General features: G+C 40.0%; 1 protein-coding gene and 2 long non-coding RNA genes across 3 annotated transcripts; 2 read left to right on the top strand and 1 right to left on the bottom strand.

Annotated features, from left to right (window-relative positions):
* Positions 1 to 27,657: 27,657 nt before the first annotated feature.
* Positions 27,658 to 28,224, bottom strand: LOC146722151 (uncharacterized). The gene is made up of 2 exons (XR_014925315.1): positions 27,894 to 28,224; positions 27,658 to 27,746 (listed from the first exon to the last, which is right to left on the bottom strand). It is a non-coding gene; the product is annotated as an uncharacterized LOC146722151 (long non-coding RNA).
* A 132-nt stretch (positions 28,225 to 28,356) lies between these two features.
* On the top strand, positions 28,357 to 29,687 carry LOC146722152 (uncharacterized). The gene is made up of 3 exons (XR_014925314.1): positions 28,357 to 28,650; positions 28,911 to 29,009; positions 29,094 to 29,687. It is a non-coding gene; the product is annotated as an uncharacterized LOC146722152 (long non-coding RNA).
* Positions 29,688 to 46,524: 16,837 nt separating this feature from the next.
* LOC114944623 (uncharacterized) lies at positions 46,525 to 48,177 on the top strand (the record flags this gene model as incomplete). Its single annotated transcript, XM_085485366.1, has 4 exons — positions 46,525 to 46,867; positions 46,978 to 47,201; positions 47,479 to 47,638; positions 48,049 to 48,177. Coding segments are annotated over 4 exons (855 nt in total), but the record flags the coding sequence as incomplete, so codon positions are not given.
* Positions 48,178 to 72,089: the final 23,912 nt, after the last annotated feature.

Below are 72,089 nucleotides of genomic sequence, written 5' to 3' on the forward strand. Positions count from 1 at the left end.
TTATCTGTAAATGTTATGTAAATGTTACAAATAATATTTAATATAGATTCTGTAATAGTTACGTAATTTTATATCCAATTTTATGTATCTATTACGTTTAAATTTTATGTATCTATTACATATCATATACAGGCATAATGTTGCTGACATTTCCATCTAAATGTTACTTAATAGTTGACATAACGGTTACCAGAACCGCGAACAACTGTTTTGTAAATGGTCTGTAAAAGTTACAGAACAGTGTTTATTGGGTATTTTAAATAAAAATAATGTAGACTATAACATTTTTAAAATATTGACAAAGCGAAATGGTTAGTGAACCTGAGTGACAAAATTTTACCAGAATCTGTACAAAACATGTTTGGGCAAAAAATTTAGTGTACGTTTCGATTGTAAAGATATAAATAATCGGTCTTACATTGCGACATATTAAGAACTTTGAAACTAACACTTATAAGATATCGGAGGATCTTAGAGATCTTGCAAGGAATTCCTTTGTTAACTCTATTAAAAAATTTTTAGTCAATACCGGGCATTTAAATTTTTCTGATAAATTGATACATTCACAACATCGACAATGTATTAGATTTTTTAAAAATAATCAAGATCTTTTAATTACGAAGGCTGACAAGGAACAAATCACGGTTGTTTTAAATAAAGATGACTATATAATGAAAATGACGTAATTTCTGGCAGACTCTCTTACTTATAAAAAACTTAGTAAAGATCCTATATAAAAGCTGATTAACGATGTGAATGCTTTAGTACGTGGTTGGCTAGAGAATGACATCATAGATGAGATGACTTATAAAAGTTTGGTTTGTCATAATGGTAACTTGTCGAGATGTTATGGATTGCCAAAAGTGCGTACAGATAATTATCCGTGTAACGGTTCACCTTTCCCGACGCCGCGGATCGGCTCGCCGGTTCCAGGATTCGGGAGGAAGGGGGAGATTCAGACTCGCTTATTCCTTATTAACAATACTTTGGTTTATTCAAAAAGAAACAAGTAAACAAAATGATTGTTGGCATAAAGCCTAAATAGAGAAACTTATTGACTACTCGGTATAAACGAAATGTTTGTTGGCATAAAGCCCTAAATAGAGAAACTTATTGACTACTCGGTATAAACAAAATAAGGAGGCGTATAGCCTGTAGCGGTGTCCGGAAAAGATTTACAAATTACCCGGTATAACTTAGATATACGGTGTACGGAGGCGTATAGCCTATGGCAGGAAGAAACCGGAAACCGGGAAACCCGGCGTAATGACGAGAAACCCGTCACCCGGTATATAGCAGGAAGAGACCGGAAACCGGGAAACCCGGCGTAACAACGAGAAACCCGTTGCCCGGCGTGTAGCAGGAAGAGACCGGAAACCGGGAAACCCGGCGTAACAACGAGAAACCCGTTGCCCGGCGTGTAGCAGGAAGAGACCGGAAACCGGGAAACCCGGCGTAACAACGAGAAACCCGTTGCCCGGCGTGTAACAGGAAGAGACCGGAAACCGGGAAACCCGGCGTAATGACGAGAAACCCGTCACCCGGTGTATAGCAGGAAGAGACCGGAAACCGGGAAACCCGGCGTAACAACGAGAAACCCGTTGCCCGGCGTGTAGCAGGAAGAGACCGGAAACCGGGAAACCCGGCGTAATGACGAGAAACCCGTCACCCGGTGTATAGCAGGAAGAGACCGGAAACCGGGAAACCCGGCGTAACAACGAGAAACCCGTTGCCCGATACTAAAGGTAGGAGGCCAGAAACCGGGAAACCCGGCGTAACAACGAGAAGCCCGTTGCCTGGCTAGGAGGTCCGGAACAGGACTGGTGCCGGCTCATCCGTCGAGCCGGCTTATATACCCTGCCGGCGGTTCCCCCACTCTACATCGAGGCTGTGGTGGGGGTAACGCCGGCGTCGTAGTGGGGCGCCTCTGGGGGTTGTAGTGGGGCGCCCCTGGGGTAGGGTGACCCGTGTATCAGTTATGATTTTGTGCTTAGGGGCGCCTTAGGCGCCATAGCCTCAAGTGGCGGGCGGGTGATCGGCCCGCGAGGCGTTAGTAACGGCTACGCCGTTACACTACCCCCTCTCTAGACGGCGGATCGTACGTGATCGGCCGAAACGGTCGAACCGTATCATCCACCGTCCAGTAGGGAAAGTGGCTCGGAACTTCCGAGTGGCGTGGGCGGTATGGCGCTGGAGGAATCACGGCGGCTGGTCCTGTCCTACGCCCCGATGGTTTCCTCGTCCTCTTCCTCGGATGCCGCCTTGAGGTCCTGCACATGGATGTGGCGGTGCCATCGTCCTCGGGCGTCCTTGAGGTCAACAATTACGGGGGATACGATCCTCCGGACAGTCATCGGTCCGCTGTACTTCGGGGCCAGCTTGGCGTTGAACGCGTTGGCCTTGCTGGACAGGGGGCGGTCGCGTTTCCAGACGCGTTCGCCCAGCTGCGGTCGCCAGTCTCGTCGCCTCAGGTTGTACGGCTTCTCTTGCCGCTGGAAGGCCCGGGCGAGGTGGATTCGGACCACCTTGTAGGCGTCCTCCAACTGGGTCTGGCGGGTGCTTGGTCCTGGTGCTGGTGCGGTTCCTGGTCGATCCTCTGGATGTGGGCGAGCGAGCTCTCGGCCATGCAGGATGTAGGCCGGAGTGTATCCGGTGGCCTCATGTCGGGCGGTGTTGATGGCGAACTGTAAGGCGGGGATTCGCTCGTCCCAGTCTTTGTGCCGCCGGCCTACGTACTGGCTGATCATTGTTTTAACCGTACGGTTCGCTCGCTCTACCGGATTGCATTGCGGAGTGTACACGGGGGATGTCCGATGTTGTATCCCGTAGGAAGCTAGCAAGGCCTTAATGCGTTGCGCGACGAACTGAGTCCCGTTATCGGATACCAGGGCGACCGGACACCCGTGCCGGTATATCAGGCGGTCGGTGAGTGCTCGGGCTACGGCTACGGCGGTGGCTTTTCTAAGCGGGACCATTTCGATCCACTTACTGAACCGGTCTTGTATGGTTAATAGCCAGGTATGGCCGCTAGTGGATCGAGGCAGGGGACCGATCAGGTCTACGGCGGCTTGTTCCCATGGTGCGCGGACAGAGGTGGCCATCATCCGACCAGCCGGTCGTTGTTGACTGGCCTTGTGCCGCGCACAATTAGCGCACCCTCGGACGTACCGGGCAATTTCCCGAAACATGCCGGGCCAGTAATATAGCTGGGCCACCCGAGCCAATGTTTTGGAAATGCCTAGGTGCCCGGCGGCCGGGTCGTCGTGCATTCGCTGAAGCAGGGCGGGTCGTTGGTCTGTAGGCACGCACTGCTTCCATTGCTCTTCGGCTGGTGTTTCCCGGAAGTCCAGATCGTGGAGTATATGCCTGTACAATCGTTGATCCTGGATTTTATAGTCCGGGTGATCGGTCGGATGTCTCCGTACTTCGGCTAGTTTACGGTGGTACCACCGGCATTTCGGCCGGGTCACCGCCAAAGCTTCCGGGAGGCGGGAGAGGGCATCTGCCACCTGGTTAAGTGTCCCGCGCCGGTACTGGATGTCGAAATCATGTTGTTGTAATTCGAACATCCAGCGGGCTAGTCGTCCGGTAGGGGCCTCGATGTGTTGTAACCACTTTAAAGCTTGGTGGTCGGTCACGACGGTGAATCGGTAGCCCTCGAGGTAATCCCGCATCCGGCGTATACCCCACACGACAGCCAGACACTCTAGTTCGGTAGCGCTATAATTCTTCTCGGCTGCGTTGAGGGTCCGGCTGGCGTACGCGATAACCCGCTCTCCTTCGCCGAGGTGTTGGGTTAATACGGCCCCTAACCCGTGGGCGCTGGCGTCGGTTTGTAGTAGAAATGGTCGCGCAAAATCTGGACAGGCGAGGACAGGTGCGGTGGTTAAGGCCTGTTTTAGTTTCCGGAACGCGGTTTCTTCTTCTTTTGCCCAGGTCCAGCGCGCTCTCTTTTTAGTGAGTCGAGTGAGAGGGGCGGCGATAGTGGAGAAGTCAGCGATGAATCGGCGGTACCATGACGCTACCCCCAGAAATTTCCGAACCCTGCGGAGGGTCGTGGGGGCAGGCCAATCGGTAATGGCTCGCACTTTTTCTGGGTCCGTCCGGATTCCGTGCCGATCGATAACGTGTCCGAGGTACCGAAGACTTGGCCGGCAGAAGTGACACTTTTCTGGGTTGAGGCGGAGTCGGGCGTCACGGAGGCGGCGAAAGACTTCGGCCAAGTGGCCTAGGTGCTCCTCGAAAGTACGGGACGCGACAACTATGTCGTCCAAGTAGACGAGGACGTGTGGTTCTAACTCGGGTCCTAGCACGGTGTCGAGCAGCCGTTGGAAGGTGGCCGGTGCTGAATGCAGTCCGAATGGCATGACGCGGAACTGCATCAGCCCTCTCCCTGGCACCGTGAAGGCGGTTGCGGGGCGGCTCTCCGGAGTTAGTGGCACTTGCCAATACCCGCTGCGTAGGTCCAACGTGGACAAGTAGTGTGCGCCTCGTAGCTTATCTAAGGTGGCGGCAATGTGAGGCAGCGGGTATGCATCTTTTTCTGAGGCCGCGTTTAATCGGCGGAAGTCTATACAAAATTGGTAGGTCCCGTCTTTCTTCTTTGCCAGCACTATCGGAGAGCTCCAGGCGCTGGTGGAGGGCTCGATGACTCCTTTGGCTTCCATCTTTTGGACCTCTTGGTCGATCACGGCTTGCATGGCCGGATTACGGGGCCGATATCGTTGTTTAATGGGCGGCCCCGGTTTTAGCCGAATTTGGTGTGTGGCTTTGTCGGTCGGGCCGCGGACCGATTCGAACTTTGGAAGTTCGTTATTTAGAAAGGCCTGTAGCCTTAGCGCCTCGCTGGTAGTTCCTGGGCTGATACTGGCTGTCGCGATTCCATCTTTGGTTGTTGTCTCGGTGACAGGTCTGGGCGGCGGGCGCAGCTCGACTCCTAATTTCGCCCAGAGGTCTATGCCTATTAGTACGGCGTTGTCTAGTTGTGGTAGTACGGAGAAGCGGTGGCGGTACGATTTTCCTCGTAACCTGACCGTTGCTTCGATGGTCTCGGCAATGGGGACTTGCGTCCCGTCGGCCAGGCGTATCTGGGCTGCCTTGAGATCTGGGCTAGACGGTGTGCGGTTGATTCGGCGGGCCGTTTCAGCGTTTACGAATGAGATTTCTGAGCCGGAATCGAGGAGGCCCCACAAATGTTGTCCGGCGATCTGGATCCGGAGGTGCGGTCTCGGGTTGTATTTTAGGCCGAGTTGGGCTGGACGACGGCCGCGACGTCTCCGGCCCGCACCCCGTTTCCCGTCGGGGGGTGGCAGTCACGGGTGAGGACCCCGTCCTTGCCACATCTCGAGCAGAATTTCTTCGGAGGTCGCTGGCAGTGCAGGCGTGTATGTCCTCGTTGCTTGCACCTCCAGCAACATTCCTCCCGACTGTAGACCGCGGAAGCTACAACCGGGGTGTGGCTTTGCGGCACGTCCCTTCGTCGTTCCTGTCTTCGGCGGTCGGCCTCTTCGTATTCGGTGGCTCGGATGCTCAGATCCCCGACGCTGAGCACGTCCGCCCGACGGATGTACAATTGGTACTCCGGATCCATGTTTTCGTAGAGCTGTTCCAGTTGGTCTAGGGGTGAATATCCCCCGGCGCGCCGCATCATGGTCAGGACCTCGGTGGCGTACTTTTGGAAGGACTCTTTAGGGCGTTGTTGACGTCCCTGGATCGTCCTTTTCATCTGTCTCTCATACCCGCTTGGCAGGTATTGCTGGCGGACAGCTTGGCGAAAGTCGGCCCAGCTGGCTATGGTATCGCGGATGTTGCGATACCACAGCAGGGCGTCTCCCCGTAAGAGTTCGGGTAGCCCTAACAGCATCTGGGCGTCGGTGTAGCCGTAGCCCAGGCACAGCTCTTCCGTACGCTCGAGGAATGCCAGGGGGTCCTTGCCCTCGAAGTGGCACCCCCATTTTCGGATCTGGTCCATGATCCTGGCTGGTTCAACAGGTGTCGGGGTGGTAGCTTCTTCGTCTTTGGTTGGGCTTCCGGTGGCCATTTCGACGTTGATAGTGGGCACAGGTAGGTGAGTTCGAAATAGCGCGGGGTTTTGCCCGACAAATCGGCGGAGGCGTCGGCGGACCTCGTCTAAAGTTCCTTGGCTATCGATTCCGTGTCTTTTGGCCAAGGCAATAGCTTCGGATTTTGATAATTGATTTACCCACGCGGGCATCTGGATAGGCTTAAGCGAGTCGGGATCTCCACTGGGCAGGTCCCTGTTCGGGCGCCATGTAACGGTTCACCTTTCCCGACGCCGCGGATCGGCTCGCCGGTTCCAGGATTCGGGAGGAAGGGGGAGATTCAGACTCGCTTATTCCTTATTAACAATACTTTGGTTTATTCAAAAAGAAACAAGTAAACAAAATGATTGTTGGCATAAAGCCTAAATAGAGAAACTTATTGACTACTCGGTATAAACGAAATGTTTGTTGGCATAAAGCCCTAAATAGAGAAACTTATTGACTACTCGGTATAAACAAAATAAGGAGGCGTATAGCCTGTAGCGGTGTCCGGAAAAGATTTACAAATTACCCGGTATAACTTAGAGATACGGTGTACGGAGGCGTATAGCCTATGGCAGGAAGAAACCGGAAACCGGGAAACCCGGCGTAATGACGAGAAACCCGTCACCCGGTATATAGCAGGAAGAGACCGGAAACCGGGAAACCCGGCGTAACAACGAGAAACCCGTTGCCCGGCGTGTAGCAGGAAGAGACCGGAAACCGGGAAACCCGGCGTAACAACGAGAAACCCGTTGCCCGGCGTGTAGCAGGAAGAGACCGGAAACCGGGAAACCCGGCGTAACAACGAGAAACCCGTTGCCCGGCGTGTAACAGGAAGAGACCGGAAACCGGGAAACCCGGCGTAATGACGAGAAACCCGTCACCCGGTGTATAGCAGGAAGAGACCGGAAACCGGGAAACCCGGCGTAACAACGAGAAACCCGTTGCCCGGCGTGTAGCAGGAAGAGACCGGAAACCGGGAAACCCGGCGTAATGACGAGAAACCCGTCACCCGGTGTATAGCAGGAAGAGACCGGAAACCGGGAAACCCGGCGTAACAACGAGAAACCCGTTGCCCGATACTAAAGGTAGGAGGCCAGAAACCGGGAAACCCGGCGTAACAACGAGAAGCCCGTTGCCTGGCTAGGAGGTCCGGAACAGGACTGGTGCCGGCTCATCCGTCGAGCCGGCTTATATACCCTGCCGGCGGTTCCCCCACTCTACATCGAGGCTGTGGTGGGGGTAACGCCGGCGTCGTAGTGGGGCGCCTCTGGGGGTTGTAGTGGGGCGCCCCTGGGGTAGGGTGACCCGTGTATCAGTTATGATTTTGTGCTTAGGGGCGCCTTAGGCGCCATAGCCTCAAGTGGCGGGCGGGTGATCGGCCCGCGAGGCGTTAGTAACGGCTACGCCGTTACATCCGTCACAATTGATTGTTTTTGCATTGGGGAGTCCCACTTACAGTATTACGAGTTACATGCATGAAATTCTATCTAATTTAATTATGAAACCGGCTTCATATGTGGTTGGTCTTTTGCTAGAGATGTAAGGAATGTGGGTATTAATGAGAATAAGGTTTTGATATTATTGGACGTTTCCTCTTTATACACTAATGTTTTGAAATCCTTGGTCATCTTGGGTATTAAAAATAGATGGAATATGATTTTATCTAATACCCTTTTCTTTAGACCAATTTTTATATGCATTAGAATTTACCATTGATTCTACAAGTTTTTGTTTAAATGATGAGTTTTACGAACAAATTTTTGGCATGCCAATGGGGTCTCCTCTTTCGCTCATTCTGGCGGATATAGTTATGGAAGATTTGGAGACTCATTGTTTGAAAGCCTTATCTTTTCTGATTTCTACTTATTGCAGATTTGTAGATGATATTTTTGTGATTATACCAGGAGTATTAAGGATATTTTGGATTATTTCAATAGCTACCATCCTCGATTAAAATTTACTCATGAATTAGAAATTGACGGTTCTATAAGTTTTTTAGATACTAAAGTAATTAGACGGAACGATAAGCTTATAACCAATTGGCACAGGAAATCAATCTTTTCAGGAAGATTTATTAATTATTTTTCTAGCCATCCTATGAAATATAAAGTTAATGCAATAATCAATGTGACGGACAGAGCTATTTTACTTTCGGATATACAATTTCATGATAATAACATTTCCATTGTAAAGCAGATTTTATTTAATAATTGTTATTCGGATGACTTGGTCAATCCGATTATTAATAAAAGATTGAGATATTTGTATTCATTAGGAGATGATTATATAAGGAATAGTAATAAAAAATGTTTTGATTTTTCCAAGTGCATAGTTCTTCCGTACATTAAAGGTTTGAGTGAGGATGTTTGTCGTGATTTGAACAAGTTTGCTATAGATGTTTTGTATACAGTGCAGAATAAACTCAATAAGTTAATTAAAAAAGGGAAAGACCAACTTTTGCCAAATAAAAGAACGAACGTAGTATATAATATTTCATGCAATGATTGTCCCGCATGTTATATAGGGCAAATCAAACGCCACTTAGAAACGCGAATCAAGGAACATTATAATGACGTTAAAAAACATAAGAGCAGTCATTCGGTCAATAAACATAGGGTTAATCTCAATCACAATTTTTGTTGGACATCGGTGTCGATATTACATAGTGAGTGTAATGTTAAAAATAGAGAGATTATTGAAATGATTTATATAAAAAAACATAAAAATTCTATTAATTTACAAAGAGACACCGACAATTTGAATGCTATTTACGACACGATTATTAATATTTTATAAGATACTTAAATATGTATTGTTTTTCTATTTGACCTATAGTTATTATAACACCTATGTACAGTTTAGCATTGCGGTTGTTTATCAGTTCAAGTTAAACCGCGGGGTCGTGCACAGTGTAAGATGAGGATTAAAGTACTACTCAAGTGCGATCTTTTCATTGTGGCATATTCATATTAAGTAATTTTAACATCAAATAATAGGTATTAATATTATTTTATAATTAATTATAACATTACTTTTCATCTTATTCTTTGTGTGTTTGATATAATTTTAATACGTAATTGGCTGATTTTTAAAGATAGGTGAATTTTAATATGACTATTTATTTCATTTACTATATTAAATTCTCACATTTATTACTAAGATAAGCATTTTCCATATATTTAAAATTCGTATTATATTAGTTAATTTATAGTGTGTTACATAAATTTAAAGTTATTTTATTTTATTTCATAAGATTTAATGTGTTATTTTTTAATTAATTTGTATGCTCATACTTGTCTATTGTAGCCTAAAGAGGAATACAGTGGTCGAAACGTAGCGATCTAATAAAGTTTACATTTGTAGCCAGTTGGTCGTTTTAATATTTATTAACCTTGATTTATAATATAAATTACTTTAACAGTGTTCCGTGAGTGAGTCCCGATTGCGCACATTACTAATCGGACACAAAGGAATTTCCCGATCGGAAACAGTCCCGATCAGACAGACTCAATCGGATACAGTTCCAATCGGACACCATTCCGATCGGACACAGTCTCCATATGAATCATGTAAAACCTCACTCATACACCTCAAAAATACTGATAAAGCCTTTTTAAAAGCAAATTTGAAAAACTTTGACGCTTCTTGCTTGCCACCTTGCTACACCGAGCTTCTACAGCAAATGAGAAGGGCACACTATATTGCACACTTGTGGAATAAGGCAACATTATGGGATCCAATTGAATTTAAGCACGAAACATCAGAATGGACCTTAACTGATAGCAAATATGAATTTCTATGGTTTGAAGGCCCACAGTTGCCACTATCAGTAAAAGATGTCATTTTGGATAAGCAGGATTCAGAAGGTAATTTTTGATTTGCAACTCTTAATGGTATATATGATTTATTTAGTTTATTTAAATATTTTTTATTTTCAGTTGATGACGAGGAGTCCGAGTATGACAGCGATGAAGATCCGGAAAATGAAGAAAATGTACAACATACAACATATGAAACCGATTGATTATTTTATTATTTTAATAATACGAATAAAATTTATTTTTTTCTTATAAAAATTAATATCTTTTGAGTTGATTTCTGACTTTTTGATAATAGTTTTTCAAGTTTCTCTTAATTAATCAGATAAATTGTCAGAAATGCTCTAAAATATGTACAGTGTGAAAATCAAAAGAAAAGCGATCCGTGCTGCGCCGCGCGTCGAAATACGCTCTTGCACTTCGCACCCGACTTTCTCATAATCTCTTCTACTTTAACTTCTGACACTTTGCACATACTTTGCTCCATACGTAAACAGTGTAAATTTAAATTGTCAAAAGTTTTCTTTAAAATGTAAATTTTCCGATATTTTTGGCAGCTTTTGATAACCTTTTAGCTTTCAGTTACCCTTCTGACAATTTTTTTACTGCTTTTTTTCATGATCTTCGATATCTATGTAAATCTTCAGCCGTGCACATCGATAGTTTCTTTATTTGGAAAATTTACACGTTTGATCGTCCGCCCACACACTTAGCTTCCACGCGCCTTCTGACGGTCGGGCTTCCGCTTTGCTGGCAGCAATCGAACCTTTTACAGGTAAAATATTTCATGCACCGAGACATGTCGCACCCTATGTAGTCAGCTCTCCGTCTATTATAGGTTATATTATACTTAATTTAATCTATAACGTAAGACAACTAAATACTTGTTATCTGAAGATGGAGGTAAAAAATATTTTGATAAATTTATTGAGTCTAGATGCTTACGTTGATGTTTTTTAAAGTAAGTAAATTGATTATATTAGTAAATTAAATATATTAAGTAAGTAAATTAAATATATTACAAAAGCCACGTGCTAATGTACACGTGCCACAATTGTTTTATAATTTACAATTATAGATGCTTTCCAGTAACGACACAATATACGACATAGTGTATCATTCTATCATTTTTCAATATCAGTGAACGACAAAGATAGAATGAAATTATAACACATCTAAAGTAAGTAAATTATGCAGTAAGATTTTATCATGATATCTCTTCTGTCTGTAATAAATCTTAGAATATTTTATCCTATAAACAGTATTTATAGTTCATTTTTAAATTATTTTATATGATTCTTAAGATGTTATTAATCAAAAAGTTTTATTAATGTATCCTAACATATTTGCGATCTTAATTACGAGAGCATATTATGATTACCGTGTTGTGTCTCAAATAGCACAGTACGTCTTATGAACGTTCATTTTACGTCCATTTTATGATCATATATCCATGGACATAAAATAGTTGTCCATTGTACGTCCATTATAAGTACGTACATTGAGTAATAATAAACGTACATCCAGTAGACATCCATTTGACATCCACTTTATATAATTCCCAGCAAACACCGATATATAATTGTTACATTGCTATAATAAAACGGAATATAACAGGTAATATAACGTGTATGTTACATGTAACATCCATATTAGTTGTAATTCCCCACTCATAGATGTAACATTTTAATATAACATATATTACATTGTAGTTATATTGTAATTATATACCAAATAGCACATTGATGTATTGATAAGTCAGTGCTATCTTGGGATATAATGACAATATATAACTACAATGTAATATATGTAATATTAAAAATGTTACATCTATGAGTGGGAAATTACAACTAACATATACGTTACATGTAAAATGCTTGAGTATATAACATTTATATATTGTGTTTGCTGGGTTTATTTATGGATATATATTGTACGTCCAATAGATGTTCATACATGGACCTGTTTTGGACTATTCGTTTTTTGTTCTAAAATGAAGGGAAAAGCGCGACACGTTGATCGATGCTCAATTACCGCCATTTCCTGAAAGTGAACGTTAGGATTTCAATCGTGAGATTTCAGTGAAATAAAATCAACTAATCAATCAGCCGTTTTAACGGCTACAAAAGATAATACGAATACGAGAATTAAAACTGTAAGTATATGTATAATTGTGTAGTATATATATTTTACACGTATTTGTATATAAATTATTTGGGCAATTTTATAACCTAAAAATTTGGTATTTTATTTGATACAAATATTTGTTGTTATCAAACAAGAATAGAATACGTACTATTTATTCATTTGCTTATCGTGATTATAAATTTATTTTAAAACAAAAATGTAATTCTGCTTTGATAATATATATTGATTTTGTTTGAAATAATTCATCCTTGATTGAGAAATATTGACAAAAGCTATAATTATTGCATTTTTTAAAACAATTTATATTTTTAGATAATTTTATTGACATTTTTTGTTAATAGTAATTATGATAAGCTAACAAAATAATGAATAACATCTTATAACATATCTGATATATGTGCATGCATAATGCATATTTCAGATTTCTGTGCCGTATCAAAATCATATATATACAAATATAAGAGTTTTAACAAGGCTCTGTAATATAAATATAAATTTAACGTATAAGACGGGCAACAAGAGCCAAATCGCGGATGACAATGCGTTATCCTAACGAAACTAAATAATTTTTCGTTAGAATTAAAATACCGGTGCACAAGGCACCAAATTTTTACTTGGACACGGCCAAGATTTTAAATATGAAATAATCTCATATTTTGAGATTTAATTTCAATACCCCTTTAACCCCCCTACGGAAAATAAATAAATAAATGCAAGAGAAAAATATAGATCCGAAAATCGCTGAATCGGGAATCGAACCCGAGACGGCAAGCGAAATGAATGCAAGAGAAAAATATAGATCCGAAAATCGCTGAATCGGGAATCGAACCCGAGATGGCAAGCGAAAGGTCTCGGGTTCGATTCCCGATTCAGCGATTTTCGGATCTATATTTTTCTCTTGCATTCATTTATTTATTTTCCGTAGGGGGGTTAAAGGGGTATTGAAATTAAATCTCAAAATATGAGATTATTTCATATTTAAAATCTTGGCCGTGTCCAAGTAAAAATTTGGTGCCTTGTGCACCGGTATTTAATTCTAACGAAAAATTATTTAGTTTCGTTAGGATAACGCATTGTCATCCGCGATTTGGCTCTTGTTGCCCGTCTTATACGTTAAATTTATATTTATATTACAGAGCCTTGTTAAAACTCTTATATTTGATACACGCTGGCTTAAAAAATGCGTTTGTTTACCAACATTAATATATATAACAGAGAAAAGTATAGAATCGAAAGGATCTGAATAGCTCAGCTGGAAGAGCAGTCGCCCGGCAAGCGAAAGGTCTCGGGTTCGATTCCCGATTCAGCGATTTTCGGATCTATATTTTTCTCTTGCATTCATTTATTTATTTTCCGTAGGGGGGTTAAAGGGGTATTGAAATTAAATCTCAAAATATGAGATTATTTCATATTTAAAATCTTGGCCGTGTCCAAGTAAAAATTTGGTGCCTTGTGCACCGGTATTTTAATTCTAACGAAAAATTATTTAGTTTCGTTAGGATAACGCATTGTCATCCGCGATTTGGCTCTTGTTGCCCGTCTTATACGTTAAATTTATAATTATATATATACATTTTCATCATCAATAAAATCACAATCTATAATAACAACATAATATATATTAATGTTATATAATTTCATACTTAACAAATGATTATAATTTATTTTAAAACAAAAATGTAATTTTGCTTTGATAATATATTGATTCTGTTTAAAATAAATCATCGTTGATTGAGAAATATTGACAAAAGTCATCTATTCTGTATGTCCCTTTATTTATATGTTGTTTTGTTATCATTACACAGCTATTACATGACACATAATCTGTGCAGTAATGCATAACAACATTGTTAAAAGTTACAGAATAGGCTCCTTAAATTCTATTCTTGCTTGATAAAAAATGTATTGTCATATAAATAAAATATTAATTTAGTTTATTGTTAGCACATAGACTCAAAATATAAAAGTCTAAAATACAAATGCATCATGAACACATTCTTATTTTCTATATTCTTTAGAATAAATATCTTTAAATATAAATTAAGATATTTTTTATTTATAGAGTTTTAATTCTGGAGCGCAAGACCACCAGTCTGGGAGGACGATTGCACTAGAGATCACTACTTAGAGACTGTTACAGAAAATAAAAAGGAAATAATGCCTAAAATTTCCTATTAAATATTAATAGACGCGCAAAAACCTTTCAGATATTCAATAACTTTTAATTAAATCTAATGATTTTGCTCAATATTTAAATAAAAATAATGATATTAAAAAAAATTACATTACACACCATGCATCGATGGTCACATTTGAATGGATTAATTGATTTCAATATTGATGTTATTCATACATAGATAATAATATGATAGCAATATATGCAATAACAATATAGATAATATGATATCAATGAGATAATGTAAATAGATGATATATAAAATTTTGACTCATATAAAATGAATCTGATACAACATGATTCCGTACGAAAATACTTTGAATAACGATATTAATACATAATTAATAAAAATTTCAATTATCAACTAATGACTCTTCGTTAGCATCTGGTCAACTTGCTACTTGGGCTCTAAAAAATAATTACACATATTGCTTTGAATGAATTAGTAGATATCTTTAAAGTCTAAACATAATGATTTGCCTTGGATGCTCGCGATTAATGACAACTCCTAGGAAAAAAGCTTTAAAAAATTGTTTGAACCGGACATTATTTTCTTTCTTTTAAGTATCTGCATTCAGAAACTTTTTTCTTATAACTCTAAAAAATTTACAACAATAGAAGTTTATATAAATATTGATGGGTTTACCTCTTTTAAAAGTTCAAATCCATTGTGGCATATTATGCAGTTAGTTGAAATCGTATTAAAGTAGGTAGTGTAGGCATATACACGGAACACAGACAAAACCAAATGATGCAAAGTATTCCTAAAGATTTTATCAATGAGCATTGATTTATCACGCATGGTGTTACAATAAAGAAACTAACTATCCCTTTAAAATTAAAAGTTTTGATATGTGATACGCCTGCTAAGGATTTATTGAATGTACTAAAGTCATACTGGTTTTGATTCATTTTCAAAAGTCATATTGAGGGATTGATTAATGTAGGGTTTGTTTTTCCAAGTTTACTAAAATTTCGCAATAGAACCGGTTTTGAATTTAGATCAAAAGGCTCAAGAAAACATCAGTAAATTCAAAACGGTTCAGAACTTGAATTAATTAAAATTTAAATATGATTAGTGATTTCCCTGTAGAGCCAAATGCTTTATTGACTGAGCGTTACAAGAACTTTAGTACAGTTGTGGTGTTTTTGGTAAACCACCACAAAAGGTCTCAAACACAATCTCACAAATTTTTTAGTTATATAAAACAAGTTAAAATAATTTCATTAGACTTTAACCGTAAACCGAGATCATACAAGAATAGAAGTGAGGCACCAGAATTTTAGGCAATTTTACTATACACAGGCCTGTTTTTAAAACTATTTCTTTAGTGCCGATGACATTATTATTTTCTGTGTTTGAATGTTGCTGTAACTATTTTATCATTTCTCATATTAATAAATATTTAGATTACGCCGGCTTCTCTTCTAATTTTTTTGTAAAATCTTTTTATTATTGTATGGTAACACATTGATATTAATATTACATAAGTTGTTACCTGTATGTAGTTTTTTTTGAATATGTTAAAAAAAATTCGGTCTTTTTACAAAACTACAGTCCTACCCCTTCGAAATCATATGCAAAAAATAAACGATATGTTCGTAAAAAAGATAAACCGTTACCCAATAATAATCGTATACATGAAGACAAACTTCCCGGATTAAACAAAAATAAATTAAATTTCTTATCTTAATTTGTCGCAATAAGGCATGGGGAATCCAGCATCCTCGCCGTCCCCCTATCCAACGCCCGAGGGAGGGGGACACCGAAGTGGGTTTCGTTGTCGTATTGTCTTGGCCCCCTGGACAGATCCATTAGTGGTCGGCAAGGGGGAACAAGAAGTCACCACATAACCATCCCGTCTCTTCCGAGAGCGGTGGTATATCCATGCGGATTTCCCACTGGCGTCAACAAAAAAAAAAAAAAAAAAAAGAGTGTTGTGATGTTCAGGTTCCGTTCCCCACAGTCGTATCCGATTAGTTCCGCTGGATAGTGGGCACAGGAAGGCCATGCCCAGGGATAAGTGCGAAGTTAATCATCTTAGAGGTGGTTAGGTTGATTACTGGCCACGTACTAAGTTGGGGAGTCCGAGGATGATATTCGTATTCGGAGTGGGGTCTTCAAGGGTGGGGGCTGATGTGTTGGTGAGGGCTTAACGTGTCCATATGTTATGGTTTTAGTTTACCTATTGCTTATAGCTATTAACGTTTATTTTTACCTAGATCTTTCTTATCCTTATAGGGACCTGATATTGGGTTTCCTAATTTCCCTTTTGTTAGGTTCCTAAGTAAATAAACGCTATCGTAATCTTAAATTTACGCGTAATTTGAGTTTCTTATCGTAGTATTTCTTACTCTAATTCTAGCAATTATTTAAGTTTTCCGCGTGCGGCTTGTTTGGGAATCGACGCAATTTGGTGAATAGTGTGGTTAAATAGTGTATAGATTTCGTAGTCATGCTTTCGATGTGTCCGGGTCGCGCGGAGGGGACCGCGCGATTTTTTTTCCCGAAAAATAGTTCGTTACGGAGTGTATTTTGTACCCTCCATGTCGCTGTATTATACAAAAACGATTGCTAGTTTTAAATTTGATTCCCAATCACTATTTTTATCAAACCAAATTGCTTCAAATATTTCCCAGGAGTACCTGGTGTGTGATCGTTCTACCGATCCGTTTCGCTTGTGTTCTGTACGCTGTGGTCTTACCATTGCTTGATTTTTAAATTTTCGGGGCTTACTGTCCTCATGAGGCTGTTTTTAAAGTAATGTGACCCTGGTCGGTGCGTTGGGATCGCTTTTGGCGCGCCGAATGTACAAATAAGGTCGTTTAGTAAATGCTTCTGTATTGTATCGCTCCTTGCTTGTCGGGAAGTGGGATCGCCAAAGGGAGAGTATTTGGATAGCAGGTCCTGTATAGTTGGATGTAACGTATTGTTTTTGTTTCGTGGTTGGGAGGGGAACCCATTATATCCATGGAGACCTTTTCGAAGGCCGAATCGGCCGCCCCCCCCCGTGTTAACCATAAGCGGACTAGTGTCGGTTTAGGGATCATTGGTTTGCTTAGTTTTACGCGAACCAATTTCTTTAATTGACACGCGCGGCAGTTTTTGACGAAATGTTGGACATCAAGTTCTTTATACCGCGCCAAGCTGTAGCGTTTTTTTTTTAATCATATTGTAAGTTTTGGTGATGCCCTCTTGTGTCCTGATACCGCGGAACATGATGTTCGGCCCGAGAATTTGTTCCCTTTGGTCCCTTACCCGGGGACCGTTAGTCTTTCGTACAAATAAATATTCTTTATGTCGATTTCGTCTAGGTATTTTCATTAGAGGTTATATATCGTATCCAATTCTACATTGTCAACGTTGCATTTACTGATCGAGATCGATTGCAAGCCCAATTCTCGGATAACCGTTCTAGTAAGCGAGTTGATGTGTATTGCTTCTTTTATTATTTCCTTTTCGGTAATAACGCCGGAAAATTCATTATCATTTACCGCGAGTAAAATTCGCGCGGGTTGTGGCCTCGCGACTTATCCCTGGCCCTGCCAAAGTGCATTCTATGGTTCATCGGCAAGTGATGTTCGGCTTACTGCAAATAATTTGGGGGCTCCCTTGTCGATCGGTGTTTTTCCTTGTTTGCGTTATGAAAATGACAAGGTTAATCTTTTCGGGTCGCGAAAATTGTACGGGATATTTATCACGCGGGGCCTCACGGCGGCCCGTGGAATGAAAGGGACTGTTTACGTTATGAATAAACTCTCGCTACTGGAACTGGAGTTGCTATCGGTTTCGTTTTCCGAGTCGCTGTCCTCGCTGGAACTTAGGGGGCGAGTTTGTTTCCTCTGATTTCGAATTATCGGGGGTCGGTGAGGGACGCTGTTTGCCGCAATCCAGCTTGTTTGTGATTCGTGGAGTTTTTGCGCCTCGCTTCTTCTTGGCGGTGAATAGGGATTCATTGGAGTCGGACAATCTTTGTATTTGTGAGAGAGGGGAGGACTCGTTCGACTTCGGGCATAGGGTAGGGGGGTCTGGGAGGAAGTTTAGAGGCGAGGGTACCGTCTGCAGTTTGGCGTTTATTTTTCCAGATTTGTATATACCTCATGTTAGTAATTCTAAATAATTTTAGACGCCATTCGGACAAGGACGGGAAGATGGGTTCTTTACTGAATGTAGCCACACCAAAGGTTTTGATCCGTGACCCAATTTCAACCTTATTACCGTATATGTAAGGCCTGAAGAAAATGATTTACGCTTGTAAAACTATTGCTAATGAGTTCTTTTCTATAGTCGAATAGTTCGCTCGGCCCTTATTTAGTAACATGGCGGTGTAGGCTTATAGGGAGGTCTTTTCCAACGGCCCCTTGGCTGGACCAACGCCCATTTGCATATCGGATGCGTCGGTAGTTATAACGAAAGGTTTCGTAAAATCCGGGATACTTTAGTATCGGTTCTTTGCCACAATCGCATCCGGAGGTGCGTTAAAAGGCGGTCTCCTGTTCCTTATGCCAAACAAAGGTCTCATCCTTTTTCAGCAGATCGGTAAGCGGCGCGCGCTATATCTTCGAGAAATTAGGTATGAAACCTCCGGTTTAGTATCCCGCGAGCCCGAGAAATGCTTGATATTTAGCGGGTCTTTAGGGCGAGGAGGGAGTGGAAACTTCTGAAACCGCGGTATCTTTTTAGGATCGGGTTTTCACTCCAGTTTCGCTTATTGGACATGTCCCAGGTACGTGAATTCTTTAGGAGGGAACTCGCACTGTCGGCTGGAAGAGTCGCAGTCCTGACTTCCTAAGTCGTTACGCCCATTTGATGTGGAACTTATTCGTGCTATCGCAGAGTGCTAGCATATATAATTTCCGATTCATTCCAAGGTACACCAAATAGTTAGGCGCCTTGAAGTACGGGATTTAAAGTTCCTAGTCCATGAGTCACTTTGGAATGTTTTTCGCCTCGCGGGGGCGTTTTTGAGCCCAAACGGCATTCTCTTAAATTACGTAATGCCCCGTTACGGTGGTAGAAACGCCCGTTTTTATTGACGTTACGTGGCTTTATCATTTGATTTTTGATGGGAAAACCCGAATGCTAAATCGAATACGGCTTAAAATACTTCGGCGTTCCTAGTTTGAATCGAGGATTTTACACTATTGTTCGGTGTAGGGGGGGGTACCGAGTCCCGATCGTTCTTTTTAATTCAGCGCCCGTAATCTAGTACCATTGCGCCCAGCGTTTGGTACCTTTCGAGTCCGGTTTCTTTTGGCACGTTCCACACGCGGGGAGTTGTCGGTGAAGTGAATGGTTGAATGGACATCGTTCTCGATGAGTTCTTGTACTTGTTTATTAATTATTTCCTCTTGTGAATCGGCGGACAATTCGGTATTGTTTCGTGAGTTGGACAGATAATTTCGTGAGCCGTGCTGCCCGGGAGGGAGGGTCCGCTCCCCCATGGGGTGTAGTAGTGACCAAGTATGGTGGAGGGTAATTATCGGTGGGGAGACGAACAAATGGTTTGGTTAGGGACGTTTATGAGGTTAGTATCTCTTTTCGTGTGTTTATTTTGTTTTGTTATCCTCCGCATTTACGTGTTCAAGCCCCGCAGCAGTGTTTTTATTTCTTTGGGACGCGATTGTGTGTTTGTCGGGTCAACGCTGCGACATTGTGAGGTTTTATGTCGTTATGTTTTATGAGATTGGTCCCCAGACTGCCCTAGGGTTAAGGACCGTCCTCAGTGTTTATGTGACCCGTGCGTTGGAATATTTTAGGTTAAGGAGGGTGCTTTTATGACCCTTGAGATAGGATGAAGGATCCTCGAGGTTCTGTGGACAAGATTTGGAAATTTTTTCGATCTCTTGTAATCTTACCCTAGGTAAGTACAATTCGTGGTCCTTGTCGCTTATGTTAACGGCTTTCATATATACTGTGCCGTTACGATTAGTGGACGATGGCTATCTCCTAAGTAGATGTCTTCGTTCACATGAATTCGCGGAATATATCCTATGCTGACCTCGGGATTGCTGACTTGGAGCGAGACGGTGGCCCGCGAGCGATCTAGCCGGGATTTTTACCGTCTGAGCATCGTTAAAAGGGATTTGCGTTGCTGCCACACGATGCAGCGCTTGGAATAATCTATCTTAGACGCGTCGCGTAAGAATTCGAATCCTAGGATTCCGCCTTGGGAAATTGGAAAGTCGTCTGGGACTAAGTGGAGGTCGATCCTGTGACCGAGGTATTTATACTTGTCGCTCCGAGCGTTTCGATTTTATCGCTTGTAATTCCGCTAAGGAAATAGTTATGCTTTTATCGATAACGCAATCGGGGCTTAGTTGGCCTTGTTTAACCAAGTTGGGTGCCGCGCCAGTATCTATCATGAAATTCGTGTTGCGTGCTAAACCGTCCGCGGCAATGGAAACGGTGGGCGCGTGCGAAAAATCGTTCGGAGTTAGCATGGCGATTCTGGTTTCTCCAGGGCTTGCTCCGCGTTTATTAGTCGTATTGGTATTGGACGATCTGTTTCCCGAGACGTTCCCGCTCGAGCCTCGTCCCTGGGCTTCGAGGGGTGAGGGGAGTTTCCCTGACGTGAGTTATTGTATTGTCTTTTCCGGCACTCCTCTATTTCGTGTCCCGGATTTTTACAGTACTTACAGTATTTGTTGTTACTGGTTCGTTCGTATCTATTGTTCTCGGGACCCCCTCGGTTGGCGTCTTCCGTTCTGTAAGTGTTTGTCGGTCTCTGTGACTGTGTACTATTATAGGCTTTTGGAAACGGCGCGTTACTGTGCCGTGTTTGTTCGACGCGCGGCGAGTACTCGGCTCGAGTCCATTTGTTGTTAGGAATCGTTCCGTGTTTATTTTTATGGGCGTCGAGTGGGCTAAAGGCCTTTCATTCGGATATACGTTACGTTCGTATGAACGGCGCGGAGTTTCGAATCTTTCATTGTCTAGTTCCGATCTTTTTGCGAGAATTTTGACGACGTGTGAAAAAGCTAGAAACGGGTCGCGATAGTGTTCTTGTCTCAATTGTATCCTATAGGCGAGTGGCAAGCCCTCGCAGAAAGATCGTGCTGTTAAGGCGTCGATTTCGTTTACTGATCCGACGGATAGCATTCCTTGCGCTCGGCGTTCCGCGTCCGTTATAGAAGATCGCAAGTCATTTACGCGGCTAATGAAATCAAGGATATGCTCGTTTGGTTTAAGGTAAATTGTGCTCAGCTCCCCACGATACTGGTCGATGGTTTTCGGGGATCCGAAGGCTCCATTCAGGAGGTCGGCAAGTTGAGTTATCGTTTCGCTCTCTTCGTCTTCTACGGCGCATATAGCTCGCCCGCGTAACTTAGTAAGAAGTAGGCGGGTTAGGTTTCGCTCGGACGATGGTGGGAATATTTCTTTAGCGCGTCTACATGCTCGTATAAATTGAGAGAGGGGGATATTTCGTTCGACCGTCGAATGGCGGGATAGTCTCAAGTGCTTCCCTGAAAGACATCCTTGGACTATCATAATTGGTTCCGTGTTGGAATGCGGGAGACGCCTGTTCGTCGAGAAAGCGTCCCGCGGTGCTGGGAATATATTGCGTAGGTATCGTATTGTTCCCGCGCATGGAGTTTATCTCCTGGCGTAATCGTTCGATTTCTTGAAGCATATGATCGCTTAAGTCGGGTTTTTCGGTTGCTACCATTGTGATGGAGTTCAAACGTTTTTCCATCTCCGTTTCTTTACTCACGAGGTTACTGCGGATGATTTCGAGGTCTTCTTCCGAAGCCCGTTTTTCGCGTTCGAACGTTTCTTTCTGCTGTTGAAGCATCTCGGATTGTTCGCGTAACCGTGCTTCCTTGGCATGTAATTGAGCGCGAAGTTCGTCTATTTCTACTTCAGTGAGCTTTTTCGTACCCGATTTCCCTCGTGTTTCTTTCCATCGCAAATATTAACTCGTATCCCACCGCTGTCACCAAATTTTGTTACGTCTCGTGGGGTCGCGGCTGCGAAAATTTGAATGCAGAGCTCGGCTTTTTCCACGAGACACGATCGCTATTACGGGTACGCGAATCTATGCGATTCTCCCCGGGGATACCCGCGATCTGAGGTTATTCGCGCTGGAACTGAGGTGATCGGATTATTGCGTGGGACCTACCTGTGACTCTACTGTAATAAAGATAGCTTCGTCGATTGCTCTATGCGAAACGTCGTTGGGGTTGCGTAAGTAATCTTCGTACGTAAACTGACAAAGCTCGCACAAATCACCGATTCGCGTGAGGGTAAGTCGGAAGTTGCAGACTCCGCAATTTATTCCGATAGGTGTTCCGCCTATGATTAGAGTATGCTTCCGAATCCTTGTCTAAAGTAATTTCGAGACTCTAGGTAAGGTGGAGTAGCAATGAAATGCAGAGAGCTGCCTTAGTCTCAAAATGGATGTACCCGACACCAACTTGGCAATAGAATAAGGATTCAAACGGTACAAAGAGATTAACTTCTGGAGGAGGAGTTATACCTCTAAGGGTGAGTGGGCACATTTGTGTTTGTTGCGTAATCGAATTGATAATGCGTCATTCGCTCGTAGATCTTCGGTGAACCCGGCAGTTATCGAGAAGTTAGTAGTCGTCGGCAAAACCGTCGGTAATTGTTCAGTAAAACACTGGTAAGGTGCTAGTAAGGTGTCGATAACCCGTTGGTAAAAGAACGTATGTCGGTATATCGTCGGTAATGTCGGTAAAAGAACGTATGTTGGTATATTGTCGATAACGTCGGTAAAAGAACGTATGTCGGTATATCGTCGGTAATGTTGGTAAATCGAAAGTGTTCTCAATTGATTATTGTTTAAATTAAATGACTACTTTGTTGTACGGATTTACGAAGTTATTTCTTGAGACACAAGATTTTTAAGAGATTGAACTATTTGCGTTTTTCCGTGTTAGAATTCCGAGGGTGGCACCGCATGTGGTGGTCGACCCTAGTTTTATAGCCCGACCTTTTTTTTATAGCTTCCGCAGTGACGATGGAAAAGAGGAAAAATGCGTCGGAGATTTTTCTAGAATGTTCTCTTCCACGTGGTAGAAGCGTCTCTGAATTTGCTAACACGCGCGATTCCTTAGGTTAACGTGAATTTCACTTACCTTTAGTAGCACTTTCTTGATCGTGTCGGCTCGTACTTGGAGGTAGTGCGTGCGGCGAGGGTCGTTCACTGGGATGTTTGGCGGCGGCAGGCGTCGTGGTTGGAACGTTATTGGTATGCACTTCCACTGTAGGAGTTCGTCGTTGTTATTATTTTTAATGTTGAAAATGTTCGTTCTCGTATTCAGGATCGGCCTGATATTCCACTCCGAGGAATTGAGAATATTCCTCGGTCGCTGATTCGCGATAAAGTCGGTTTAGTTTTCGTAATTGATTCTTCCTTCCTGCGCGTCGCGTCTTAGGCATATTGAATTTGATGCATCCTCTGAATGATTACTCAAATAAAAGGGTTGATATGCGGCGGACCTCACTATCAATTCCTTATTTTGGCAAATGCTGAGAATGTTAATTCTGACTGTGATGAGCGGTGGTCCGCTCCAAACACAGTTTAAATTATTCTGAATTCAAACGCCGTATGACAAATTTAAACGCTATCGTATTTTATACGGGAGTGGAAGTTTTGAAGAATACTGAACACTAGTTTTCACACATGAATACACTGATTTATTCGTATAGTAGTTAGTACAAAATTCGAGACTAAAACTTAGAATTAGAATTTAGATTTAGACTTAGAATTTAGAGTTAGAATATTATACTTAGAGTTAGAATTTTAGAATTAGAGTTAGGATTTAGAATTTGGACTTAGAGTTAGAATTTAGGAGTGCGACTATACTGTTCGGTGTCGCGCAGAGAACTGCCGAAATTCGGGACTGCTCTGAGGTCCTTCGTTTCGGCGGCTCGGGCCTGCGGCGGCTTGGAGAGGGGGAACTCTCCGGAGTAGGGGCTCTCACCGTGGTGGGAGATCCTTAGGCGCTACGAAGCGCCACGCTTAGTTTCTAGGCGGAGTTAAGCGTCATGGCCGGCTTTGGCGCGCTTTTCAAGTAGCGTTTAAGGAACTTGGAGTAAACGAAAAAATTTATACGGCCGGACGTGACAATATCGGTATCGGTTATTTCATGTTGAGGGCTAGTGAGCAAACTCATTAATCGTTCTTGTGTTTTGACAATCACGGTATTCGGTAAGTTTGCACGTTGACCAAATTTACCCCAAAAAGAATTCAAGCATAATTTAGCCACCGAGCGTAAACCGGAATTGTGTGCAATGTTATCTTTTTCAAGAACGATTTCTTCTACTTCCTCATACTCACGGATGTAACGCTCTTTAGCAACGTTATCGACACAGTTGCTCGGCCATCCGCTAGCTTCTTGCTTTAATTGTAGAAATGTATTGATGTATTCCGTAAATAGACCCCCTTGTCGCGTACCGGTTTCGTAACGAGTGATGTTATATTGCCAAATCTCACTAACCCCTATCACGAAATATCCTTTCTCGATTGCTTTTCGTAATTCGCACGATATCCATGTACCTTCGAATTCGCGTTCGTGAGCTTCGTGAGTACACGCAATCTGAGAAAATGTTTCGCAGCAACTACGACATAACGCAAATAATAATTTACCCTGCACGCGATAGGGTAATACAGGATGAAAGAGATCGCGGGGAGGAAGTACTTTACATCGCACGACTTCCTCGACTGAATCGAAATTATATCCCGGTGATAATCCGATTAATTCCTCGCATTCCTCACCTACGTATATTGTCGGGTGACCAATCGGAAAATCACCGGTCTTCAACACAAACGGATACAGAGAACATACATCCACGTAACGTATCTTTTCTGTACCCGTGATCTCGTATCGCGTTACGATATTTCCTGTGCGTCCGCCGTAAAATGAGTCTCGGGGATCGAGCGGTTTGACGTCTATCATTTGATGTCGATAGAATGTGTATCGTCTTGTGTTTTATATTTATCACATGATAATTACAAAAATTTTTAAAAATTTGAATACCTAAAAAATTATAACTTAACGACATTTCCCATTATGTAAAAAAATGCAAATTAAAAAAAATTATTTAAATTAATTTTGAAATATTTATCTTCAGAAGAATTGCAGAAAATGTTTACACTCTTAGTTCTAGTTTCTTAATAATAATTGTTAGAATCCATGAGGGATTACATAGAACCCATAATTAAACATTGGATTTACGAAGATAATTTTTCAATTTGAGGTACTTAAGAATTTTTTATTCAAAAGCAAAGCAAATGAGAAAGTAAGAAAAAAAGACTAATTTCACAGAGATAAATAAATATCAAGTCATTAATACAGGAACAATTGCTTTCTTGAATATTACAGATAAGAAGTACCTTCGCATTGTGTAGCACAGCTCTGACTAAGCAGAACAATTGTCTCTGCCCAGTGCTGAGATTACTACCACCTTTATCCAAGACTGCATCCAAACCATCCATTCGATGAACTAAAGAATGCACTTTACATTTCTCGAAGGTTTTGTATATATGTGCATATAGGTATACTGATCCAACGGATCCACATTCTCTCGATTAGTACCCGAGAAGAGAAACGGATTCTGAGGTATAATTGCTAAAATGGATCTGGAATGTTTTTCTTTTCTTTACAACTGTTAACATACAATGATTATTTTTTGCAAGTTTATGAATACCTTAATGTGTTCAGTTGTAACGTTTGAATATTCACGTTGTCGATTAATATACTCCCAGAACTGATCTCTGTCAGTCTAAACAACGAAGCTAGTAACGAACTTTTTCCAGCACCGGTGCGACCAACGACGTCTATTTTTTCCGCTAGTCGAGTAACGAATGTTATCTCTTTCAACGATGGGACTAAATGGTTCCTGCGAATATAATTACAAAAATTTCTTTTACCAAATGTTACAATCGTGCATTATCTTTATCAAAAAATTTGAAAATATTACCTGTACATCAAAACAACTTTTTTAATTCCACAACACTTTGACTAGGCCACGCGTAAGGTTGATTAGTGCCCATTGTATTTTCAGTCGGCACATGATCTAAATACTGTTTAACTCGTTCTACCGCAATCTCTCTCTCTCTCTCTCTCTCTCAGTCTCAGTAACACCAGCGCGATGACGCGACACGCGATATGCGACGAATCGCGAGAATAGGATTTTCTACCTATTCATATAAACGCGATGCGCGATTACGAAACCTAACATCATTTATTGCATATTTACCATTTATTGCAATTTTATAATTTAATGACAATATCACTCTCGGAGCGATGTCGTTGCACGTTTATTTATAACCAAAGAGATCCTCTTTGTTTATAACGACATCGCATCTATAGATAGGATCGCAGTAAATCGCTCGTCGCGCGCTACAAATCTTCAAACTTGGTCAACTTTTTTGCGATGTCGCACTCTATAGTGCGACGGATATGACGTGCGGAAAAGCTGCACGCTCATTGGATATCGCGCATCGCGTGTCGCGTCATCGCACTGGTGTGCAGGAGCCATAAAGGTGCCTTTACATGCTAGCATCAAGCGTCAAGCATCTACGTTTGCGCAGATGTCACATAAAATAAAAAATAACTTCTTGTGGCTAATAATATTAATAAATATAATAAATATAATGATTATAATTAATATTATATTAATTTTCAGTACTAATATGTGCTAATATTCATTTGATCTCGACTTATTCATCGTATGATCTCGTATGATTCATCTTATTATTAGCAGCAAGAAGCTGAAATCTATGGGTGCATTCGTTTATGCAGCGATTAGCGCATCCACTGCGCATCTACTGCGTCTATTATCTGCGAGTCACGTGACATCATTTACCGAACGATCACCTGCGTGAATTGACTGCTCAGATTGTAATTGAAGTGCGTAAGTAAAGAAATTTTAAATAAATATGAATTAACTCAGAAATAAATATTTTTTATTGGCTCTCAATATAAACAATATAAATATGATGGTTTCTAAATTGGCCTAAGAGCCATAGCACGAAAAATTACGAAAATTAATTATTCGGAACTGTATTTCTTGGTACGAGATTACTAAAGTTCCATATATTAATTAACCTCGAACTTACATATGGAGAAATAGGCGCGAAAAATATAGGTCCGAAAAGTCGCTGAAGCGGGAATCAAACCCGCGTCTTTCACTTTCCGGGCGACTGCTCTTACCACTAAGCTATTCAGACTTTTCGGATCTATATTTTTCGTGCCTATTTCTCCATATGTAAGTTCGAAGTTAATTAATATATGGAACTTTAGTAATCTCGTACCAAGAGATACAGTTCCGAATAATTAATTTTCGTAATTTTTCGTGCTATGGCTCTTAGGCCGATTTAGAAACCATCATATTTATATTAAATATAAATTATTATTTGAATAAATATAATAAAATTTTTAAATAGATTGAAGGTTTTGACATATGACGTGTGCACATAACATTTTCAGACAGTGATGACAGTAGGATTGAAATGTTGCTGAATGTAGACTTCTCAGATTTTTCCAAACTAACTGGGGACGAAGTAGCTTGATAGCTAGGAATGACTGTAACAGAATTGCATTTTTATACAAAAGCACATTTTTTTTTAAACAGATTACTTTAAATTTATATTCTTGATAAAAATGCATTTTTAAGTTAATTGGATCGTAAATATAAATTAACAGATTTCATAATTTTATTGTATTACTTACCTTGCATTACTTTTAGTTTTGTAGGATCTATTTGGAGGAGTTGTTCTCCACCTTCTTTGTTCTGAACTTTTATAACATAACTTATAATTGAAATAATTTTCAGACAACGTTTCCAAGTTCAATTGGCTTAACAATGGAGAAGACTACATTCGTTTACGCAGTAGTCCGCAGTACTGCGAGCAGAGCATCCTGAGCAGGACCTCCGAGATGGCTGCGCAGATAGGCAGCAGCTCTGCTTAAACGAACAACAAACTGCGCTGCAGTCGGTTGCGCAGGTGGAGTAAACGAACGACATCTGCGGCATTCTGCGGCAGTCTCTGCATAAACGAATGCACCCTATTTTATTTAACATTTGCGCAATGAGTTTTTACGCCGACACGTTTGATGCTATCATATAAAGGCATCTTTATATCCAAATAATCCAATAGGATCGCATTGGAGCGAGAAGTATGTTGGGGAGGAGCCTGCTATGCGAACAAACTTATAATTTGGCGGGACCGGCACCTTCCATATTTATTAGCAATATTGCATAAGATATTGCGTAATATATATAAGATTTCGGTTTACATTTAATGAAAATCGTTTCGTTTCGTTTGTACGCGATTGCATCACATTAAGTGAAAAATGTCACAATATATATTATTTTTTTGTAATTATCATAAATATCATGTAAATATAAAACACAAGAGAAGACGCGTAAAATGTCCAGTTAGGAATCGTAAAAAAACATGTATTATACGTACAATTGCACAGAATAGTAAGTATTACCATTCTATATTTATTTAAAATAATATAAAATGTTTACATTGCAATAATATTGTTAATATTGAGCACAACAGCACGTAACCTTTTTATTCAATTTTTAACAGGTTAATATTAACTTAAGTCGTAAAAATCTAAAGTTTTTACTCAGCACTGCTTTTTAATTTTCTTTTCAGTTAAATTCTTGCATCAACGCGTTAATTTCTGTGGTTATTTATATATAAATAATTGAAATTACTATATTTATTGTTACAGAAAATAAAAATGATATTCTTGCAATTGCTAAAAGTTTAAATACAAATAATCCACGTATTGCTCTGGAAAACATAAAATTAATTGTCAATAATAATAATAGTAAGTATTACAGTATTATAATTCTAAAACTACATGCAATATATTGCATTTCTATTTTTTACAGTAATTATACTTTTTTTGTAGAAACTACAGAAATACCACAAGATGCTTGCATTATCAATATGAATTATACTAAAAAGAATACTAATACTAACAATTTAAGTAATGCTATTGATTTTGACAATAATGTAGTATCATTTCTTTATAATGAACAAGGCCACAATGCAAATGATCAAAGTAACATCAATTATCTTATAAAACACGTTGATTCTAATAACGGATTTAAAACGAAAATTATTGGTAATACTGATAATTTTACAAATAATAATGCCGATAATAATGGAAATGATAGCATTGTAGAAAATATTAATGACAATAATTCTGCGAATAGTACTGATTTTGATAACAACGGGACATTTTCTAATGAACATGATCACACTGCAATAAATGATGAAAATTGTGTAACTAATAATTCTAAGAAAAATGTTGGTTGTGATAATGCTATGATAATTCCTAGTGAGTCTAATAATGAGCAGAATAGAGTAAAAGCTACTAAACTTAACATTACATTTTCCTGTAATGACAGAAATCATAATGTAGTAGATAGTACTATTAATGCTAACAATTCTGGAAATGATACTGATTTTGATAATGTGATACTTTCTTATGAGAACAATAATGGTTGCAAAACAGTACATAGTGATATCCATAATTCTGCGAATGATAATGATCCTAATATTGATATATCATGTTCTAATGAACATGATCACAATGCAATAAATGATGAAGGTTGCGTCACTAATAATTCTAACAAAATTGTTGGTTGTGATAATGCTATGATAATTTCTAGTAAGTCTAATAATGAACAGAATAGAGTAAATGCTACTAAACTTAACATTACATTTTTCTGTAATGACAGAAATCATAATGTAGTAGATAGTACTATTACTGCTAACGATTCTGCAAATGATACTGATTTTGATAATGTGATACTTTCTTGTGATGATGATAACTGTTATGTAAATACTGATATTGATATTAATTTTATGAACAGTAATAATTCTCATAATAATAATCTTACATTTTCCTGTGATAATGATAATTTCAATGTGTCTGAAACGGGTATTGTTTTCAAAGATGTCATGATATATTTTTTTAATGATGATAATAATTCTATTATGTTAAATGATCTCACTAACGCCAAAGCTTCTATAAATTATAATAATAGTGATAATAATATGATTTCCTGTGATGATGAAAATATTAATGACAACATTGCTTGTGCAAACACATTAAGTAATGATAGTGATAATAATATGATTTCCCGTGATGATATTAATGACAATATTGCTTCTGCAAACTCATCAAGTATTTTAGGAATATGTACCTTCAGCATTGGAAATTACAATTGACAAAGAAATTACGGAACATGAAAGCTTCCGCAATAAAGTATCTGCAACTAATGATAAAAATTCTTCAGAATCACTGATAGATCTTTCTTCTATCAATACATTTGGTTGTAGAGAAGACAATTTATATGTTCCATTTTCTCAACCTAAGGGACATCAAAAAAAAAATTTTTGCTACTATTGCAAAAAGTTTCAGAGTAAAATTGCACGTCCTTTAGAAAACGTGCATAAATTGGAACCTGAAGTAAAGAAATTTGTATTATTACCAAAAGGTGATCATATTTTTCAATTCTGTATAATTATTTAAGTTTATAGTATATTTTTTTATAAATATTGATTATTTGTTAAATATAATATATTAATATGTTATAATTTTTATTAATATATTTACATTATATATACATTATTTACATTATATATACATTATTTACATTATATATACATTACTTAATATTCTCATTGCAGGATAATTTAGAAAGAAAACAAATTATAGAGTCTATTAGAAAAAAAAGGAATTTCATACATAATACGGATCCTTTCTTAAATACGGGAGAATTAATTGTTTGTCGAAGGCCTGCCAAAAATAGTTGCAAAACAGTACAAGATTTTATAAGTTGCGCAAAGTGTAAAGGATGGTTCACTAAAAATAATATCAGGCATCATTTTAAAGAATGTGTAGGAAATTCGAAAGGCAGAAATGTACAAGTTTTAGGACGTGCTTTGATGGGCAGAATTCATGAATGTGCAATTGAGACAGTAAGAAAATTTTTATTCCCAGTTTTGAGGAAAGATGATGTTACACAAAGTATTAAATATGATAAATTTATTTATAAATATTATGTATAAATATTATTTGTTTACAAATATTATAATTAAATTACACACAATATGGTATATGATGCAAAATAATAATCCATATATAACTTTTGTATATAGGTTGCTGATAAATACGTAAGATTCTTAATTCGTGGAAAATTGGGACGTACAGTGCCTGTGATTTTAGACATGGTATTAGTTCAATGTGTTGAACTAATTTTGAACCAGCGAAAGGATGCAAATGTTCCTGAGAAAAATCCGTATGTGTTTGGCATACGTAGTAGTACCAAACGTCATTTCAAATATTTAAGAGCGTGTAACCTTATGCGATATTTTTCTAAAAAATGTGATGCACAAATACCACATTCTTTAAGAGATACTGAATTACGTAAACATATTGCTACAACATGCATTACGTTAAATTTATCTGACAATGAAGTGGATGATTTGGCGAACTTTATGGGACATCACGAGAAAATTCATAAACGCCATTATCGACAGTCAATAGCAGCTGTAGAGATAGTTCGTATGACGAAATTTCTTGAAGCAGCATTAGGTGAAAATGAGCAACAGCAATCTAATAATAGTGATTCAGGTATATACACTATAATCTCTAAAAACTCACCTTTAAAAAAAGGTAAAAAAAGGCGACCAGTTAAGGGCGCGCCATTAACAAAAATTATCCATTGCAAACCCATGTAGAATCCTATCCTATTGCAAACCCATGTAGAATCCTATAAAAAATTAATCATTGCAAACCCATGTAGAATCCTAGGCAAAATTAACCATTGCAAACTCATGTAGAATTGTATTAAAAATGATCCATTGCAAACTTATGTAGAATCTTACATTGCAAACCCATGTACAATAGAATTGTATGAAAAATTATCGATTATAAATTCATGTACAATCGTAACAAAAGTAATGAAATAAAAAAAAAATTGCGCCAAGTGAAAGTAGAAACTTGTACCAGTGGAAAATTAAAGTTGCAGACATATATAGAGTCGTATAATGAATCAGTAAAAATTTACATTTGCAAATGTAGAATCGTACCATAAAAAAACTTATCTTTTAAAAAAAAAGATAAACAAGATGCCAAGTCCATGCGCCATGTAAAAAAGAAATAAAAAAATTTTAGTTAAAAAAACTGGGCGCGCTGCTAAGTTTCAAAATTACAATGAACCTTAAAGTAACATTAATTAATTTAAACACAAAACATATTTTAACTGTAATGAGTTTAAAAGTAACAATTTAATTTTAATATTGTTAGAATATTATTTAGCAGCGCTCCCAGTTTTTTTAACTAAAATTTTTTTATTTCTTTTTTACATGGCGCATGGACTTGGCATCTTGTTTATCTTTTTTTTTAAAAGATAAGTTTTTTTATGGTACGATTCTACATTTGCAAATTTAAATTTTTACTGATTCATTATACGACTCTATATATGTCTGCAACTTTAATTTTCCACTGGTACAAGTTTCTACTTTCACTTGGCGCAATTTTTTTTTTATTTCATTACTTTTGTTACGATTGTACATGAATTTATAATCGATAATTTTTCATACAATTCTATTGTACATGGGTTTGCAATGTAGGATTCTACATAAGTTTGCAATGGATCATTTTTAATACAATTCTACATGAGTTTGCAATGGTTAATTTTGCCTAGGATTCTACATGGGTTTGTAATGATTAATTTTTTATAGGATTCTACATGGGTTTGCAATAGGATAGGATTCTACATGGGTTTGCAATGGATAATTTTTGTTAATGGCGTGCCCTTAACTGGTCGCCTTTTTTTACCTTTTTTTAAAGGTGAGTTTTTAGAGATTATATCATTCATTTTTGTATATTTTTATGACCGGAATAGAACAATTATTAAACATGTTTATCTAAACTTCTTTGCTTAAAATGATGTGTACAATCATATCCTAGAATCCTGATCATTCCTCCTAAAGCACCCTATTTATATAAATTTACCCATATGTGTGTGTGTGTGTGTGTGTACTAATGTCGAGCATTTTTTATACATTTTCTATTAAATTTAGATAAAAGTTGCAGGATTTCGAAAAAGAAAAAGTTGACACAGACTTTTTCCTAAACGGCGATTTTCAAGGTTATTTAAAGGTCACTTATATTTTCAAAATAGAATTACCTTAATTTTTCTCATATAAATCGATTCCTCGCAATATTTACTATAAAAAGTTGTAAAGGTATAATTTTTACATAATCTTACATAAACTTCGAAATATTACAAATATTTTATTCTATGAAATATTTCAGTTTATGTAAAATTATGTTAACTATCTTTTAAATTATTCACTTTTAGCCATCTTACCCTTACAACCTTTTATAGTGAATATTGCAACAAATTGGTTTATATATATAATATATATATAACATCAGTTATTATTAATTGATGTTTACATTTATTTTTAGACTTACTAGAGCTCTAATGCTCCACATTTTTTGCAAAAACTGTTTATTCTACAGATTTCAAATATGCTTTTAAATGATGATTGAATATTTCCTTTTTTTAATTATTTTTATTATTATTTTTCAATCTCAATCAACTTTTATAACTTTATGCCAGCACGATACAAATACATGTGTCTTTATTTTTTTTATTATTTTCATTATTATTTTTCAATCTCAATCAACTTCTATAACCTTATGCCAGCAGGATACAAATACATGTATGTCTTTATTATTGTATCAACTCTTGTCTTTTCCATGTAACCATGTCTTCATAGTTTGAATTATCCCTTCATCTTCTCAATCTTTCGCAGAGATTTAATTAATTAAATACACTTCACACGAAATAAAGTTTGCTGGAAGATATACAGCAAACGATAACTGTAAAAACATGATTACGTGGAAAGAACAAGAGTTGGTACAGTAAAGGCAAGTAAGTAAGTACATGTAATGTATCGTATTGGCATAACGCTATATCCGCGGAGCAGATAATGTGGCTGTAGAGGTAGTCTGCAGTGCAGCTAATGTGGACGTAGATGTTGATTGAGATAATTGTCTAATATAAAATAGAATTTAAAAATTTAGTTTAAAAAGCTGTTGCATATATAAATAAAGTTTATTTTTTCTAAATTTGGAATATGTTTAATTAATTAATTTTTTAAGTTTATGTTTAATAAATTTTTTAAGTCTGTATTCAATAATTTTATTCATTTGATAAATACATGTATGTCTTTATTTTGATATGTTTAATATAATTAGAAATTCATTATTAATTAGATATGTAAACTATAAATTCATATATAATATTTGAAAATATATGTGAATATTTAAATTTTTATCTTCTCCTTCCTCTCCTTCAATCTCTTTAATATCAATATGTGTATGTGTGTACACGCGCGCACATTTGTACGTATTTATTTAATTATTGGATAGTTGAGAGTACTTAATTGATAAAAAATTATGACAATAATAATCCTTGTTTTTTTTTCTTATTATTTACTCAGATTTTTTTGTCTATCTTATAAGATAAACACTTTAGAGATTGAATATTTCAAGTAAACTAATTGTAAGTAAATTTCACATTAATGCATATAGATGTTTAATCATGAATGTACTGAATAAGTACACAAGACGAACAGTGAGTGAGTGAGTGAGAATGAGAGAGTGTGTGTGTGTGTGTGCGTGTGTGTGTGAGAAAGAGAGAGAGAGAGAGAGAGAGAGAGAGAGAAGAGAGAGAGAGAGAGAGAGAGAGAGAGAGAGAGAGAGAGAGAGAGAGAGAGAGAGAGAGAGAGAGAGAGAGAGAGAGAGAGAGAGAGAGAGAGAGAGAGAGAGAGTTAGCCAACATAACCCCGCACGCTGCCGATATGGCGGAGCGCCACTATCGCCATCTGTTGTAAAACGTGCGAGATGGACAAAATTACCACTACATGCATCTTGCATGTGTTGTGTACGTGTGATATATGTGTGCGCATGTGTTGTATACGTGTGAATACGTGTAGCACGATACTACTATGTATGCGTGGTCGATGATGATAATGATGATGATAATGATGATAATGATGATGATAATGATGACGGGGACGTTTCTTAATAGAAATTTTTCATATTTCGACTTTGCATTTATATATCTCTGCTTACAAATCACGTAGAGCAGAAATAAAGACACTTTTATTATATAATTCGAACTCAATCTATCGATTAAGTCTAGTATAAACTCGATTGCTTCAGCCATTATTGAGGATTCGAAATATTAAAAAGACTCAAATGTCCGACTCGCGTTAAGATACACGGTGTCTCCGCTACGCCCTTAACTGGTCGCGAGACACTACCGTGTCTCTTGATTTATCTTATTATATATATGCCACAAGTACTTTTTATATATTAATTTTTGTATAAAATATATTAATTATTGTATTCCTTTTTTAAACTTTTCTGCATTCTTAATATATCTATTTAATTAGAAGAAAAAATCAGACAAAAGTCCGTATAAACCAAAACTTATGAAGTTAAGGCTAATGTGTGCCACGATCATGGATGTCTGTGTAGAAATAAAAGTAGTAATAATGAATGCAACAATGAAACGTTACGTTTGGAACCTATTAAATCAAAGTATGAATATGATATATTCATTGAAATGGATTCAAATTGAAAATACGTTTCATTATTGTGTTCATTCTGCTTTACTCAATTTTTATGCATCGACGTCCGCGGTTGTAGCATATATTAGCCCTTAGTTTCAAGAATTGGTTACATATATATATACATATATAATAATTATCATAATATTGTGTTATTATTAACAGAAGAGGAAGAGATGCAAGAAACAAACAAAGATACTTCGAGTGCAGAATCGGAAAACGATGCCGAAACATGTATGATAAGTTCACGTAAGCCTTCTTTATTACGAACAGAAAGGAAATTACCGAAATTTCTTAGCGTAACAGATGCACAACAAAAATCTGTAAAAAAGAAAATCGTGCATCAAAACCATACTATAGTGAATAATGACAATGATTCTGACGAAACTTATTCCCCAAAGATAAAGAAACGTGGCAGTAGTAAGTTTATTTTCTCATTTTCACATATTGTATTCAGTTTTTATAAACTTATCAAGTCAGAGTGGATTTTCTTTTAAATATTATTTAGTATTATATTTTCATGTGACTATGTCAAAGTATATTAGTATATTAAGCTTTTATTTAAAATGCATTTTTTGATAGAATTTTAATGTACATAATAACAATATTTAATTAAAAAATAATAATGATAAATGATAAAGGTTCTACACACATTAGCTTAATTTAATTATATATTTATTTATATTATTTGTATTTTATATATTATTTTATATTATTTTATATTATTTTATATTATTATATTTTTGCATTTCTATTTCTTTTTATTCTTATAATTATGACATTATAATTTTAATATTTTCTTATTAATGAAAGTTTGTCAGTACTCTGAAGAGAATTTTAAAGTAATTTTATTCTACTAGTAATTTAAATAAAAATACATTTAAATAAAATTTAGGTAAATTATTGCTTTTTATATAGAAATATTTATTCTGATTCATAGATAATTAATTTATTTTGTAGCATCTCTATTTGATATAACAAAACGAAGACGTTGGACGGAAGAAGAACGTAATACAATATTGAAAGAATTTCAAAAAGAAATTACCACTTCACAGCTGCCATCTAACAAAAAAATTTCCTGTATAAAAGAAAAAAATAAGTGCTTATTTAATCGATCCGTTGCTCAAATTAAAACGTGGATCCATAACTATATATCTGGCAAATTTAAGCGTCACTAAATGAATAAATATTTTTTCAGAAAATATTTATTTAGTCAAATCGGAAATATTTTAATTTTTTATTCAAAAATAATACGTAGATTACTTGTATTTAAGCAAATGCAAAAAATAAGTAGAATACCTAATTTTTATTATTTCAACACATAAAACTTAAAGTTAAGTTATATATATGTAGAGTAGCAGTACTGTGTAGTTATTTATTATAATTTTTATTGATAATATGTATTCATGATTACAAGTGCAATATGTGAAATTAATTATATAACACGTTAAGCTAAAAGTTAAGTTACATTGCGAGAATTTTATAAAAAAGAAAGCAAAAGCTACACAAGTTTTTTATTTTGATTTCTTCATATATTTATATTATATGTATAGAAGCAATACTTGTAAAGTTATTTATTTTAATTCTTTTATTGATAATATGTATTCATGATTACAAGTGCAACATACTATTATACATATATGTATTAGGTTTGTGTTTTTATATATATAATATACATGTATATGCTCATACGTTCATTGTTCAATTATTATTTTACTAAATATATTTCAAATTGCTTTAAACAAATATATAAGAATACTTTTTTGAGACTATACATAGAAATATATTTTTACAATTCCTACTATCTACATATTTATTGTTTTATCCTTCTACTTTTTACATAACATTTATATTCATCAAATTGTAAAGAAAAAATAAATCAGTAAAATTAATTTTGATACTAATTATTTAAATAATTGTCCTAAAACGGACAAATATGCTTTTTTTGATTAACTTTTAAAACAATATTTTACAATTACAACTTCTGTAACATTATTATTTTGCATTGATCTAATAATATATATAAAACTAAGTCTGTTGCATTGAAATTTTCGTAATTTTTCAAGATTAATTTCTTGGAATATTACAAAAAGAGGGCCCTCCCGTTTCCTTAAGAGCTCCACAATATTTTTGTATCTCAAAATGTCTCAAATGTTTACTTATATTCCTGTCTTTTTAATTGAAAAAAATATTAAAATTAATTCTATATAGCAATGACAGATAGTTTGTAAGTAAAATATAGTGATTTTAAATAATTTATATAATTTTTTTATAAAAGGATTACATATATTATACTTGACAACTAGTAATATCTTGTGAATACACATTTCATAAATAACACAAGCGCAGAGAAGTAAATTGCATTAGATGTATCGTTTTCATCTAATATCTCTTCTATCAGAAATCTTTATCTTAACTACGATTTTATTTTAAATATCATAATTATATTTTCTCTCTCTCTCTCTCTCTCTTTCTTTCTTTTCAAGAGACGCGGTAGTGTCTCCGGCCATGTTCAAACCCTAAAAGACCTTAAAAAAGACACTACAAGTCTCTTATCCTGCACCATCAAAGTCCATCTTTTGGGGGTGTAGAACTACTAAAATATAAAAAATTTTAAATTGCACGTAATATAACCTGAAAGGCGGCATCGCCAAGAGTAATTTGAGCCAAGAAGAAATAAAATCGTCAAGCCGTTCTGGAGATACAAGCGGTCAAAAAGTGACGTTTTTTATGAAAAATGAAGTAACGTCGTCTTCTTCTTCTCTGTCCGCGTCCGCTGACGTCATCAGGATTATATATATATATAATATGTCTTTCACCCTCTTTCACCCTGTTTCGTCTTCTTTCACCCTCTTTCATTCTCTCTCACCCTCTTTCGTCCTCTTTCACTCTCTTTCGTCCTCTCTAACCCTCTTTCATTCTTTCTCACCCTCTTTCACTCTCTTTTGTCCTCTTTCACCCTCTTTCCGTCCTCTTTCACCTTCTTAATGATGAATTCCTAATTGCTTACACAAATTGCTTACATTGTATGTATGTATGTACCATCTCACATAATGCATATCTTAAAATATGATGTTAAAATAATGTAGATTAAAATATATTTTTATAATATTGCATATCGATGTTTCTTGTATGCTGCCTGTAAACAATTAAGAATATATATAAACAATGTTGTACTGTACTATTTTGAAAATTAAATCTCACATATGTCAGAGCATTGTGAAATAAGTGAAATATTTGCTAGAAAGAATTGATGGTGTTTCTCTGCAATAGCAATTCTGCAATAACTATCGTGTAACTACCATATGAATAAATGTTTGCAAGCATTATTTCTTGACTGTTTATGAAACTGTTCAGAGAAACCTGAATTATTATATCTTGATTGTTTGCATATTCGATGAATGATAATGGCTATTTAAAAGAAGAATTTCTTTATTTACTTTTGGAGTGTCATAATAATCGTTTTTTGAACATATGGTGTCGTCAAAATAGCTAGGGTATAAATGTACTATACTTAATTTTGTACTGTCGCTGTACTAACCGATCTACACTTAATTGCTTATACATATGTACCAGTGCATTTTACCACAAATCACAAGTAATGTATACATCAGAGTGTCAATGTACTCTTATGTATACAATAAAATTTTTATTCTTTTTTGCTGTCGTCAAAATAGTAGACTGACATATATATATATATATATATATATATATATAACTTGTATTTATCAGAATTGTTAATAGAAATTCTTTCTTGAAAATATATATTGTGATATTCACGATATATATACGCATCGATAACGAATTAATTTCATAATTTTGTTAACATGTCCTGAAAAGAACCATTACACAAATATAAATTTTTGTACTTTTATATTAAATAAAAAATTAATTGTAAAGCTTATAAATTTACTACATCGTTACTAGAGATCCTTTCTTGAAAATATATATTGTGATTCATGATATATATGCATCGATACAACATATTAATTTCGTAAATTTGTTAACATGTCCTGAAAAGAACCATTATACAAATTAATTTATGTATTTTTAAAGTATATTAAATAAGAAATAATATATAAAGCTTAAATTTATTAGAATCTTTATTAGAAATCATTCTTTGAAATATATATATTGTATTTTATATATATATACATTAGTACATATTGGCTTCCGGTTCCGGTGAGAGTGTGAGTGACAGGTGTGTGAAAGCGTGGCAGGTATTTGTGAGGAAAGAGTGAGAAAAGGGGTGAGGAGAATAGGAGATAGGAGGTGAGAGGGCGTAGGAAAAAGAGGAGGATAGATTGAAAGGATATGATATTATAAGGATTGTAAGGAGTTAGAAAATAGAAAGCAGGAAAAGGTGAGACACGTGGACACGTAGACACGTGGAAGAAAGAGAGTAGGTGCAGAGAGCAGGTGCAGATAGAAAGATAGGGAATTCAATAGGGAATTCACTAGGGAATTCACTAGCGAGTTGGAGCGAATTAGAACATAGAGTAAGTGAATCAAAGAAAGAAAGCGATAAGAGGAAAATGAATAAGGAGGAAAAGAATGGTAGTGAAGAGAATAGTAGAGATAGGAGGATAGAGACTACTAGAGATAGGATGGTTGAGGAAGGGGGAAAGAAGGGAGATGAGGAGGAAGTAAAAAAGAAGGCAGGGAGGCCGAGAAGAGTAGATGAGTTAGCGAAAAGAGAGGAGGAGCAGTATGGGATGTATAGAGGATTTCTTGAAAAGGAAAAGGGAAGAAGAGGGGAGAGGAGGATAAGGATGAAGAGGAAAGAAGTCTGAGAAGGAGCAAAAAAAACAGAAAGGCTGAACAGAGAAGTAGGGGGGATAGAAAAGGAGGAGTTAAAGAGGATGATGGAGGAGATAGGAAAGAAGATTACAGAGAAGTTGGGTGAGGAAATAAGAAAATTGAAGATTGAAATATGGAAAAAGGAGGGGGAATGGAGAGAGAGAAAGAAAAGAAATGGGAAAAAAGATAGAAAGACTGGAGGAAAGGGTGATAGAGTTGGAGGCAAGAATAGAGAAGAGAAGTAAAAAGGAAGAAAAGGAAAGAGAGGGGGGAGAAGGAGGGAAGTAAGGGGTTAGGTGAGTCAATAATGGGGGAAAATGAGAGACATAGGAAAGAAGTTAGAGTGGAAAGAGAGAGAAGAAAGAAGGAATAACATCGTGATAAGAAGAATAGAAGAAGGGAAGGAAGATATAAAGAAAGAGTGGAGAAAAATAATGAAAGAAATAGGAGCGGAAAACGGAAATAGAATGGATAAGAAGGTTGAAAGGAAAGGAGGGAAAGGAAGAAGAAATGGTGGTTGTAAGACTAGGCACGCAGAGAACAAAAGAGACAAGTAATGGAAAAAAAGAGTCTGTTAAGAGGAAAGAGGGTGAGGATAGAGGACGACCTAACATGGGAGGAAAGAAAGATGAAATAGAGAATAATGGAAATTGCGGAGGAAGAAAAGAGGAAAGGGGGGAACAAGGTGTGGACAAGCTACGGTAGGATAAAAATCAATGATGTTTGGTGGAAATGGGAAGAGGAAGAAAGAGTGCTCAAGAACTGGAAAGGAGAAATTAGAGAAGGAATGGAGAAAATGGAGGTGGAAGAGGGGGGCATGAAGACAAGAATGGAGGAAAAAAAGGGATAGAAGAGGGGAGAAGAGAAGAAGGAAGGAAAGGAGAAGGGAAGAAGAGTAGTAAGAAGAGAAAGGAGGAGGGAGAAAGGGAGACGGAGATAGAAAGAAGAAAGGAGCAAGAGAGAAAGGAAAAAGGAGAAGTAAGAGAGGAATGGAAGATAGGTTTTTGGAATGTGGCAGGGTTGAAAAACAAGGAAGAAAAATTCTGGAAGGAAATAGAGGATTGGGAGGTAGTGGTGATGATGGAAACATGGATAGAGGAAAAGGGGTGGGAGGCGATTAAAAAGAGGTTACCGAAAGGATATAGATGGGAGAAGCAAGCAGCAAAGAAGAGAAAGAAGAAAGGAAGACCGATGGGGGGAATGATCATGGGGGTAAAGGAGGAGAGGGGAAGGATAAAAGTATCAGGAATGGGAGAAAAGGCGGAGGGAATAATGATGGCGGATTTAGAGGTAGGAAGAGAGAAGTGGAGGGTAATAGGTATATACATTAACGGGGACATGGAAAGGAAAATGGAGGAAATGAAGGAATGGATGGAAGAGAAAGAAGAAGACAAATGGACGATTTTAGGAGATTTCAACGCAAGGACAGGTAGAAGGGGGGGAGTGATAGGAGGAGAGGAGGAAGAGGAAAGAAGATCGAAGGACAAGAAGGTAAATGAGGATGGGAGGAAGTTGATAAAAGAGCTAGAAGAAGTGGGATGGGGAATTTTTAACGGAGGGATTAGAGGGGATAGGGAGGGGGAGTACACATATACAGGAGGAAGAGGGGAATCGGTGATAGACTATGTGGTGGGAGAGGATAGAGTAAAGGAAAAGATAAAGAGAATGGAGGTGGGAGATAACATAGAGTCGGACCATCACCCTTTGATTGTAACGTTAGAAAGAAGAGGAGGTGCTGAAAAGGGGAAAAGGAAGGAAGGAAAAGGAATAAGAAAAAAGGGGAGATGGACGAAGAGGGGAGGAGAAAGAATAAGAGAGGAAATAGAATGGGGAGAGGGGTGGAAAGAGGGAATAGAAGAGGAGCTAGAGGAAAAAATAGGAAGGATAGAAGAGGAATTGAGAGAAGGAGAAAAAGAGAGTGGAGAAGGAAAAAGAAAGGGTGGTGGGATGAGGAATGTGAGGAGAAGAGGAAAGAAGTGAGGAGAAAGCTAAGGGAATGGAGGAAGAAAGGAGGAGGAGGAGAAGGATACAGAGAAGAAAGGGCAGAATATAAGCTAATGTGTAAAGGAAAAAGGGAGGAGGAGAGGATAAGATGGTACAAGGAAGCGATAGAGGCAAGAACGGAAGGAGAGGTATGGAAAATTATAAACAGGGAAAGGAAGAAGAGAGAAGGAGTGAATGAGGAGATAAAAGCGGAGGAGTGGAAGGAATATTTCATGGACTTATTGGGAGGGGTAGAGGTTAAAGTTGTAAGAGGAGGAAAAGAGAAAAGGGAGAGGGATGAGGAGCAGGAGATAAGCAGGGGGGAAGTAAAGAGGATATTGGGAAAATTGAAGAAAGGAAAAGCAGCGGGGGAGGATGGGATACCGAGTGAGGTATGGAAATATGGAGGAGAGAGGGTAGAAGAGTGGGTATGGGAAATGTGCAACAGAGTCTGGAGAGGGGAAGGATGGCCGGAGAGGTGGAAAGAGGGGATAATAGTACCACTGTTAAAAAAGGGAACGGGGAATAGGGTGGAAAACTACAGAGGGGTGACTTTGATTCCAACGTTATATAAGGTGTATGTGGGGATTCTAACAGAAAGGTTAAAGGAGGAAATAGAGAGGGGGAATATGTTGCCGGAGAGTCAAACAGGCTTTAGGAAGGGAATGGGGGTGATTGACAGTATATATGTGCTAAACTACCTGATCAATAAAAAAGTGAAGAAGAAGGGAGGTAAGGTAGTAGCGGCCTTCATAGATCTGAAGGCGGCGTTTGACTCAGTGGATAGGGAGGTGTTAATGGAGGCGATGAGGAAGAGGGGGGTAAGAGAAGGGTTAAGTAGTAGGATAGAAGAGGTATACAAGGAAACGAGGAGGAAAGTAAGAGCGGGGAAGGAGGAAGGAGAAAACTTCTGGACGGCAAGGGGTGTGAGGCAAGGTTGTCCAATGAGCCCACACTTGTTCAATTTGTTGATAGCGGATATAGAGGAAGTGCTGAAAAAAGGAGGCTGGGGCGGAGTAAAGTTGGGAGGGGAAAAAGTGCACTGCTTGGCATATGCGGAAGACATGGTGTTGTTGGCGGAGGAGGAGGAGGGGATGATACATATGTTGGGGAAAATGGAAAATTACATGGATAAAAAAAGGCTAGAGGTAAATGTGGATAAGACAAAAATAATGAGGTTTAGAAAGGGGGGAGGAAGAATGAGGAAAATGGAGTGGAGATGGAAAGGGAAAAAATTAGAGGAAGTGAAAGAGTTCAAGTATCTAGGATATAAGTTACAAAGGAATGGAGGACAGGAGGCGCAGGTGAGGGACAGAGTGAGGAAAGCAGGAGCGGTGATGAGACAAGTATGGGGTATGGGAAAGAGAAGATTTGCAGGAGACTGGATGAAAAGAGTATGGTTAATGGAAAGGTTGGTGGGAACGGTGATGGAGTATGGGGCGGAAATATGGGGGTGGAAGGAGAGGAGAGAAGTAGAGGCAATGCAGGAAAGATGGATTAGGTGGACGTTAGGAGTAGATTGGTGTACGCCGGGGTATATGGTAAGAGAAGAGATAGGAAAGGATAAATTCAGGATAAGAGCAGGAAGAAGAGCGATAGGGTATGAGAGAAAATTAGAGGAGGGAATGGGAGGAAGTTTAGCGAGGAAATGCTATGAGGAGATGAAGGAGAGGGTAAAGGAAGGAAAGGAGAAAACGGTGTGGGAGGAAGAGAGGGCAAAATTTTTTGAAGGAAGGGGGATAGAAGAGAGGGAGATGGAGGAAAAAAGAGAAAGGGGGGAGGAAGTATATGAGGGATGGGAGCAGAAGGACAGAGAAAGGCAAAAGGAGGAAAGATGGGAGAAGATAAGAGAGTCGAGATACAATAGATGGTATGGAGAATGGAAGGAGGAGGGTTTACCGGAATACTTGAGAAAGGAATGGGGGGAAAGCAGATGGAGAAGGATAGTGAGGTATAGAATGAACAATGAAATGAGGGGGGCGAGATACTGGGAAGAGGAGGGGAAAAGAAGATGCAAACTATGTGGGATGGAAGATGAAATTTGGGAACATGTAATAGGAGAATGTGGGGGAGAGGGGAATAAGGGAAACTGGTGGGAAAAAATGAGGGAAATACTGCAAGAAGGAGGAGAGAGAGAAGGGTGGATGAGGGAATTAGAGAAAAAGAGGATGGAGGGGAGGGTAGAAGGGGAAGAGGAGGAAGGAGGTATGAGGAGAATGTGTGAAAGTATGAATGAGATGTTGGGGAATGTATGGGGAACTGGAAGCCGAGGCGAAGCGAGGAATAGGTTAGGGACAGCTCTTTCTCTCTCTTAATTAGTAAATAGGTAGATTAAGTTAGAGATAAGATAATTGTAAGATAGATGTAAGAGTAGAATGTAAGAGTAGTCTATAAGTTAAGATTGTAAGAAATTTGTAAGGTTTGGGTACGCTCCTCAAAAGCGCCTTTAATCCCTGAGGGGGCAAATAAAGTATTGAATTGAAATTGAATGTGGACCACTTATTGCTGACACAGAAAACTCTATAAGTCAGTATAAAGAGATAATTATTCATAAATATCACTTTGTCACTTATCGTAAAGCTGATCGTTATGCGTTGTTAAAAAATGGAAAAGTTGTGCAAATTTATAATATTATTCTTAAAAATGCACAAGAAATACACTGTGTCGATTTAATTTGTAAGCAATTTACAAAATATTGCAATTACTTTAGATATCCTTGTGAATCTCAAAAGTTAAAAATATATAGAATGTATAAATTGGAAAAAACATTTAAAGTAATTAAATTATACGAAATAGAAGCTAAATGCATTCTATTTAAAGATAACATTTCACATATTGGATATCCTCTTTTACACACAATTACTGTATAAATTTAATTAAGATAATATTTATGTCTCTTTTCATATAAAATTTTTATATTAATGTATATATATATATATATATATATATATACACACACACACATTATATATATATATATATATACACACACACACATTATATATATATATATATATATATATATATATATATATATATATATACACACACACATTATATATATATATATATATATATATATATGTGTGTGTGTGTGTGTGTGTATACATACAATATATACATATATACAAACATTTTAAAACGTTTATAGAATTATTTCTGTTAGAATTTGATACATTTGATGAATCTTGAATATAATAATAAGACAATTGGTCTGAAAAACAAAGCAAGAAAATAATTATCAAAATATATATGTAAACATCTCTGTATGCAGATGCAAAAATATTTCATAGTTGAATTTAATGATGAAAATACCGTTGAAATTATTCCTTCTTCTTGGATATCATTTGATAAAAAAACTACATTATGGCCCAATACTATATCTCCTGCCATTCTAAAGAAATATTTGAAAAATAATACTCAGCCCAATGATGATTGGACTTCTGTACATATAAGAGTTTTAGGACATGCAGGTATTGATTTTTTATATTTTCATTGTCATAGTCACTTTTCTATTAAGCTGTTTTATTATACATACTTATATGTTATAATACAAGATAAATGAATAAAAGTTATCAAACTAATATAATATTGAAATGAAATAATTTAAAAATAAAATATTTTATTATAAGAATGTGTTGATATATAAAAATATGCAAATTTTCATAGAAAATTATGATAAAAAAATATTAATTCAATTTTTCATATTTTTTGTCTACTTTTTTTGTCTATATACATTCCTCTTTATAGATAATTTAACTGAAGCCATGAAAAAAGCGGAAAGAGCACAAGATACGTCTCAGTTAAGTAGTAGTGATGACTCTACTTCTGATACAACAAATACACGACAGAAGAAATCCCAACATAAACATCACAATTTGTCTGATGAAGATGATGAAAATGATGCTTTAGCTTCAAAAAATCAGTATAAAATAAATTCAGAGAAAGGTCCTAAATCCAATAAAAATAAAAGCATCCAAAGAGATGAAGCAGAAAAGTCAAAGAAGATTTCATATCAAAATCTAAATAGTTCTTCCAATGAAGAAGATGATCTAGCTTCAGGAAATCAGTGTACAGTAAATTCAGATAAACGTCCTAATGTTCCATCTTTTCCTGATAATGAGTTAAATTTACAAAGAGATTCCCAAGCTGATCCTGTATTATCCAATAAAAGTACTACAACCATCCAAAGAAGCGAAGTAGAAAAATCAAAAAACATTCAACAAATTAAAGAAGGTAAAATTCTATTACTGCCATATTTTAATTTAAGAAAAAATGGTACTTATAATTTAGTTAATTTTATTAATACAAATATAACTTTTATATAATTTTTAATCGATTTTCAGGCATTTTAACAAAAATTTTTAAATTAATGGAAGAAGTTAGATTTGAAACAGTTGCATTGAAAAAGGGACAACAAGAAATAAAAGTAAAATTAGATACTCTATTGACACACAATGATAATAGTGTCATAAACACATTTAGTCACCTTCTTCCGATTTGTTCCATGGAGTCCTTTGATGAAATTGATCAAGGTTTGAAAAATTCTGAAGAAAACTTTATATCTTTGGTAAGAATATAAAAAATAAAAAATATCTTTTTCATTAATTTCACAATGTTTTTGGAAAATAGCATGTTTTACATTATACAAGATTTTTATATTACATTACATTTAGCGTTAAAGAAAGAAATAAGCACAAAAAAACTTGTTATTTTAAAAATGTAATATTTAAAAACAAAAAATTGAGCTATATAATACAATTTACCTGGGAGAATTTGTAATTGAAATAATTTAGCGAATTGAATAAATATGTTTCTTATATATAAGCAACTGTTTTAACTTTTAGATAAAATATCTCAACCTTGGTTCAGGAGAAACTGTAAAGGCATTAGTGCCATCAGTAATGAAATTACTTATGAAGAAGACTGTTTCCATGCATTTCAGTGGTTCCGGAAAACAAAAAAAACGTGATTTTTCTGCAACTAAGGTTGCTGCTGCAGTATTTGGTAAGTTATATTTTGTTAGTAAAAATATTTTTAAAAATATCTAAAGTAACTAATAACATTTAAGAAGTTTGTCAAATGTTATAAAAAAGGCAATACAATATATATATATATATATTATACACACTTCTTTAATTTTTGTTTAAATATATAATTATACATATATCAAACTGTTTTAAATATTTTAAATATTTGTTTTAAATATATTACTTGCATTGATATTGTAAAATTAAATTTTAGAATATTTCTTTTATTTTTAATATTTAGTATTAAAGCATAACTTCAGTATAATTTCATAAATTATAATAAATTTAATAACGATTTAAAAACTAAATTTGGACTAATATAATTATACATATTGTTTATTACTAATTTAAAATAATAAGCTTGTTTATAAATTTTTTTGTTTCTAGAGGTTGTGTCGAAAAAAATACCAAATGTATCCAGAAATGAAATTTTGCAAAAAATATCAAAATTCCTTGCAGAAAGTGGAGACAGAGAAGGAGGAAGAAAAGAAAGATTTTCGAAATCTACAAATTAGGTTTTTTCTTTCATAATTACCAAAAATTACAAAAAATTACCAGAGTACATTAAGTATAAAAGAAATTTATTTTGTTTAAATTTATTTATATGCAATTTTATTTTTATGCTATTATATATATATAATAATATAAAGTTATTTTTAAAGAAAATATATATCGAATATACATATATAATAAAAAATGTATGTTATTCGATAAAAAAGTAAAAGTAAAAGTAAGAAATATTTGATTAATTTTGTCTTATTAAAACTTTATTCGCGCGTTCATTTTATACTCATGTGCAATTATATGCAATTTTATTTTTATTTTAATATAAAATATTAGCATTTATTCTTATAAATATTACATATTATAAGTCTAGTATTATATATTATTCGATGTAAAAATATATAAGAAATGGAACAAGTATAAAAAATAAAACAAGTTTTGAAAATGATAAAGTTGAAAAGTTTATGAACAATAAACTTCTTATACATATAACATATACATGATTATTTTTTACTATCTATATAAGTTATTTAAATTTTAGTAAGACTACATTTATATTTTTGATCAATAATATAAGCTAGACAACTTTCTTTTTTTTAGTCAATATTAAATTATATAATTATCCTAATGCATTAACTTTTCTTCTTCAATCAATCAATATATGTACATATACATATACATATACATTAATTCATCCCACTTCCCTAGCGAGTTGCTATAGAAATATATATATATATATGTTACATATATATGTGTAACATATATATATATATATATATATATATATATATATTCTATAGCAACTCGCTAGGGAAGTGGGATGAATTAATATGTATATGTATATGTACATATATATATTGATTGATTAAAGAAGAAAAATTAATGCATTGGGCTAATAATACAATTTAATATTGGCTAAAAAAAAGAAAGTTGTCTATTTTACAATATTGGAAATTTATTTGTAGCCAATGTAAAAAATATATAAAGAATCTTGGTTAAAGATGAAATAAATATATTGGTCTAATATTAAAATTAATATTGGTTTAATATTAAAAATTAATATTGGTTTAAAGTGACAGAGCGTCTACTTTACAATATTGGACCAATATGGAAAATTATACTATGGCCAATATTAAAACTTGGGTATATATTGTTAACCAATATTGTGCCAATGAATTGTGCTACTAGGGATACGAGCGTACATGAGGGTACAAAATACACTCCGTACGAACTTATTTTCGGGAAAATCGCGCGGGTCCCCTCGAGCGACCCGGACATCAAAAGCATGACTAACGAAAGCTATACACAATATTTAACCACACTATTCAACAAATTGCGCGATTCTCAAACAGCCGCACGCGAAAACTTAAATAATGCTAAGAATAGAAGTAAGAAATACTACGATAAGAAAATCAATACGCGTAAATTTAAGATTAACGATAGCGTTTACTTACTTAAGGAACCTAACAAAGGGAAATTAGGAGACCAATATACAGGTCCCTATAGGATAATAAAGATACTAGGTAAAAATAACCTTAAGTTAGCTATAAGCAATAGTAAGACTAAAACTGTACATATGGACAAGTTAAAGCCCTCACCACATCAAGCCCCCACCCTTGAAGACCCCCACTCCGAAGACGAATATATCTCGGACGCCCCAACGAAGGACGGGCCAGTAATCAACCAACCACGCTAAGATGAGGACTCTCGCAATCATCCTGGGCATGGCCTTCCTGGCTCTACTATCCAGCGGACTAATCGGATACGACTGCGGAGGACGGGGCCTGAACATCACAACACTCTCCCTCTTAGATATCGAAGAGTGTAAAACCAACAGCATCGAACCTAAGAAGGAGGAAGTCTATATACAACTACTCCAACTCAGTGAATTCGTGCATACTCCTGCTTACCAATGCAAAATCGAAATAGACCGGACTATATTTTACTGCGGAATGCACTCTCATATAGCAGCGGTGCAGAACGGAAGACAGGAGTATATCCACGAAATATCGGCAGACACATGCCGAAAATTGCACGAAACAGGGACCATATCCCTAGGAGTTAACCAGCACATTACTGGGATTAAGCCAAATGCAACAAACCTAAGAGCAATGACACTCGCAGGATCAGTTAAGACAGACGGAAAATGCAGCGGCACCCAGTTCAGCGACGCATACGGCTCATGGGACGACGTGATCGTGCAAGCCTCAGTACGAATCACGATACGACAATTGGATACTGCCCGTATCCAATGCCCGTTGGATACAATAACAATGAAGTGATACTTCCATCCGGCACTCGCTGTCCCGTAACGACAGGCGAATGCATTGATGCCGACGGCGCCTCCACCTTCTGGACAATCCTGCCAATTGACAACTGTCACTTTGGACGATACGATGTTCTCTACGAAGGAATAGCATATCGATTGTCGCCCAGCACTCCCCAAGAGGAAGCGCCAACGATTTATACAGTCACGGCGCGTGACACAACCTTCGCATTAGCAAGGACAACCGAGACCAACGTATGCGGATACAACCTTTGGCGAACGGAACATCCCAAGCTGTGTATCCTCGAAACGAGGCCCGAACGGACATTCAAAAGCCGTTCCAAGGTCAGAATCGACAACCTCGACATCTTCACATATGTGAATTCAAAATTTATATACGTCGAGAAACACCTGAAGACCCAGCTGACCCAACTATACAAGGATATTATGGAGCAAAAATGTGCACTGGAAAGGCAGATCCTCCTCAACGCACTTTCTCTAGCAAGCATAGCACCTGACGAAATGGCGCATCGAATAATGAAGTCTCCAGGTTATACCGCCATAACTGCAGGTGAAGTTATACACCTCATCAAATGTATACCTGTCAAATGCCGCCTACGACCTACCGAGGTGTGCTACAACGAACTCCCCGTCACTCATCAAAATAAGTCACTCTTCCTCTTACCAAGATCGAAGATACTTACTAAAGCCGGAACATCGAGGGATTGCAATGAACTATTACCAACTCTATACCAAATACACAACACCTGGTATAGACTAACACCGAAACCCGTGGAATCGGTGGCACCGCCTACTATCAGGCCTCTAACCAAACCCTCATGGAAGTACGTAAGCCCGGATTCACTCGCTTCCAGTGGTATCTATACGAACGAAGATCTTGATTGTCTTCGCGACCATATCATGTTCCCCGTGGAAAAACCCTCCATGCTTCACACAATCGCCAGGGGAGCAATGGGACAGGAAATTCCTACAGGCAGTTTCTCCTTGCTGAATTTATTAGACGAGAAATCTCTCGACCGAATAGCGGAAAATACCAGAGCCAGGCTATGGAAAGGATTTATAAGCTTCGGATCCGCCAGCGCCGGAGTACTTGGCATCTTCGTTACCATACGATTGATAAAATTAATAATCGACACCCTGATCCATGGGTACGCACTCCACTCGGTGTACGGATGGAGTCTACATCTACTCGGAGCCATTTGGACCTCGGTGACCAACGTCCTCCTACACCTTGGCAGATCAGCGGACGGAGAACAGGACAACGGACGAGAACTGCTACACCTGAAACCCCCTCCAACAAACGAAGAAGAAACACCCTTAACCCTGCCCACACAACAAACCCTTTCGATTAACGAATCAGACAGTGGCAAAGTGTGTGCAAAAACTCACCCTACGAGTGTTCCCCCAATGAAAGATTACGGCGAACTAAATAAATATTTACATAATCAATGTTAAGTTAAGAACCTAATCGTAGCGCATAGAAAACTAAGTCCAAAATGTTGGAACATTAAATTCCAACATTTTTATTTTAAGGGGGGAGGTGTCACGTCCGGCCGTATAAATTTTTTCGTTTACTCCAAGTTCCTTAAACGCTATTTAAAAAGCGCGCCAAAGCCGGCCATGACGCTTAACTCCGCCTAGAAACTAAGCGTGGCGCTTCGTAGCGCCTAAGGATCTCCCACCACGGTGAGAGCCCCTACTCCGGAGAGTTCCCCCTCTCCAGGCCGCCGCAGGCCCGAGCCGCCGAAACGAAGGACCTCAGAGCAGTCCCGAATTTCGGCAGTTCTCTGCGCGACACCGAACAGTACAGTCGCACTTCTAAATTCTAACTCTAAGTCCAAATTCTAAATCCTAACTCTAATTTAAAAATTCTAACTCTAAGTATAATATCCTAACTCTAAAATCTAAATTCTAAGTCTAAGTCTAAATCCTAAATTCTAAGTCTTAGTTTCGAATTCTGTATTACTATACGAATAAATCAGTGTATTCATGAAAATCACTGTTCAGTACTCTTCAAAACTTCCACTCCCGTGATAAAACACGATAGCGTTTAAATCTGTCATACGGCGTTTGAATTCAGAACAATTCAAAACTGTGTCTGGAGCGGACCACCGCTCACCACAGTTAGAATTAACATTCTCAGCAATTGCCAAAATAAGGAACTGATAGTGAGGTCCGCCGCATACATCCCAGTGAACGACCCTCGCCGCACGCTCTACCTCCAAGTACGAGCCGACACGATCAAGAAAGTGCTACTAAAGGTAAGTGAAATTCACGTTAACCTAAGGAATCGCGCGTGTTAGTAAATTCAGAGACGCTTCTACCACGTGGAAGAGAACATTCTAGAAAAATCTCCGACGCATTTTTCCTCTTTTCCATCGTCACTGCGGAAGCTATAAAAAAAGGGTCGGGCTATAAAACTAGGGTCGACCACCACATGCGGTGCCACCCTCGGAATTCTAACACGGAAAAACGCAAATAGTTCAATCTCTTAAAAATCTTGTGTCTCAAGAAATAACTTCGTAAATCCGTACAACAAAGTAGTCATTTAAACAATAATCAATTGAGAACACTTTCGATTTACCAACATTACCGACGATATACCGACATACGTTCTTTTACCGACGTTATCGACGATATACCAACATACGTTCTTTTACCGACGTTATCGACAATATACCGACATACGTTCTTTTACCGACATTACCGACGATATACCGACATACGTTCTTTTACCGACGTTATCGACAATATACCGACATACGTTCTTTTACCGACATTACCGACTATATACCAACATACGTTCTTATACCGACATTACCAACCATATACCGACGAACGTTCTTTTACCAACGGGTTATCGACACCTTACTGGCACCTTACCAGTGTTTTACTGAACAATTACCGACGGTTTTGCCGACGACTACTAACTTTTCGATAACTGCCGGGTTCACCGAAGATCTACGAGCGAATGACGCATTATCAATTCGATTACGCAACAAACACAAATGTGCCCACTCACCCTTAGAGGTATAACTCCTCCTCCAGAAGTTAATCTCTTTGTACCGTTTGAACCCTTATTCTATTGCCAAGTTGGTGTCGGGTACATCCATTTTGAGACTAAGGCAGCTCTCTGCATTTCATGCTACTCCACCTTACCTAGAGTCTCGAAATTACTTTGGACAAGGATTCGGAAGCATACTCTAATCATAGGCGGAACACCTATCGGAATAAATTGCGGAGTCTGCAACTTCCGACTTACCCTCACGCGAATCGGTGATTTGTGCGAGCTTTGTCAGTTTACGTACGAAGATTACTTACGCAACCCCAACGACGTTTCGCATAGAGCAATCGATGAAGCTATCTTTATTACAGTAGAGTCACAGGTAGGTCCTACGCAATAATCCGATCACCTCAGTTCCAGCGCGAATAACCTCAGATCGCGGGTATCCCCGGGGAGAATCGCATAGATTCGCGTACCCGTAATAGCGATCGTGTCTCGTGGAAAAAGCCGAGCTCTGCATTCAAATTTTCGCAGCCGCGACCCCACGAGACGTAACACAAATAAGATTATTTTAATCTATAACAAAATTTACGAAGTAATGCATTTTATTTTAAATCGCAAAAGGAATCGACATATTCTAAAGAATAATACCTAAAATATATAGATATCGTTCGTAAAGTAGTAATTAGGTATGAAACCCGCTTTATTATGTGAACTCAACTTTACTCTCAAGAAACATCTAAAAGATTCTAGAAGGTTCTAGAAAGACGGTTGAGAACCGTTACATTCCTGAAGCATGACGCAAAGCATGATGCAACGCTGAAACACGTTGCAACCTGCAAGGCCCGTTGCAAGCCGCGTAGCGATGAGTCATCACAGAAGCACCGCTATCGCTACCAAGAAGAAGATAAGTCAGAGCGCATAGCCAACAAAGGCATACCGCTATCGCTACCGAGAATAGGATAAGGAAAGTCGGAGCGCCCGGCGATGAGTCATCAAAGGAACGCCGCTATCGCTACTAAGAAGCCATCTCTCCGGGACTTAACCGTCGCAATCTCTACCAGGAACAGATTGTCTCCGGTACTTCCCCGGCATACCTCTCTTGCCATTGGCTAAGCCGCATCGCCCGATAAGAGGAGCGAGCCACATTTTACGGTATATAAACCCTGCACCCGGTACGGAACGGCAGTGATCCGCCGAAAGTTGTTCCAGTCAATCAGTTCTAATCCAGCAATCAACCAGCTATTACTACGGAGTTCCGAAGACAACGAGACACAGCCGCCTTTTCGGACCGAGGTACCGAGGCTCCTCAGATCTTCAGACTCAGAGGGAAGAACACAGTAGCGAAGTGTACCATAGCAAGGCACATTAGACATTGTCTAACCTTGTGAGTATTTAAGCCAGTTCACATATCCCTAAATAGTAAAGCGCGACGGGCACTCATTATATTTAATCATTATATTTAATTATCCAATATTAACTCAATCTTACATTACATTTCAAACTCTGAATTTTGAACATAGACATAAGCCATATATTACTCTGCGTTTCCAATATTATTTCAATCTACGATTTGCATCTGCACACGTCTGCGTTACAATCGTCGATCTATTCAATATTCTATTTAATACTATTCAATACTATTTAATCAATTTCGCATACTTATTTGATCTATTATAATAAATATACTTATGTATTTTATTGTATTACTGCTTACTTATATATGTATGTAACCCTGTATCCTACCACATATTAGCGAATTGAATGCCGCTAATTCCTCTGTACACATTAGAAACTATATCCTGTCAGAAGGTACATTCGCAAGTCATCTCTGAGGTGCACGTTTAGTAAAGTGAACGTCGCATTAGCCCATTAAGACAAGGACCAGAGAACCCGTCCTAGCCGGATGAACACCTATCTCTCTATCTTTTTTACGCTTTTATTACCTTGCATTTTCCAATAGTTGCGAACACTTTACCACACCAACTGACAGTGATTTTGCATATTGATATTCGATTCATTCGACAAGTGTACACCACCCGACCCTATTTACAACCAATAGAAATATACTCTGTCATAAGGTACATTCGCAAGTCATCTCTGAGGTGCACGTTTAGTAAAGTGAACGTCGCATTAGCCTATTAAGACAAGGACCAGAGAACCCGGCCTAGTCGGATGAACACCTATCTCTCTATCTCTTTTACGCTTTTATTACCTTGCATTTTCCAATAGTTGCGAATACTTTACCAAACCGAATGACAGAGGTCTTGATAATTACTAAAAATTATTACTTAAATATTTAAGACTTAAATCTTTGATGCTTGAAAGTACAAGTATTAATATTCTTGATATAGATATTAATACACGTATTAAGATTCCTTTCCTATTCCACATTATTACCAATTCTTTTTCAGTATCGTTTAATTACAGTTATAATTGACACAACGCTTAATTAATTAACAGGTGAAGGGCATTCTCGTACAGATTAACCTTTCATCTCGTCTCTAACTCTTTACGCGTAAATCACGACTTAAACGTGAGTCACACTCAATTACCTTTGATTATTTAACTATCTCAGTTCTATAAAACATTATTCATATAAATTTATTTAACCATTAGATGGTCTCTCTTTTCCGAAGGAAGAATCAAATTGATCGTGACGAGCAACGTCTCCATAGACTACGCGAACGTAGAACAAGAAGACCCTTAAATCTTAATGTCCAAATTTATCCAACACGAATAATCGTACGATCCCCTTCTCCAGACGTTTACTCGCCAATTAACAATATCCCCCCTTACATTGATTATTCTCATCCGCAATTTCCGGAGCCTTCACCGTTAGAATCAAATACGTTAATAACAAACCCTAATCATCAATTCTTACCCGATCCTGAATATTATATCCTGGATCAAAACCAACCAATTACATTGCCAGAGTACGATTCCACTTTACAATTTAATCACGAACAAAACTTTAATATTCTTGACGAGGATACCGTGAACCTCACATCCGACGGCACTCGTAACTTCATCTCAGAAGAAGCTCAGGACGACTTTACTTCTTTTATTACTTACCTCATTCAGTCTAATAATTCGGAACAGGAGCTTAGCAATATTGTAACTCAATTTCGAGCTCCCCACAAACCACGTCAGGACCAATAAAATTTATATCAATAGAAAGGTTTTATAAATGAATAAATGACATAAAATTTGTAAAATATCTTTATTTATCGACCCGACCCGTCAATTTCCTTCTCTGTCCGATACTCTCAATCGAATCTCAAGCTCTCGGCTTCCCTGGGTATAGCCGGCCTAGCAGGTTGTTCATAAAACAAATAGATAGCAGCTTCTTAAACGTCCACCGAGGTAGACGCGAGAGAAGACCGTCTTGTGCAAAAGGTAATTTATCGCCAGATGAATTATTGGACGTAACAGCGAGTACAATAATAACGCGCGGAAAAATGAGACGGGAAACGCATCGAGCCCTGCGGGAAGGTCGGGTACACTTCACCAAGGGGCTTCTTCCCAAACGACCCGTCCGATAAATCTAGTCGAAGGAACGAGTACCGAGAAGCTAGAATCGCAACATTAAATTTACCCGGTCATTCACACGCGCCCACCGTCGCCTTAATTGCTGACGGACTTTTACAAGAAACAACATTTATGATAGATACGGGGGCCGCCCCTAATCTCATTAAAATTCGAAATCTACATCCCGAGGTTAAAATTCGTCAAGATGACACGTTATACCTTAGCGGTATAACAAACGAGAAGATAAAAACACTCGGGTCCGCCGAAATCGTGTACATGGGTTATCCCCTCTATCTCCACGCGGTACCAAATAATTTCCCAATCCTTCAAGAAGGGATCCTAGGATCCGACTTCCTCCAAGATGCTAGCAGCATTAATCTCAAGGAAGGGTCAGTGTACTGGCGAAATATTCAAATTCCTTTCTCGTGTTTCGTCCCGTTCGCAGTCGCGGCGTGCTATTCGCGAGTGTATGATTCGCGTTGCACGTACTCGAACTATTGCGCGAGACAACGTCGTATTACGGAAATTTTTCCGGGGATACCTACGACGAAGGGTTTTCCGACAAAGGTTGCACGATGCGGAGGGAGGGGGGAGAACGTATTACCCTTAAGGTAGCAATTACGACGTGGAGCCTATCTGTAATTCCACAATTATGATTGTGGTCCCGTCTTCTATCCTCGCCGGGACGCTATCTGGGTTGCGCGAGTAGTCCCCGTATATAGACTCCCAAAGTTCGCATAAGTCACCCGCTCGTAAAAGGGTGAGGCGGTTGCTACAAGTTCCGCAAACTATCCCAACTAGTAATCCACCTATGGTTAGGCTATGTACGGTAATCGTTGGTAACGAACGTCGGTAAGATGTCGGTGAAAGAACGTACGTCGGTATATTGTCGGTAACGTCGGTAAAAGAACGTACGTCGGTAAAAGAACGTACGTCGGTATAATGTCGGTAATGTCGGTAAAAAAACGTATGTCGGTATAATGTCGGTAATGTCGGTAAAAGAACGTGTGTCGGTATATTGTCGGTAAATCAATAGTGTTCTCAATTGATTATTGTTTAAGTGACTATTTTGTTGTACGGATTTTACGAAGTTATTTCTTGAGCCACGAAGATTTTTAAGAGATTGAATTATTTGCGTTTTTCCGTGTTAGAAGTTCGAGAGTTGCACCGCGTTGTAATGGGCGACCCTAGTTTTATAGCCTGACCCTTTTTTTTATAGCTTCAGCAGTGACGATGGAAAAGAGGAAAAATGCGTCGGAGATTTTTCTAGAATGTTCTCTTCCACGTGGTAGAAGCGTCTCTGAATTTGCTAACACGCGCGATTCCTTAGGTTAACATGAATTTCACTTACTTTTAGTAGCACTTTCTTGATCGTGTCGGCTCGTACTTGGAGGTAGTGCGTGCGGCGGGGGTCGTTCACTGGGATGTTTGGCGGCGGCAGGCGTCGTGGTTGGAACGTTATTGGTATGCACTTCCACTGTAGGAGTTCGTCGTTGTTATTATTTTTAATGTTGAAAATGTCCTCGTATTCAGGATCGGCTTGATACTCCACTCCGAGGAATTGAGAATATTCCTCGGTCGCTGATTCACGATACAGTCGGTTTAGTTTTCGTAGTTGATTCTTCCTTCCCGCGCGTCGCGTCTTAGGCATATTGAATTTGATGCATCCTCTGAATGATTACTCAAATAAGGAGGGTTGATATGCGGCGGACCTCACTATCAATTCCTTATTTTGGCAAATGCTGAGAATGTTAATTCTAACTGTGATGAACGGTGGTCCGCTCCAAACACAGTTTCAATTATTCTGAATTTAAACGCCGTATGACAAATTTAAACGCTATCGTATTTTATCACTGGAGTGGAAGTTTTGAAGAATACTGAACACTAGTTTTCACACATGAATACACTGATTTATTCGTATAGTAGTACAAAATTCGAGACTAAAACTTAGAATTAGAATTTAGATTTAGACTTAGAATTTAGAGTTAGAATATTATACTTAGAGTTAGAATTTTAGAATTAGAGTTAGGATTTAGAATTTGGACTTAGAATTTAGAAGTGCGACTATACTGTTCGGTGTCGCGCAGAGAACTGCCAAAATTCGGGACTGCTCTGAGGTCCTTCGTTTCGGCGGCTCGGGCCTGCGGCGGCCTGGAGAGGGGGAACTCTCCGGAGTAGGGGCTCTCCCTGTGGTGGGAGATCCTTAGGCGCTACGAAGCGCCACGCTTAGTTTCTAGGCGGAGTTAAGCGTCATGGCCGGCTTTGGCGCGCTTTTCAAATGATGTTTGATAGTTTTAGGATTTATTCCTTATAGATGGAAAAAAAATTTACATAGTAATAAGGCCGGACGTGACAAAGGTCACTTCCCCATTGAGAAGCGAGTTATTTTAAACACCATACAGAAGCAAGCCTTACAGAATTTCCTGATAGGACTACGCGACGAGGTACAACTACTTATTCGTTCTCGAAATTACCAAACACTGCAGGAGGCAATAACTGCCGCAACCGCCGAAAAAAAAGTAAAGGGCACAACCACAACGCGATCTAGCAATTACACAAATAGAAAGTTTGATAGTTTTAGGATTTATTCCTTATATTCATTTATTTATATTCCGTAGGGGTGTTAAAAGGGATATTGAAATTAAATCTCAAATATGAGATTATTTCATATTTTAAAAATCTTGGCCGTGTCCAAGTAAAATTTGGTGCCTTGTGCACCGGTATTTAATTCTAACGGAAAATTATTTAGTTTCGTTAGGATAAAGCATTGTCATCCGCGATTTGGCTCTTGTTGCCCGTCTTATACGTTAAATTTATATTTATTCCTTATCGATAAAAAAAAATTTACATACCCGGACATAGTAATGAAGCCAAACGTGACAGGGTTACTATCATATTGCTAAAAATTGTAAGCGAGAAGAAACATGTCATAAATGTGCTGGAAATCATAAAGCAAGTGACTGTAAGGTAACGAAGATGAGGTGTGTAAATTGTATGTACAAAATTATAACGTACAACTTAAAGATAAATGACGAACATAATGCGTTAAGCAGAAAATGTCCGACTTTCACCAGAGCACTGGAGGAGGAGAAAAAAAGAGCGGGCTGGGAGTCCACTAAGTAGCAATCATGGATGGAATTAATTGTATACACGAACTCGCAGAGTGTGATGGCGCACAAAGATGAAATTCAAGACTATATGAAGAGGATGAATCTTGCAGTCGTGGCGTTGTCGGAGACTAGGCTCATTGCGGAAATAGAAGACAGTGAAGTGAATGCGCCGGGATATAGTTTAGTTAGATGCGATGGGGAAAATAGAAACACAGAAGGCGTAATGATTTACATAAGAAATGATATCAAATATGAGGTAATAGTTAAAGAAAAAATAGTATCTAACTGTTGGTGTGTAGCGATAGAAATGCGAGATAAAATATATAAAGGAGTAATTACAGTAGTGTACCATTCCCCGAGCGCGTCGGATGGTGATTTCTTAAGATTTATAGAGGATGTAGTGGACCGTTTAGTAGCGAAAGGGCAATGCGTCATGTTGGGTGATTTTAATATAAACTTAATGACGGAAGTGTTTTATGCTAAAAAGCTAGTAAATGAGATGTGTTTGGGCATGAAACAATACGTAGACAAACCAACTAGGATTACAGAAAATAGTCAATCTTTGATAGATTTAGTTTTTGCAAATACTAAGGTAAACTGTATCGTATATGATAAGCCGAGGATAACAGATCATTTATGGATAAGCGTTGAACTTAATAGAAGTAATATTGAAGAAAAATATAGAGAATTCATTAGTAGAGATTACAGCAAACTTCAAATAGATGATTTTTTATATGCAATAGAGGAAGGATTAGAAAGTAGAATTAATTTAGGGGTAAATGAAAGAGCAGAGAAATTTGTGCAGAATATAGTAGTGGCGTTAGATAGGGTAGCACCAAAGAAAAAATTAAAAATTCCAAAGATATGGGAAGGAAAAAAATGGTATACGGATGATATAAGATTAGCTACAAATGCAAGGGATGAGGCGTATGCAAGAGCGGTATATGCGGGTGAAGAACAAGATTGGTTACAGTTTAAAACTGAGAGAAATACGGCAGTCAAAATAATTAGAAAGAAAAAGAAAGAATATTATGAGAACATGATAGGTGATAATAAAAATGATCCTGTATTAATGTGGAAAACTCTAAAGGAAGTCATAAGAGGAGAGACTAGGGGTTCGAAAGAAATTAATAACATAGACTTTGAAATATTAAAGAATGTAGAAGAATGTACGTTAGTGAATAATTTTAATATATTTTATATACAGAGCATTAACGATATAATAGAATCTATAGAAAAAAGAGACAGTAAAAATACAAAAACCATTTATGTTATAAATAGTAGAGATAAAATGGAATATTTTAAGTTGATAAATTTAAAGAAACTTGAACAAATTGTTATGGCTTTGCCAAAGAAAAAAGGAACAGATGAGGGAATATCTAGTGATATATTAAAAATGAGCTTTCACGTGTAACGAAGCACCTTTCCCGACGCCACGGATCGGCTCGTCGGTGCCAGGATTCGGGAAGAGGGGAGACTCAGATTTACAATGACACACGGTTGCTCTGATAAAAGTAGAGTTTATTCGGGGCCACCTTCCTGTGGTTCTCCCGTGATTCAAACCATTATACACAGCACAGTATAATCGGACGAAACGCGACCAGATGATACAGACGCGTACACGACTTATTGCTAGGATTGACAGATAGAAATATTACGGACGAGACGCGACCAGATTATACGGACGCGGACACGACTTATTGCTAGGATTGACGGATAGAAATATTACGGACGAGACGCGACCAGATTATACGGACGCGGACACGACTTATTGCTAGGATTGACGGATAGAAATATTACGGACGAGACGCGACCAGATTATACGGACGCGGACACGACTTATTGCTAGAGTTTCCAACGCGGACACGCGTACGGGCGCCCTGAGAAGGGCGAGCTCCGTCGGGCGCCGGTGACTTTCAGGTAGGACCCGGTGACCGAGGACGCTCGGCCTGCACGACGAGAACGCTCGTCGGCCGGGGTGATTTACGGACAGGACCCGGTGACCGAGGACGCTCGGCCTGCACGACGAGAACGCTCGTCGGCCGGGGTGATTTACGGACAGGACCCGGGGACCGAGGACGCTCGGCCTGCACGACGAGAACGCTCGTCGGCCGGGGTGATTTACGGACAGGACCCGGTGACCGAGAACGCTCGGCCTGCACGACGAGAACGCTCGTCGGCCGGGGTGACTTACGGACAGGACCCGGTGACCGAGGACGCTCGGCCTGCACGACGAGAACGCTCGTCGGCCGGGGTGAGTTACGGACAGGACCCGGTGACCGAGAACGCTCGGCCTGCACGACGAGAACGCTCGTCGGCCGGGGTGAGTTACGGACAGGACCCGGTGACCGAGAACGCTCGGCCTGCACAACGAGAACGCTCGTCGGCCGGGGTGATTTACGGACAGGACCCGGTGACCGAGGACGCTCGGCCTGCACGACGAGAACGCTCGTCGGCCGGGGTGAGTTACGGACAGGACCCGGTGACCGAGAACGCTCGGCCTGCACAACGAGAACGCTCGTCGGCCGGGGTGATTTACGGACAGGACCCGGTGACCGAGGACGCTCGGCCTGCACGACGAGAACGCTCGTCGGCCGGGGTGAGTTACGGACAGGACCCGGTGACCGAGAACGCTCGGCCTGCACGACGAGAACGCTCGTCGGCCGGGGTGATTTGGAGTGTGGGAGTTGAGGAGTGATCCCTGAGTACGCTCGAGGGACCAGGACGGGACTGGTGTCGAAGTCTCGGCTGCGCCGCTCTTTATACCCGTCGGCCACCCCACTCTAAGACTAGCTTGGAGGGGGTCGAGTGACGGGTGGGGGCGAAAAGGCGGATTCCCAACGTATTCGTGTGGTGGCCCCGAAAGGGGCCGTTTACACGAGCGCGGGCGACTAGTGACGGCTAATCGGGTCGTCACATCACCCTCCTTTTCTAGGGGGGGGTGGCTATTCGACGGATCGTTCGCGGTCTTCCTCGTCGGTCGAATCTGATGATCCACCGGCCCGTCGGGGTGCGTACCTTATACCGCCGTGAGATGGTGGCGGCGTGGTACGGTATGTCGACGGTTTGGCCATCCCCCAGAGTGACCTGGATGGGTCGTGGCGGTCCCGGGCGTGGTGCTGGCACTGGTGGGGCCTGGCCGGTTGAAGGTCGGCGTGGTGCCGGTTGGGGTGGCTCCCTGGCTGGTGGCGCGACAAGGGATCGCACCTGTTGGCCTGTGTTGGCGCGATGCGCTGGCTGGTCCGCTTCGTCCGGCGTCGCTGACTGGCGCGTGGTGGCTGGCGGTGCGACAGCGGATGGCGTGTGTCGGCGGGTGCCGGTTGAGGGAACCGATCGGTTCGCGGATGGTCGAGCGGGCTGGCGTGCGCTGGCCGGTGTCGTCGTGGGCCTGGTGACGCCGGCGACGGTGGAGGCCGGGGAGTCGGAGAGGACCGATGGTCGTCGATGCCGGGTGTTCACCGGGATAGGTCGGCGTCTGCCCGGGGGAGGCGGAGGTGCCTCCAAGAGCACCAAGTTCCGACGTCGCTGCTCGGCGTCGGACCGCTGGATGCGGGGCCCTATTCCCGGTACTGGCCGGGTGGTTCGCCCGGAAACGGGCAGATTTCGTCCGGAAACGGACGGATTTTCTTTTGAGCGCTGGTTTGCTTCTTCGTTTGGTGTTTCCATCGTGACGGGATGAGTTCCGACCCAAGGGTGCCCGTTCTTTATACCCCTCGGTGATCTGGACGCGGACCATGAAGAGTGCCGCTCCCGGTGCGGGACCGGGTGGCAAAGCGCGGACCATGAAGAATGTCGTTCCCGGTATTCGGCCAAAGATTTTCGACAAGACGCGGACCATGAAGAGTGCCGCTCCACGTATTTTGATTCGAAACCGCGAACATGCCTAACGGTTGACCGGCGGCGTTAATCGGCGCGCGTGGCTCGGGTATCGGACTAGGGTTCGGTCGCAGGACGCGGTTCGGAGGCGGATTTCAAGTCCCTCACGTGGACGTGCCGATGCCATCGACCTCGGCCGTCCTTCAGGTCCACGATGACGGGGGAGATGATGCGTCTGATCGTCAACGGGCCACCAAATCTTGGTGCTAGTTTGGCATTAAAGCCGCGCTCTTTGTTCGATAACGGGTGCTCCTTTTTCCATACTCGGTCTCCAACTTGTGGACGCCAGTCGCGTCGACGTAAATCGTAGTTTCGCTGTTGATGTTGGAAGGCGCGGGCCAGGTTGATTCTGACAATTTCGTAGGCGTCTTCGAGTCGACGTCGAACTGTTTCAGGAGCGTTGCTGGTCGTTGCCGGGCGGCGGTCGTCGGGATGCGGTGATTGTAACTCCCGGCCGTACATCAGAAAGGCCGGGGTGTATCCCGTGGATTCTTGTCGTGCGGTATTGAAAGCGAACTGGAGCTGGGGAATGTGTTCATCCCAACGGCGATGTCGGCCTTCCACATATTGCGCCACCATGGTCTTTATGGTGCGGTTGGCTCGCTCGACCGGGTTGCACTGCGGTGCGTAGGCGGGGGCGGTTCTATGCTTGATCCCGAAGGATCGTAGTAATCCCTCGAGCTGGTGCGATCTCAACTGAGTCCCGTTATCAGAGACGATGGTGTCCGGGCAGCCGTGACGATATATAATACGTCCAGCTACTTCTTGTGTGACGTTGGCGGCGGTGGCTTGGCGGAGCGGCGTCATCTCTATCCATTTGGAGAATCGATCCTGCATGGTCAGCAGCCAGGTATGGCCACTGGTCGATCGTGGCAATGGTCCGACCAGATCAATGGAGACCTGTTGCCACGGGTGCGTGACGTTGGTGGCTCGAAGTTTCCCGGCCGGCAAGGTTTGTGCGGCCTTGTGGGTGGCGCAGTTTCGACAGTCACGGACGTATCGAGTGACGTCGCGGAACATTCCTGGCCAATAATATAAGCGCGCTACTCGTGCGATGGTCTTCGCAATGCCAAAGTGTCCGGCGGTCGGGTCGTCATGCAGTCGGTGCAGTATTTCCGCGCGCTGGGGTTTCGGGACGCACTGTTTCCATTGCTCCTCGCTTGGCGAGTCGTGGAAGTTGAGATCATGCAGGATGTGTCGATGCAACTGTCGGTTCTGGATGCGGTAGTCCGCATGTTCGGCCGGGTGTTGTTGTACCTGGTGATAAAGGCGGCGGTACCATTGACAGTCTGGAGCGGCTTGTATGACACAGGCCTCGGGTTGACGAGAGAGAGCGTCGGCCACGATGTTCAGTTTTCCTTTACGATACCGGATGTCATAGTCGTACTGCTGAAGCTCGAATACCCATCTCCCTAGGCGACCGGTGGGAGCTTCCAGTCTCTGCAGCCATCGAAGCGACTGGTGATCGGTGACAACCGTGAAGTGATAACCCTCCAGATAGTCGCGCATTCGACGGATTCCCCACACTACCGCCAGACATTCTAGCTCTGTAGCGCTGTAGTTCCTTTCTGCGCTATTTAGTGTACGGCTGGCGTAGGCAATGACGCGTTCGCCTTCGGATAGTTCTTGGGTGAGCACGGCACCTAGCCCACACGTGCTGGCGTCGGTCTGGAGGGTGAATGGTCGGCTGAAATCGGGACAAGCAAGAACTGGTGCGGTGGTGAGCGCCCGCTTCAGCTCGTCGAAAGCCTTTTCTTCTTCTGGTCCCCACGCAAAACGTGCTCTTTTTTGGGTCAAGCGTGTCAACGGTGCGGCGGTGGTGGAGAAGTCTGGTACAAAACGGCGGTACCAGGAGGCGACGCCGAGGAATTGGCGCACTTGACGTACGGTTGTCGGGGTCGTCCACGCGGCTACCGCGCTGACCTTGTCTGGGTCAGTTCGAATGCCGTCTTTGTCCACTATATGCCCCAAATATTTGAGACGGCTGCAACAGAAGTGGCACTTCTGTGGGTTAAGGCGGAGGCGCGCTTGTCTCAACCGTCTGAAGACCTCGGCCAGATGTTCCATATGGGTCTCCAGTGACGAGCTGACTACGATGATGTCGTCGAGGTAGACCAATACGTGTGGCTCGAGTTCCGGGCCGAGGACACTATCCAGCAACCGCTGGAACGTGGCCGGTGCCGAATGTAACCCAAAAGGCATGACTTTAAATTGGTAGAGTCCTCGCCCAGGAATTGTAAAGGCGGTGGCTGGACGGCTGAACGGATCTAGTGGCACCTGCCAATATCCGTCCTTTAAGTCTAGTGTTGAAAGGTACTGGGCCCCTCGGAGCTTATCGAGGGTAGCGAGGATGTGCGGCAGTGGGTAGGCATCTTTGTCGGAGGCTTGATTCAACTTGCGGAAATCGATACAAAATCGGTGTCCTCCATCCTTCTTCTTGACGAGGACTACGGGGGAACTCCAGGCGCTGTTGGACGGTTCGATCACTCCGGCTTCCAACATTTTATTCACCTCGCTATCAATGACGGCCTGCATGGCCGGATTACGGGGTCGGTATCTCTGCTTTATTGGGGCTCCAGGCCGCAATCTGATCTGGTGTTTGGTGCGATCGGTGGGCCCCTGCACGGACTCAAATAACCGGAGTTCGGTATCCAAGAACTGCCGGAAACGCTGGTCTTCCTCTGGTGAGCGTGGGGAGATTCCGGCGGACAGTTTGCCGTAGACAGACGCCACCTGGACCGGAGCCGTCCTCCCTGGTCGGTTGGATGGGGGAGGCGGCAGCGTAATGCGTAACCGAGCCCATAGGTCGACTCCGATTAGTACCTCGCTGCTGAGGTTATCCAGGACCTGGAAGCGGTGGCGGACAGAGCGAGGGCCGACTCGGATGGCGAAGCGGATCGAACCGGAGGTGGGTGCCTTGGAGCCGTCGGCTAAGTTGACCGGTTCTTCGGACGGCTGGATCTGGAGGCCGCGATCAGACAAGCGTTTGGCCATGGCGGCGTTCACAAACGACACTTCGGATCCGGAATCGAGAAGTGCCCAGGTGTTGAATCGGTGAATCTGGGCTGGTAAATGCGGCCGCGGTGTGTACTCTATCTGGACGCGGGTCGGACGATGACCGCCTCGTTTCCGACCCGCCGGTCGTTTTCCGTCGGAGGGTGGCAGTCTCGCGTTAGGACGCCATCCTTCCCGCACTGCGAGCAGAACTTCCGTGCTGGGCGGCGACAGTCGAGTCGTGTGTGCCCTCGCTGTTTGCATCGCCAACAGCAACTCGCCCGGTCATAGGTAGTGGCGGCAAGATTCGCCTCGGTGGACCGTAATGTTTCGCGGCGTTGTTCTTGGCGACGCCGGTGGATTTCCTCCCACTCGGCGGCACGACTGCATAGCGCGGAAACGGAGTGCAGTTCGTCCAATCGAACGTATAGCTGGAGTTCCGGGTCGGCGTTTTCGTATAATTGCTCGAGCCGTTCCTGGCTAGTGTAGCCGCCAGCCCGACGCATCATTGTCTGTACGGCGGTAGCGTATCGCGTAAACGCCTCTCCTGGCTTCTGTCGCCGGCCTTGTATTTCCCGTCGTAATTGTCGTTTGTACCCGGGTGATAGATACTGGGCCAAGAAATCCTTTCGGAACCCGGCCCATGTGGACCACTGTTCTCTGGTGTTTCGCCACCACAGAAGGGCGTCGCCCTTTAACAGCTCGGACAGACCGGTGAGAAGATTGTGGTCTTCCAGACCATAGGCCACACTGAGTTCCTCCAGATGCTCGAGGAAAGCGAGGGGGTCCTTACCATCAAAATGGCATCCCCATTTGCGTATCTGGTTGAGGGCCTTAGCCGGGTCGGCTTCTGGTGGTTCGGGGGTTCCGCGTGCACTCCGGTAACGTTCTTCGCGGCTAAGCGGCGCGTGGAGCGTTTCGGCCGCTCCGGTGTTTGGCTGATTGGCCATTACGTGGTCTCTTATGCGGCGGCGGAGGTCGATTAATCTCCCTTCTGGGTCTAGATCGCGGGTGGCGAGGTATCGGACGGCTTCCTCTTTATCTAGGCGGTAGATCCACCCAAGCATGTGGATTGCAAACCGGAGTCTCAGACGGTCGAGTCAGGTCCCTGTTCGGGCGCCATGTAACGAAGCACCTTTCCCGACGCCACGGATCGGCTCGTCGGTGCCAGGATTCGGGAAGAGGGGAGACTCAGATTTACAATGACACACGGTTGCTCTGGTAAAAGTAGAGTTTATTCGGGGCCACCTTCCTGTGGTTCTCCCGTGATTCAAACCATTATACACAGCACAGTATAATCGGACGAAACGCGACCAGATGATACAGACGCGTACACGACTTATTGCTAGGATTGACAGATAGAAATATTACGGACGAGACGCGACCAGATTATACGGACGCGGACACGACTTATTGCTAGGATTGACGGATAGAAATATTACGGACGAGACGCGACCAGATTATACGGACGCGGACACGACTTATTGCTAGGATTGACGGATAGAAATATTACGGACGAGACGCGACCAGATTATACGGACGCGGACACGACTTATTGCTAGAGTTTCCAACGCGGACACGCGTACGGGCGCCCTGAGAAGGGCGAGCTCCGTCGGGCGCCGGTGACTTTCAGGTAGGACCCGGTGACCGAGGACGCTCGGCCTGCACGACGAGAACGCTCGTCGGCCGGGGTGATTTACGGACAGGACCCGGTGACCGAGGACGCTCGGCCTGCACGACGAGAACGCTCGTCGGCCGGGGTGATTTACGGACAGGACCCGGGGACCGAGGACGCTCGGCCTGCACGACGAGAACGCTCGTCGGCCGGGGTGATTTACGGACAGGACCCGGTGACCGAGAACGCTCGGCCTGCACGACGAGAACGCTCGTCGGCCGGGGTGACTTACGGACAGGACCCGGTGACCGAGGACGCTCGGCCTGCACGACGAGAACGCTCGTCGGCCGGGGTGAGTTACGGACAGGACCCGGTGACCGAGAACGCTCGGCCTGCACGACGAGAACGCTCGTCGGCCGGGGTGAGTTACGGACAGGACCCGGTGACCGAGAACGCTCGGCCTGCACAACGAGAACGCTCGTCGGCCGGGGTGATTTACGGACAGGACCCGGTGACCGAGGACGCTCGGCCTGCACGACGAGAACGCTCGTCGGCCGGGGTGAGTTACGGACAGGACCCGGTGACCGAGAACGCTCGGCCTGCACAACGAGAACGCTCGTCGGCCGGGGTGATTTACGGACAGGACCCGGTGACCGAGGACGCTCGGCCTGCACGACGAGAACGCTCGTCGGCCGGGGTGAGTTACGGACAGGACCCGGTGACCGAGAACGCTCGGCCTGCACGACGAGAACGCTCGTCGGCCGGGGTGATTTGGAGTGTGGGAGTTGAGGAGTGATCCCTGAGTACGCTCGAGGGACCAGGACGGGACTGGTGTCGAAGTCTCGGCTGCGCCGCTCTTTATACCCGTCGGCCACCCCACTCTAAGACTAGTTTGGAGGGGGTCGAGTGACGGGTGGGGGCGAAAAGGCGGATTCCCAACGTATTCGTGTGGTGGCCCCGAAAGGGGCCGTTTACACGAGCGCGGGCGACTAGTGACGGCTAATCGGGTCGTCACACACGTAATAAAAAATGAACTATTGAAGATAATAAATGATTCATTATTAAAAGGAGTGTGTCCGGAGGGATGGAAAACATCTACTATTGTACCAATTCCTAAGGTAGAGAAACCAAAGAAAGCAAGTGAATTTAGACCAATTCATATATTACCAATTTATGAGAAAGTCTTAGAATTAGTCGTAAAGGAACAAATAGATGAATACTTACATAATAATGATATTATATCAGAGCATCAATTAGGATTTAGAAAATACCATTCGTGCGAAACAGCGATACAAAGCGTTATTGATAATTGGAAGTTAACAATTAGTGAAGGAGAAATAGTAGGAGTAATATTCATAGACTTAAAACGGGCATTTGAAACGGTGGATAGGACAAGATTGTTAGAAAAATTAGAGCAATATGGAATGAAAGGAATAGTGCTAGAATGGTTTAGAACATATCTAAACAACAGAACGCAACAAGTCAAATTTAACAATCAGCGGTCAGAACGTCTTAGAACGGAATACGGAGTGCCACAAGGTTCGGTACTAGGACCTCTACTATTTATAATATATATAAATGATATAATCGAAGTATGTCCGGAGGGATGCAATATAAAAATGTTTGCAGACAATACGCTTATATATGTAAGTGGAGAAAGTAGCGCAGATATAGAGATAAAAATGAATATGGTTTTTAATATAATTGACGCTGGATGAATATAAATAAATTAAAAATGAATGCGGATAAAACGAAATATATGGTAGTTAGAAGTATTCGAAAAGAATTGAGAGGCAATACTATTTTGAAATGTTTGGATGGAACTAAAATAGAACGTGTTGAAACTATAAAATATTTATTGATGACAGACTACGATTTCAAGATCATTGCGATTATATGCTTAAGAAAATAGGGAAAAAGACTAGTTTTTTAAACAGAATAGGTAACTTCGTGTCAGCCTACACTAGATGTATTGTATATAAGTCCATAATAGCACCTCATTTCGAGTATTGTGCCACTCTATTAGTCGGGATGGGAGAAACGCAGTTGAATAAACTGCAGGTAGCTCAAAACCGTGCCATGAGAGTCATATTGCAATGTAATAGATATACCAAAGTTGAGGACACTGCAGGCGCTACAGTTTATGTCCGTAAGGCAACGATTATATTATAATGTAGGTGTATTTATTTTTAAAATACTAAATAACATGGCATCGGTGGCGTTAAGTAATAAAATAGAAATAGTGGGAAAAGAATGTGATAGACAAACGAGGCAGGCCGGAAACATAGTACTAACATTGCGTAAAACGAGAAGTGCGCAAAAAAGCCTGTTTTACGAAGGAATAAAAATGTATAATGCGTTACTTACCGAGATAAAACAATGTGAAGAATTAATATTATATAAGAGACTGTTAAAAGAATATGTGTTAAATAATGTATAGTAATTATGTATATTTAATAGCTGTGAAAGCTAATAAAGATCAATCAATCAATCTCTCTCTCTCTCTCTCTCTCTCTCTTTCTCTCTCTCTCCCTCTCTCTCTTTCTCTCTCACTCTCCCTTTCTCTCTTTCTCTATCTTTCTAAAATTAAAATCTACTTACATTATGCTGATTTGAACTGCATGCATTTTCGCTGCTCTCTTTAGACATTTTGGTTAAGCAGTATTATGTGCCACATTGATTTTAAAAAAGTTGAAGGAAATGTATGTATAAAATAAGAATATTGAATTTAAATGTTACTATGGTCAAGGCATACAAATTAAAGGTTTATTTACACGAATTGCACACATAATCACAAACACGTACACAAATTTTTTAAAAATTACTTCTTGGTGTGACCAAGTCAATAAATGCGTCTGCACATGGGTGCATGGGTGCGTGGGTGGATGAATAGGATGATAAAAATTTGTTAAAATGATAGTAGCCATCCCCAACAAAATTTGAGTACAAATTTCGAAAAAATCTGTTAATAAATGTGTGAATGCGTGGGTGGATACGTGGGTGGGATAAAACTTTAAAGAACCACACAGCAGCTTTCTCAGAAAAATTTGCAACATTTTTGTACCAATTTCGTAAAAATTGGTCCATAAATGCGCATGCGCGTGGGTGAATGCGTTGGTGGAGGTGTAACATTTGAAAAAACCACATCGTCGCCATCTCCAAAAAATTTGCAACATTTTGGTACCATTTAAAAAAAATTCGGCTCGTAAATATGCGATTGCGTGGGTGGGTGCGTGGGTGGAGGCGTAAACTTAAAAAAATAAAACAACAGCTTTGTCAAAAAAATTTGCCACATTTTGGTACTAATTTCGTGAAAATTGGTCCATAAATGCGCATGCGTGTGGGTGAATGCGTGGGTGGAGGTGTTACATTTGAAAAAATCGCATCGTCGCTATCTCCAAAAAATTTGCAACATTTTAATATCATGTGTTCAAAAATATTGCAAAAAAAGATTAAACATATCCTCTTTTGAAGAAAAAAAAATATAAAAAATTCAAAAAAAAAACT

The sequence above is a fragment of the Nylanderia fulva genome, unplaced genomic scaffold, assembly GCF_048542155.1.
Source record: "Nylanderia fulva isolate GAGA-0341 unplaced genomic scaffold, ASM4854215v1 Scaffold360, whole genome shotgun sequence".
Taxonomy (NCBI): domain Eukaryota; kingdom Metazoa; phylum Arthropoda; class Insecta; order Hymenoptera; family Formicidae; genus Nylanderia; species Nylanderia fulva.